The sequence below is a fragment of the Vigna umbellata genome, chromosome 5 (genome assembly GCF_029865625.1).
Source record: "Vigna umbellata cultivar VRB3 chromosome 5, Vumbellata_1.0, whole genome shotgun sequence".
NCBI lineage: Eukaryota > Viridiplantae > Streptophyta > Magnoliopsida > Fabales > Fabaceae > Vigna > Vigna umbellata.
This window is the reverse complement of record NC_142169.1, coordinates 54,272,895-54,343,920: the sequence shown is the minus strand read 5'-3', so window position 1 is coordinate 54,343,920 and position 71,026 is coordinate 54,272,895. Positions and strand designations below refer to the sequence as shown.

Here is a 71,026-nt window from a genome sequence, read left to right as displayed (position 1 = left end):
ATCTGGTTCGCACCCTCTTGTTACCCTTACCACCTGTAAAATTCTTATCATTGTCGTTCTTTGTTTTCGCACTCTCTCGCGCAAGTTATCGCCAACCACGACAGAACCAATGCAATAACCCTAAATCAGCTTCAGAACCCTTTCGCGCAAGCTTCGATCTTCAGATTCCCATTCGCACTTGCAAAGCAAACCCAAACGTACAGAAACCCTAATTCGCACATATTTGTTGACGACATTGAAGATGATGATGGAGATATATAAGAGAGGGAGAGAAGTCGAAGATGTAGAAAGTAAGGATTGACACGTTTAAAAAAAAATGTTATGTGGCTTGTCATTAGCCACCTCAAATTAAACTTAATGTAGTTGCTTTCGGAGGAATTAGAGTTTCTTAAAAAAATGATCAAAGTAAAGCAAATTTTGGAAGAATGACGAAACTAAAAAACACTTGATACTTGAGGAACTAAAAATATATTTAACCCTAAAAATAAAAACCTTGAATATATGATCTTAAATAAAGAAGACGACATTGAATTTAAAAGAATTGGTGTCAATAACAAAGAAAAATAAACTTAGAATAAAAGAAGAGGGCTTAAATTTCCATATATTCACTTACTTACAATGTTACATAAAGAACCACGTTATTTCTATTAAAAAAATATAAAAATTCAATTAAATAAGTTTCATTAAAATATAAATATGACCTTTCTTATAATTTGATTTTAATTAACCAACAATTATATTTTTTAATAATCAATGTGAATTTAAAGTTTTTACTAAAAATTAAGAAATTTGTGGCCAAGGCAAAGTTAATAATTCTTTTTTCATGAGGAAAAAATTATTTCATTTTATATAATCTATGTACTAGTAATGTAACATTTTTTTTCAAATTTATTAATATTTTGCATAATTAAGCCAATCATATCATGAGATACAATACAATCAATTTCTCACCTTTTTTCAATAACTAGATTCTTGAAATGGATTCAACAATTTGAAACAATAAGCCATTTCCACACAATTTGTTGAAAAATAAACGTTGAATAAAAATTAAAAGAAATGTTAATAAATATAAACTCTTATTTAATTGATAAAACTATAGATATCATCCAAAGTGTTAAAAAATTTCTATAGAACAAAAAAAGGTGATAAAAAAGTATGTTTATTATTTCACCTCTCAAATTACACGTATCAATTTATTTTTTAAATAAAAATATAATATTATAAAGTCTCAAAATCGTATTCATTATCATGATGCCTATATTCATTAACCCATATGATTGATTAATTGTTTAAATAGTGAAAGTACTTTATTTAAAGTACTTATGATATACTATCAATGTCAGTTTTTTACTATCATTTCAAAGACACTGTAAATATAATTTTTAAACCAACTTTAACAAAAAAAAAATTATATTAATTTTAATTATACAGAAATGCATAATTAGATGCCCGGATACAAAAACTTTACGTTATCTTCTTATTCCAAATAAATTCTAATTAATTTCTGTGTGTGTGAACATGTAGTCTCAAATGTTGACCAATCTCATACTACAACAAAACCTTATCCCAGTATGAAATCAAATTCATAATAACCAATAAATTGTAACCTAAACATGTTTTTAAATTGTTCAAAATTTTACATGTTACACGTGCATTGCACTCACTCGAGTTGAAAATGGTAATCTAGTTTGATGTAGGATCCGTACATATCAGTGATTATTTTTTCCAGCTTAAATTTATATTTTTTTTCACAAGTATCTCAATTACTAAAATTTTTTTAACTCAAATAAGAAAAAGTTGCATTTAAATTTAAAAAAAAAACACTAATTTCGAATAATACTAGATTCGGTATTCACGAGTAATGTTTCATAAGAAGCCAACACTAAAAATGGTCAGTTAAATTTCTAGGAATCATTAGTTGATGAGAAAACTGATAAATATATGGTCCTAATAATATGATTAAAGTAAAAATAAACAAAAGAAAAAGTGTACTCTAAATAATTTTATTATAGAAAAAAATTAGGAGCAAATATAAATATATTACTTCATTATTCAGTACAGCTTACAATAAGATTTAGATGAGATGATAATTAAGAAAGAAAAAGCTTGTAGAAACAATATGGAGTAATTAATATGAAAAGTAAGGGGATTGATTCACTCCTAAGAAAAAAGTATTGTGTGTAGTGTTTTTGGTTACTGGTGACCTCTTCTGTACATGTACAAACACTCATGTAACCAAAGAGGAGAAAAATATACAAAAATAATTGGAAATATATATTGAGATGAATGCTCTTGAGTATTGTGTGTGATGGCTACCTTTGTAATCCTTGTTTACAAAGAGGGCAACATGATATAATTCTTAGCCATTGATCCACACATTTTAGGTGGAACAAATGGGAACAAGGTAACTGCCTAACTTCTTCTCTGTCTTTGTACTTGGCCAAGCAAATGCAACATTCCTGTTAATTCACCCCAGAACATAATATCATTCAGTATGAAGCATCATACTCAAACTTAAAAAACAATATTTAAATATAATTTTTGTTTCTAAATTTATATACGAAATTAAAATTCGTTCAAATATCAAATTTTGATTTAATTTGTTTTTCAGATTTTAAAATACATAGATATAATTTTTGTAATCTAATTAAATTAATTATTATGCTATATATTATTATTTGAGTTATTTATACTCTCTGAGACGTTTTTATTTAAGCACAGTTTGAAAGATCATTTAAGACTTATAATTAGAAATTCAGTTTGAAACATCATTTAAGACTTATAATTAGGTTAACAAGATTATGTCTTTTCATTTTTAAAATTTGAAATTAAAATATATTAAAATTTAAGACAACAAAATTTTAATTTTATGTATAAATTTAAGAAGTGCAAATCTATTTAACCAAATAAAAATTATTGGAGATTCTCTGTGATAATAGTGTCACTTACTGGATCATCATTGATCAATCTTTGAGTGGTTTGAGAGTCATTGGCAAAGTCCAAGTTGGTGTGAGCACCTTTGTATCTCCAACTTGGGATTTGTGAGATTTGATCATCTGATGCCCCTCTTGCAGAGGAGCCCATGCTCATGTTGTATCCAAGGAGGGTGCTCATCAGTGGCACACAGCAGCACAAGAGCAAAAACAGCAGAAAAGGGAAAGAGTAGCATATTGCATTCCAAGCCAGTAGGATCATGCATAGCACCTGCAGTTTTGGTGCTTGTTGGAATGACTCAAAACGTGAGTCAAAGGCCCAAACATTGCCCATCACAAACCATATGGCAAAGAAAAGCTCTAGAGAACTTCTGCATTTGTCCATCAAATGTGATCCCCTCAGAACACTGCATGTTCAAAACAAATTTCAGATGTAGTTTTGTTTATGTGCCATACATACAACAGTTTTGTTATTTGATACATTGTTTTCAATGTTGTTTATTTCATAACAGTCATGTGCTTCTCATTAAACATGTCGGTTTAGCTTTTACATTATGGGTTTTTATCTCCAATTTAACAAATCTTACACTGATTTTACTTAATAGGATATGCACTGAATGTAAATTGTTTGTTGGGCTAATCCCACTGTGATAAGTTTGTTGACTTTTGTTCTAATTAGTTTAAAAGTTCACTAACAGTGATTTCTGATGCAAAACACTCTAAACTGATAATATATTGCTTGTTAATAACAAATGTTATTAGGCTCTTTTTTGAATTGAAGGTACCAAAAGTGGAAAATGGTGCCTTATTATTGACCCAATCAAAGCTAGGTTAGGTCAGCCGAATTCATAAATAGTTGTGCTAATAAAAAACCTATTGTCTGGTCTATCTTTTGCTTGCTTGGTTCCTGCTACAACCAGTTCTTTTTCAGTGAAAAAGTTTGGTACCTTTCTTTCACTCTGAATTTTGATTACTTCAAGCTTAAAAGTTAAAAAATTTATATATTGTCTTCATATCCTAACTTATGTGATGGTGGATATGCATTATTAAAACTACAAGAGTTTCAATATTCATCAATGCTCTGACCCCTTTCCAGCTCTGTTTCCCCATGTGCAAATCCGTAGGCCCACTACAATAATTGGGCTCTCCCTTAGGAAAAAATACTAAAAGTCCAACTTTAGCAGTTCCATATTTTCTTGTTGAAATACTACACTACTCAATTAAAGTTCAACAGTTTGAATTTTATATTTTTATGACAGAAGATTCTTTAATTGAAGTTGTTTGAATTCAGCCATAAAACCAATGGAGTCAACATTTTCTAATTTCAACTAGGCAGGTTTTCAGCACATTCACAAAAAGAGTATGTTATAAATTCTAACTTTTTGGTACTGCTAATTGGTAATGACAGTGAAAGGAAAACTGTTGAGATGAATAGCAAAGGGTACCTTGATTCTTCATTGTTTCTCTGTTGCTCCAAATCAGAAAGGCTAAGAGAACCTCCTTGAGTCACATGGAGTTGGTAGTAGCGGCCACAAAGTAGCAGCAGATTAAGAAGACACCCGATATCATAGCCTGCTATCCACACCCTCATAGGCCAAATAGGCTTCTCACTCTTTGAAATGGCCAAAGTGAGTGTTGTGCTTGTTATCTGGACCAGTAAAGCAATCAACTCCAGCATCATCCAAGTGCTAGAATTGAAAGGGTTGGAGCCAAGATCAGATCTTGGTCCATTTTGGTAATGGAATACTCTTCTCAAGAAGGTGAACCATCTTGATCTAGAGACTCTCATGGCCACTCTGGTCATGAAAGAAGGTGAGGAGCTGTTTTGTGCACTGGCCATGCTATGCTCTGATGCAGAATTTGAAGGAAATGAAGCCATGCTTCTTCAATTAAATGGAACTGTTGTCTTTGGAAATGAATAGAGGATAATGAAGAGAAGATACCCTTTTGCCTCTATATATGCATTCAGATCAGAGACAGTCCAAAATTGAAAAGCGTGTCTGTTCCTGAGACCAAGTCTTGTTTGATTCTCAGTACATAGCATTTAAGAATTGAAGGATTGAGCCAACTTATTTGAAGTCTTGGAGATAATTTAAAAGGCAGAAGAAGCATTCAAGAAATTTCACTATGCTTTAATTTAAAAATACCATGTATTGAAGGCTCAAGAGCAAGAAACTCAGCAACCAAAGTTGTCTACTAATTGAAAAAACCAGCTCCAATATTCTTGAAAACCAGAAGCCTTATGCACTGCACCACCACAGCTCAAAAACTTGGCACCAAAAACAAGATTTCAAGGGCATGCCATGAACCCTTAACACAGTGAAAAGAAAGCGTGAGAGGGTGAAAAAGTGTATAGTGAGTGAGAAGAAAAGGAGTTGGAGATTAAGAGTATATAGAAGGAAGGTAGGAAACAGAAAGGGAAGATTGGTATGAAGGGTGTGTCAGGAAGGTGAAGTTTGAGTCTCAGAAGGTGACCAAGAATCGACTACTGAACTTTGCTTTGATTACAAGAGACTCTCAAGGTTTGGAGGGAAGTTAACCGTTGGCCAACTTCCTCTATAGCTATATTTTCTATGAAGTAAGAGTTGCTGAGAATCAATTGTTCAGAACTTTCTCTCTCTTCCTTTGAGAAAATTAAGACAAACGCAAAGATTTTATTTTATTTTTTTCTTTCTCTCCACCCTCTTGTTATTTTGGATTAAAGCAAAGTTTATTAGTTTTTCTCTCTTTGAATTCAAGTGGATAAGACTTAAAGTGAGTATCTGATACATTGATACTTACGTAGGACTCCAACGGGGTAATGTTTGTTTGTTCATAACGTGGCCTTCATAAATGCATTGTTCATATGATATAACTAAAAAGAAGCCAAGAAAAGTTTATTTGAATTCTGGCGGGGACAAGTGATTCTGATATTGTGTGGTGTGGTAAATGGTTGCCCACCTAATCCAACCAGCAATTTGTGTCAATGTTAAGAGGATTGTGGCCCTACTTGGGTGTAGGAATCACTCACAATTTTGCATCTTAGCCACAACATTTCCAACTGGGGCACTTCTTTCGTTAACCTGTTCTGATATTTTTAGAGCTGAAGATAATGACTCTGTTGCTTTGCTTACATCATTATTTGAATCAATGTTCTGTCTAATGATGCAGATTGTTTCATTTGCTTAACTTTGCTATGTGGGTCATCTAACATTTTCACCTAATTCTGCTAATCATCAGTGAAGACAGATAATTATTTCGGCATGCTAGTGCTCTTCTTTATCAAATATGTTAAAATGGAGTTCAATATGCTAGTTACTCCGGATTATCACATCTTCCAGTCGTATTCAATTAGAAAAATGTAATTTTTTTAAAACTCAAATTAAATTTAGCTTATGGAACTTAAATAGATTTGAGTTGGATTGATCTATGATTCACCAACCATAATTTTTAAGTAAATTAATGCACTAAACTCACTAATAGCTCAAATCGATTTACTAATTTTTTAAATAAATTAGATCGAGTTGATTTATATTTAACTCAGCCCATAACAGGGACAGCTGAAAGATTTATGAGATCTTAAAAGTTTAGAAGACTTAAAACCAACCTAAGATTGAAACTTTTTCATTTACTAATAAAAGCTATTTATATTAAAATATATCTTTAATTTTGAAAGACTGAACAAATTTAAGAATAAGACATTTTTACAAATAAAACAATTTATTGTAAAAATTAATAATCAATCATAATAATTTAATTATATTTTATTTTTAGACGTAATTTTAGAACTAATTTACTTGAAATTGAAATATATTAGTACTAAAAAAATTAAAAAAAAAATTAGGAGACCTAAAACGTAAGTTTTACCTGCTTAGGTTTAAGCGGGCCTTAATCCATGACACACCTCTTGTTTAAGGTTAAACTACCACGTCCATTTTTTAAGTTGTGATATGATCAATTTTGCTGCATAAGGCTCTGTTCAATGTAGAACTGTGAGAATATGTACTAAAACTTTCAATCAATGAGACAATATAATATTATTTTTTCGTTTGGCTACCTCAATATGAGGATATGTTTCTTTACTTTGGTTCTTCAATTTAATTACAAATTTCTCACATTAATTTTACTTTTCTTTTTTACATATTTGTACGTAAAATAAAGAGAGAAAAAAAAAGTTATTATACAGTTATTGTGATTGAAAGTGAAAACAAAAGGTAATCAAACTTACAATTTACCATTTTTTTTCTCATTATAATGAGTTGAACATAAACAAGGTTGAATCTTATTTGTGAAGAACTTGAAAAACTATTACTAGAAGCCAATAAAGTAAACTTCTTAGATGAAGCTAATTAATGGAAGTCAACATCACCTTATTAATGAGATAGAAAGAAGGCCTATCCGAAATGATGGCAAAGTTTGATCATATTTTTGAGCAATTATTGCAAATGGGCATTAAAATAAAAGGGAAAATAAATACAATGTTGAGAAAAACAAAAAAAAAAGGAAAAAACTTTAGCTCATACATCATTTTCTTTTGTACTACAATTATACATATTTTTATTCTTGACTCCAAAGAGCTTCAATGGAGGCCAAGATATTGATGGGTAGGAGTCATGTACACTCAACTATTAGTTATTGTTTATTGTTAATTGTTAATTAATAATGGTTTATTAGCACATGTAACATCACAAATAGAAAATAAATTTAGTGGCAACGAATTTCATAAACACAATATAAAAGATACATTAATTTTTGTTTAGGAGTTGAAAATATTGTAATTTAAATTAGGTAGGTGACTTGAGAAGAAAGGGTATGAAAGGGAATTGAAAGAAGTTGGGTAGATATGTTACTTGAAGAACTAGAATTGAAACTTTGAATGACCAATAAAAATTGGAAACATGTTGCTTATTAGGTGGATATGTAGAGGAAAAGAACAACCTAAAATTAACAAATAAATAAAATAAAAAATACTTTAACCTTCTTTCTAACGTATTTGACTTGAATTTGAACCTATTTTTGGCATGTGGGGACATCAAATGTTAATTATTCACATTTCTTAGAAAGAAAAACAATCACTTTCAATGGAAAATTGGATATTGTGGCAGCAATATACACTTTCAGTGTTTAAGAGCACTTGTTTTTCTTTCTAGGAAAAAAAATCACAAAAAAAAAAGTTTAATTACTACTAAAGTATGTGTACTACATTAATTTAGACTGGAAGTGATATTGGATTTTTTTAGTACATTTTTAAGTTTTGTATAAAAAGATTGATTGAATTATATTAAAATTTTATTAGTTGTTAAGATAAGTGTATTTTTGTTCCTTAAAAAATACATATTTTAATATCATAATTTATAATTTATTTATTGTTAAATCATTTAATTATATAATCAACACCAACATTATGCATTGAGAATGATGAAATACCCTTTATTTGCTTTCCCACCATTTTTAGTTTTTCTATGTGAGAATAATTTCAATTTCAATAATTTTGATTGTTCATTTAGTCTTTGCATTTAAAATTTAGACAATTTTAGTCTTACCACTAACTCATAATCCAATTTTCAAGAGACATCATAACGTTAAAAATTTGTACAAATTAATGATCTATTATTTAATAATGTTTACAAATCAAATTCTTTAACAGAAAAAAGAAGCTTACATGCTTGAATAAGATCACATGATCTTGAAGCAATTTTGAAGGAGAAATTGCATCTTCCATCTTCTTCTTCTTCATCCTCTTTTGGCTTTGTTCATGTTTTTCATCAACATCACAGTTTTTCCTTAACCTAATTTTCAAACCTTTTTGTTTCTCTTCCAATTTTCATTTCTTCATTTTCAAGGTTTTCCCTTTCAAAATTTCACAATAACCAAAAGCAATTCATCCATCCATCTTCACATATTCAACGTAAAAGAAGCACACACCATTGCCTACAAAAAAGTTTCATCCACTAAATCTAACATTTGAAGCAAGAAATTCTCTTAAATTTTATTACTTGCATTTAGTTAATTTTAGTTTAAATTGTGCTTGAAACTTGAATATGGATTATCTTTGTCAAATTGAAGAACTATTTTCTTGAGATAATTTGGATTTTAAATTATTATAATCTTAATGAATCTTAATTTAAATTAGTTTTTAGACCTTGAAATGCATTATATTTATTCGTGTGTAATGATAAAATAGTTACTGTTCATAAGAAGATAAATTTCATTATTTTTTATTATTTTTTTATAGCACTCGATTTTAATAATAATAATAATTATTATTATTATAGTAGTAATATACTATTGTATTCATAAAAAGAAATTCACAATGAGTTTTCCTTTAGAAAAAGGTGGAATATGAAAAAAAAAAAGTAAATTTAAGATTGAAAAATAGTTCATGAATAGTAGTGATTTTATTAATTAAACTTAATTATTTTATTTATAAAAAGTTGAACTATAAATAGATTTAACAAGGAAAATGAAAATGATGGTTGACGATTGGAAAATATTATTTTATTTTATTTATAAAAGGAAAATAGACACAAGTCAAATGCACAAACCAAACTGCCAATTCTAATTGAGTTTTGGTGTAGCACTGGGCATTGGAAGGGTACTGATGGGTGATGATTGGAAAATATCAAATTGGAGATCTCTAATGGAAATAACACTTGGTACCACTCTAAGATCACTAGACGCTCAATTGACAATGAGTTCTAGTGGTCCTGAGCATTAGGCACCATGTTCAAGCCACTAGACACTAACTTAACAAGGGCTCTAAAGGTAGTTAGTGTTGAGCGCTGGCTTCATCGCTAGATGTAGGAGTTCATCGCTAGGCAAAGACCTCAAACCACTACGCACGAGTTTGATCCTTTCTTTCAAGAAATCTCTACCTAGGTATCGTTGGGCACTCTTAGGGTCCGTTGAGAGGCAAGTATTGATTTATTCTTAGTGGTAAATTGTGAAATCTTCTGAGGGTGATTATGATTCATTAAGGAAGGTTATAGATGAGTGTAGTCTCTATAATGATGGAAAACAATGTATAGATTGGAAAGTTGGTTTAAAGAGATGTACATTTTATGACTATAGTGTTTCTAAGGAGAAAAACTACTTTTGTTAACTTAGTATTACACAATCACTAGGGATATGTATCTGTGTGAGTCATCCTAAACTCTAATAGACTTACAGGCTCACCTAAAGTATGGAGCCTAAGGGTTACGTGTGATAGTGTTCCTAAGGAGAAAGACTACTTTTGTTAACTTAGTGTCATGCATCGACTAGGGATACATGTTTGTGTGAAGTCATCCTAAACAAACTTTGTATTATGCATTGATTATAGATACATGTTTGTGTAAAGTCATCTTAGTTGAATAGTAAAAGATATGTATGATTTCAATCTCCTTTGTGTTAAATATACACATATGATACTCTATTTATAATAGAAGAAATATAACCTAAGTCCAAAATACAAATATACAATAATAACAAACTAACTAAAAATAAAAAATAAATATAATATATTTAACATTCTCCCTCAAATTGGTGCATACAAATCGTATGTACCGAGCTAGTTACTAATATAATCAATACTTAGTGAAAATATATGCTTATACACTTGAGTGACACTAAATTGTTAATGATCTACGAAGACGAAATATCAATCCAAAAGACTCCCCTTGAGCAACAAATCTGAAAGGTTGCTCCAAATAAATCTCTAGCAAATCATCACTAAGAAATGCATTGTTAACAACCAGTGGATGAATAAAGAGGTCATTATTGAAGAGACCACGACTATAAATAAACTAGAAAAAGTCATATTTATCACTAGAGGGAAAACATATATGGACGGGTCAAACACACTGGTGATAGAAGAGAGATCAAAAGAAACAACAGCGGAAGAAGCCATTGATGAACAACAGATAGAGAAACCCTAAAAATCCAATATTCGTCAATCAAGACACTTGAAAGAAGAAAAAGAGTGACCTCGATGATCTGAAAGCTACTTGAGAGAATACGAGACCTGCGACGACACATGACGGACCTAAAAGAAGAAAAATAGGCGACCTTGACACTCTGAAACACCGCTAGATGCGCCACCAGACATGATGGAAAAGGGAGCAGATCCACAACTTTGACAGGCGCTAAGATAGCGTAAGAGCTCCAATGAAGACATCGTTGATGGCACGGTGGCTGCCTAACTAAGAAAATCAAAATTGTGCAGTTGCCAATCGCCGATCGAAATTAGATTTCTAACAGTAATAGTAGACAATGCTACCGCCAGCAATTGTAGGTGTAAGCGATAATTTTTTTCCTAAAAGAACTTAGCTCTGATACCAAGTTAAATATAGTAAAAGTTATGTATGGAATTAATTTGCCTTATGTTGAATATATACATAAGGTACTCTATTTATTTTTCTGGCTTTATTATCTTTGTCATGTATTCTAGGTTGAGATTAGTAATGACCATCAAAACTCCATCCATCTAATATGTCTCTACGAATTGTATGACATATCAAATTTTTGTGAGTCTCACATGAATTTCTCACCCTAACATTATTCATAGATCCATATCTCTCAACACCAAACTAAGTGAGCATTTTAGGTATATTATATTTCACCTTGACATTCACATATTACATCTCTTTTGAAGAATGTATGAGGAATGACATGCCCACATGACTATCCCAATATCCTCCAAACCCTTTTAAACATTTTCCACTTTTTAATTACCTGTGAATTCAAGTATGAATACACTAGCGTTTCAAAAGAAAATGTCAAGCACAAAATTTTTTGGAACATCTAACTTCAAAATTTGTAACATTTATTGTTTCAAAAAAATATGAAAAAGAAGAAATTCTAAAACATACATGAATTTGATACTTTAAAAAAATAAATTAATTCTTAAAAAAATCAAAAGCAAGACATTACAATGATTTAAAATGTCAAAATACATGTTTTCATAGTCTTGCATAGTCCATGTCAAATTTATCATACAACTAGCTTTTAAATTAATTTGGTCCATAATGGCTTTGATATCCAGTTTTGGTCTTGAGAATAATAGGGATAGAATGATTTCAACATCATCGCAAAGGATCCTATCAAATATAAGTCCAAATAGTCTATGTCCATAGTTTGTTCATGTCAAAATAAATTTTCTTCATTTTCTTTTAATAATTAGGGTATGTGATGTTATTCTGACTCGAATTCTTCTTATACCTTCAAATAAAGTAATGTAAACAACATATGTTCAAGCAATATATTCCATCAAAATGACGATACAAAAATTAAACCAGAGCAAAAACAAAACATATAAATAAATAAAAAGCAAATGAAAAGGAGAGCAAAAAGAGAAAAGAATAATAAAGAACAGAGCGAAGCGAAAGGAAAGAACATAAAAGAAAGATAAAGAGAAGAGGAGGCTTACAAACTCACAAGTAGAGACTTTCACACACTCAAAGGGCCTCGCTAACAATTCCAGAAGCCCTCAAAGCTCTAAGAAAGACTCACAATGCTCAAATCTCACAAAAATGCATAATGTTGCTCAATGCGATAAAACGATTCTCTTAAAACCAAAAATTTCACTATGCCAATTGTCTCAGTCACCACTATTGGTTCCTATCTCAATAGTACCAATAAAATAAAATAAAAAGTCAAAAATATATAAAAATTTCATGAAAATAAAAATTCATCATACAATGTAAACATTAAAAAAAACTAATAGCATGTATATAAATTTTTTTTCTTCATATTTTTCGAATTGATGGTCATCTTCATTTTTATGAATGACCTATATATCCATAAAAAATATGGGCAAATGACAATTTTCATAGTGAAATTTTTGGCTTTAAGAAAAATGTAGGACCGTGTTGAGCGACACTTTACATTTTTTCGAGATCTGAACGTTGTCAGCCTTTCTTCTAAGATTAAGAGCTTCTAGGTTTGTGAGTGAGCCACTTTGGGTGTGAACAAGTCTCTCCTTGTAAGTTTATAAGTCTCATCTTCTTCTTTGTATCTTTGCTTTATGTTCTTTCCTTCCTTTTAACCTTTTTCTATTTTATTTGTTTCTCCTTTTCATTTACTTTATTTTTTATTTATATGTTTTTTTGCTTCAGTTTAATGTTTGTATCATCATTTTAATGTGATGTATTGACTGGAAATTCGTTATTTACCTCCTTTTGTTTGAAGGTAAAAGAGGAATTCGAGTAAGAACAACACCACCTACTCTGATTATTAAAAAAATAAAGAAAATTTATTTCGACTCGAACTACTATAGACATAAACTATTTGGACTTAGGTTTGATAGGACCTTTTGCAGGACCTATTATCCTTATTATTCTCAAGATCAAAACTTGACATCAAAACTATTGCGGACCAAATTAAATTAAAAACTAATTGCATGACAATTTTGACATGGATATCAAATCACTCTCTTACCCTTTTTTTTAAATGTAACAGAAAAAAAAGATAAACAAAAATTTGAAGAATTTAGACCTTGAAACTAAAAAAAAAAAAGATAAGGCCAACGAAGTAGTAATTACCTTTACTAGAAGCTTGCTACCATCACAGATTAAAATATCCTAATCGAGACCAAGTATATGAAATTGTAACTGTAACAAAACTTCGGTGTCATGAAGAAATTCAAGCCTAAAGTGTCTATCATTGATTTCAAAACTATGAATATAAAAGAAACAATAATGCATAAAGCAAAGCGTTGTTGCATTTAACTCCCTCCATCATCTTTTATCGTTTCTTATGAATTGTAAGTTCATTTGGGTTTTAATCATTTTTCTTCCTTGATATTATTTTTTTTTGCTTTTCTTTTGATTTTATTTTTATTATTTTTATTTTGAATTTTTTAAGTCTAGTTTCCTTTTATTTATGCAAGTAGAGATCTTAATCGAGAGCACTTTACTAACTTTAACCCTTGTACCTTGGACCTCTTTTATGATTCCCCATGTACATGCAAAAAAATATCATTATTCTTGTGTCTTCTTTTGTGATTCCTCATGTACATGCCAAAAACAAAATTCATTCTTCTTATGTCCTTCCTGCCCAAGCTCTCTTGATAGAGCTATTTCTGAGAACACCTTCATATCAACAATGTCTTTGAAAGAAGTACAATGTATTATTACTTTTTTGTTGTGTTTTTGCTTTTTTAATTTGTTCGTTTTATGTCGATAAATAATTGGAAAAAGTACACTTTTGTATAATATTTACAATTTGATAACCATTTTAATTTGCTTTTTTTGTATCTTTTTGTGTTTTTCTTTTATATATTTTTGTATTGTGATATACAAATTCTTATATATTTTTTGAATACTCTAGTCCCTAAGGTATATGACTATGATACATATGAAGGATACTTGACAGCATATAGTAACGAAATATAATAACATAATATCAGTACATTTAATGTAAGTGCTTAATATGAGTACATATACACCAAGAAAGTGTTTAATATCAATACAAAATACATTCAAATTTTGTGAATGAAAGTAAATAAATTGAAATCCAAGGAGTTTTTCTTCTAACATTTAACTTTTTCCTTGTCATTGGTGGAATTAAATCTGGGATGAATTCTTCAGTTAGTTGTGTTGGGTAAGGGGATTGGGGACATAGTGGCTGTGATGGGTGGTTATGATGGTACAAGGGGTTGTGTAGTTTGCGACTATGATGGTTGTGTTGGTTCAGTTGGTTCTATTATGGGTTGGGTAGTTTGTGGTTGTGATGGTTCTGTTGATTGTGTTGGTTCTACGATCTCTAGATGTAAAGGACGTTGTTTCTTGTTCTGCCCCACTTCACGGTAGATGGTACATTTCTTCCCGAGCCCACCAACACTCATTTAAGACACATCCTTAGTTAGCTCACACGGCTCCAACCTTCTTTTTTTCTTTGGCCTCCCATACAACTTTCGCTTAAATAATGGCAATACATCATGAAAACTTGTTATTTCCCATAAGAGGTGGCCATTAACAAGATAAATGATGGACGCATATGTCTCTTCATATGTGGATTTTGTGAACCAAATTGGTATAAAAAAATATTGAGTCTACATTTGAATACTTCATTGTTGTAATTGCAAGACAACATGGGATGTCACTGATCCTCCACTTCTTGCAACTATATAGTCTCTTCTTTATCTTGGGATATGAACATTAGATTCATTCATAGATTCAATATATTGATACATTAGATTCATTCATAAGTCTCTTCTTTATCTTTGGGAAAACAGTGAAATCCATAGATGCCACCTTCACTCTGTTGGTCGCCTAACGTTTCATCAAATACAATTTGATTCCCTTCAACATGGTGATAATGGGTTTTGCTCTGACATGAACAATAACATTGTTGAAACCTTCATTGATATTGTTATATAGGGTATCACAAATTGCTTGACTTGTGAGATCTTGACCCATACTTATTGCATAAAAATTTGAAAAAGGTTTAAACCCTTTAATTGTCCCTATTTATGTGGGGTTTTCCCATTTTGATCCCCTTCTTATTAGAATCCCCAATTAAGTCCTTATAAGTGTTAATTTGAATCAATTGAGTCACTGCCGTTAAATTTAGTTAACGGGGTTAAGTTTTTTGACACGTGGAAGAATGACGTGTTAATTTTTTTAAACGTGACATGGATTTGGCATTTGGCAAGTTGTTAAATTTGAATAATTTGGATTTCTGAAATATAGGATTTAGGGTAAAATGAAGTTAAATATGGGATTTCGATTTCATTCTTGATTAAAAATCTTAGACGAATGTGGTTGTGAGAGGAATGTGGTTGTGAACCTTGTGTAAACTTTTTAGGGTTCGTTGTTGTTGAATGCAGAGAAAAGCAGGGCGACTGAAATTGGGATTGTTAATTGTAATTAGAATTGAAAATTGAAGGAGAGAGAGAGTTGTTTCCAAGGGAAATAGAATTGTCGGTGCCGCTGCGGGTGAGTGATCGAGGATGTCGGAGATGGCGAGCCCAGATCTCGAGGGAGTGGACGGAGTGCGCATGACGTGGAACGTGAGGCCCCGCACCAAGGTGGAATCGAGCAAGTGTGTCATCCCTCTGGCAGCCACCGTGGCCTCATCCGCCCCCACCCTGACATCCTCCGCCTCCAGTACGCCCCTCTCCGCTGCAAGACTTGCTCCTCCGTCCTCAACACCTTCGCCCGCGTCGACTTCACTGCCAAGATCTTGATCTGCCCCTTCTGCTATCAGTGCAACCACTTCCCCCCTCAGTACCACGCCCTCTTAGAAACCAACTTCCCCGGCGAACTATACCCCCAATACACCACTGTCGAGTACATCCTCCCCCTCTCCAATTCCCTCAACCCATCCCCTGTTTTCCTCTTCCTCCTCGACACTTGTCTCATCGAGGAGGAGATCTAGTTCCTCAAATGTGCGCTTTGTCGCGCGATTGGCCTTCTTCCCGATAACGCACTCGTCGGCTTCGTCTTCTTCGGCACCCAGGTCCAGGTTCATGAATTGGGCTTCTCTGACATGTCCAAGGTTTATGTCTTCCGCAGCTCCAAAGAGATTGCCAAATGCCTAATCCATGCCAAGTTTCAACTCTAAACAAGGCACGTTTAAAAAAATTAACACGTCATTCTTCCACCTGTAAAAAAACTTAACCCCGTTAACTAAATTTAACGACAGAGACTCAATTGATTCAAATTAACACTTATAAGGACTCAATTGGGGATTCTAATAAGAAGGGGATCAAAATGGAAAAACCCCACATAAACAGGGACAACTAAAGGGTTTAAACCTTTGAAAAATGGGTTACCATACATGAGTGATTCAAATGTGCATGTAAGGGAAACAATATACCTCGGGGGAATGACTTCCAAAGGTTTTATGTTTGCTTGAAAGCATGTAAGGAAAATTTTGTCATTTGCAGACCCATCATCTGTTTAGATGATTGTTTTTTGAAATGTCATTATAAGGGAAAACTGCTTACTACTGTTGGAATGGACCCAAATGAGCAAATGTTACCCCTTGGTATGCAGTAGTTAAAGTCGAGAACAAAGACAATTGGACGTGATTTTTGCACTTATTGGTTGATGACCTTGGGGGTAATGAAGTGTGTGGGGTGTGCACGTGGATGTCTGACCAACAAAAGGTACATGTACTACTTATATTATTTTATTCTTCATGCTTTGTAAATGATGTATGTTTGATTGCTAAATTGATGTGGACAGGGGTTGGTGCCAACTATTCAGGAGCTTTTGCCTGAGGCAGAACAAAGATTCTGCATCAGGCACCTCTATGCAAACTTTAGGAAAATGTTTTCTGGACAGATATTGAAGAGTCTAATATGAAGGGCTGCCACAAGCACGTACCCTCAGGCTTGGGAGAGAGAAACGTTGAATATGAGTAGTCGATGAAGAAGCATATAAATATCTCATAGTCATTCCCCTGAGGTACATTGTTTCTCTTACATGCACATTTGAATCACTCATGTATGGTAACCCATTTTCCAAATTTTTATGCAACAGGTATGATCTCACAAGTCAAGCAATTTGTGATACCCTAGATAACAATATCAGTGAAGGTTTCAAAAGTGTTATTGTTCATATAAGAGCAAAACTCATTATCACCATGCTGAAGGATATCACAATGTATATGATGAAACGATGTGCCACCAACAGAACGAAGGTGGCATCTGTGGATTTCCCTGTCTGTCGAAAGATAAAAAATAGACTTCTAAAGGAATCTAATTTATCAACATATTGGATCCCAAGGTAATATTGTCATTTATGTTCATATACAATTCTCATTTATGTTCATGTTCCTTGTTCATTCACCATTTAAGAGAAAGTTGCCTAGGAGGCCAAAGAAAAAAATAATGTTGGAGCCATAGGAGCTAACTAAGGATGGAACCCAAATGAGTGTTAGTAGGCACAAAAAGAAATGTAGCATCTATCGTGAAGTGGGGCACAACAAAAAACAATGTCCTTTACGTCGAGACATCATAGAACCAACACAACCAACATAACCATCACAACCACAAATTACCCAACCCATCATAGAACCAACAAAAACCTACACAACCATCGCAGCCACAAACTACACAACCCCTTGTACCATTATAGCCACCAAGTCTTCAATGTCCTCCCCTAAGCCCCTCTAACATCACAGCCACCATGTCCCTAATCCCCTCACCCACCACAACCAACTCAAGAATTCATCCTAGATTTAACTCCACCAATGACAAGAAAAAACTTAGATGTTAGAAGAAAAGCTCTTAGATGTCAATTTATTTACTTTCATATTAAGCACTTTAATTACGTACTTTGATGGTGATGTCTGTTTTATCAACTTTAATTAAATACTTTCTTAGTCTATATGTACTCATATTAAGCACTTACATTAAATGTACTGATATTATGTGATTATATTTTGTTAGGTATCCTTCATATAAATCATAGTCAAATACATTAGGAAACACATTGCACGTTTTTTCATGAAAAAGAGAACCACATTTCACATTTTTAAACCATAGGGGGACTAAAACAAACATTCTCGCACGAAACCAGATTGCTCATTTCAACTCATTACAACAGAAACTAATATAACCATAGATGGGACAATCATGAAGAGTTTTCAAAGTGACAATAAACATAAAAAGGAATATAATAGGTTTCATTGGCTTGTATTTGCCTCTTTTGCTTTCTTTTCGTTATTTCTAAGTGAAGAAACGGTTATAAACTTTTCTTTTTCTTTTAGTACAAGCAATGTGAGACTTCACATAGCTTGGACTTAAAAGAAAAGAAGAGTAGATAGATTTTCATAGCTTGTAGTGCAAGTAGTCTTAGCTAATTTTCGTTTTTGAACTCTAGGAGTGCTAGGAAGCTTATAAACTCTTTTGGAATAAGAGAATTAAGCAATGTGGGACTAAGAAATACCTAGGGACGCTGCTGGTCAAACCTTGGAGCATTCAAGTCCCACATATCTTGAAAACTCTTCACCAAAGTCATTCAAAAGCTATATAAGAAACCTAGAGGGTCTCCTTTGTACTTACCTTTTTGAATGAATGAAATTTTAAGAGTGATTTGCAACTTTGCATTTCTTCTTAGAGATAGTGATTTGTCTCGTAGTAAATTTTGAGGATCTTATCTTGGGCAAATCAAGTGGCGGTCCAATTCTTCGACACTTATCTTGGAATCCTTTTCAAGTGGCGTGTCTACAACACATAAGTTTTCCCTCTCTTCTCTTTTATTCGTTTTTAATTCCTTCCATTCTTTAACTGTCATTAGCATAACTTCTCTCTAAGCATGCACTTTCGAATCATGTGGTATCAGAGCCAGGTTTCAATCTTGGGACCTAGCATGCTTTATAGAGAAATGTTCTAATGAGACAATTAAGAAATGAAAATTGAAAAGATTTAAAATGGAAGAGATAAGGAAGAGAGAACTTATGAACTTGAGGACATGCCACATCCAAGATAAGTGCCAAGATTGGATCACCACTTGCTTCTCACATGATAAGACCCAAAAGATGACTTAGAGACAGAATTCTATCTCAAAGAAGATAAGCAAATGAATGCAAATCACTCTTATATTCATTCAATCAAAGGTAAATACAAAGGAGACCCTTAGGTTGCTTATATAGCTTTTGGAATGACTTTGGTGAAGAGTTTCAAGAGATGTGGGACTTGAATGCTCCAAGGTCTGACGAGTCGCGTCCCTAGGTGTTTCTTAGTCCCACATTGCTTAATTCTCTCATTCCAAAAGGATTTATAAGCTTTCTAGCACTCCTAGAGTTCAAAACCGAAAACTAGCTAAGACTACTTGCACTACAAGCTACAAAAGGAGAAAACCTATTTATTCTTCTTTTCTTTTAAGTCCAAGCTATGTGAAATCTCACATTGCTTGTACTATAAAGAAAAGAAGAGTTTATAAGCTTCTCTACAACTAAAAATAATGAAAGAACAAAAAAAGCAAATAGCCAATGAAACCTATTCTATTTTTATTTATGTTTGTTGTCACTTTGAAAGCTCTTCATTATTACCCCATCTATGATCATATCAGAAACTGATACATAATCCATTACATAAACAAAACATGAAGTTAAACACCTCAACCTAAACATTCACCTTCACATTTTCCTTAACATTACATCAACAAAACATACAACCACATCACCCACCTAACATCAACTAAAGCACAACCACAATATTATCAACGCAATCAAAACAAACACAACTCCAACTAACAACTTTATCATTTTCTATAATTCTTTGACATTATTTTCCAAATCACATATCTTCCTCCTTTGCCTCATAATTGTATCATCTCTTTTATCAATGTTGTCTTCAGAACACCACTTAAAAAAGTTACATGACATTCCAATTGAAGATCCACCCTATTATTCACCAAATTAGGCAACAAAATTGGTTCAAAGTTAAGGAATGTATCAACACATAAATCCAAAACACATAAAGTGACTAGGGTATTCAGAAAACCTTGTCAATATCCCCAAAATTGTCTGCCAACATTCTTTACAGTTCTGGCAACTTTCGTTACAACAATATCACCACAGTTGCAAATAGAGGTTATCCCACCTCCCCTCGAAACACCACCATTTGAGGAATGCAAAAATCTTTTGTCTCATGTCTTCGAACAAGAACAACTTTGTGAATAAGTCATTCATAACCCTAACTCTTTGCTCTTAAATTTAGGAACAACAACTTCACTCACTTCAAAGACGAACTTACACAAGTCCTAACCCTTTACTTTTTAACCAATTACTTCAATTTTAACATTTTCACACACCTTGTTAAGTCATTTCAACTCAGTGTGTCACGTAAGGAATAAATGTACAAGTTATTCAGTTTTCGCCAAGAAAACAACTTTGTCATTAATATTTTTAACGTCATAAATAAAAAAGACTAACGTGAACCTAACATAACATATAATTTCAATATCAAAATACTATAACTTATATTATCCTAGTCACAACCTTACAATACAACATAATATTCAACTCATAACTCAGATCACCACCACTCAGACTATCAAAGTCATAATATTACAATACATCACAATATTAAACTCACGACTCAATCATTTACACGAGCTTCTGTTGTTTCCTTGAATTTTGTCGTACCAAACCTGTTTCGCAAAACAGGACGATTCGAGTCGTCTTCCATCGCAACTTCAGACCTATCTCCCCGACTCCTCAAGGAATTACGAGTAAAAACTTCGGTTAGGCGCACCCACCGAGCACTATACTCACCCGAAGTCATTGGGCGAGACATCCAACCCTCTTTAGTCCCCGCGCACGAGGAAAGGGTGACACTCGAACCTCAGAGTCTCCGTAGAGACTCAACACACTATCGTATCGCAAGGGATGGATGACCTTTTGGGATGTTTTCCCGGAAAATGTGCGAGTGAGAACAAAGCACATTGGAAAGCCTCGTTGTGATGTGTGGGAGCAGTCAATACTCCCTATGAGTTGTCGGGGCGTTACAAGTGGTATCAGAGCCTTGGTTTCAAAAAAAAGTCTTTGGGGCTTTTGGGGAGTGAGCTCGACTAGTACGTTGGCGTAAATTTGATGTTTTTTTTTGTGGTTATTTTTCCTTGCTTATCTTTTGCATTATAAATGATAAGGATGTCGGGACGACCAAGAAATCCTACTCCAATCGATGCTACTGTGGAGCTGGCGCAGGCAATGCGGCAGATTGCTCAAGTTTTGCAAGCACAACAGACACAACAGGCTTAGCAGGCACCCAGGCCGAGAGGGGGTATGAACGACTTTTTACGTCACAGTCCTGCGAAGTTCAATGGCAAGGCAACTCCAGATGAAGCGGATGACTGGATTTGCAACCTTGAGAAGATATTTGAAGCAATCGAGTGCATTGAGGGGCAGAAGTTAGTGTTTGCTACATATATGTTGGCAGGAGAAGCTGAGTACTGGTGGCGTGGGATGCAGAGGAGCATGGATACCCGAGGGGAAGTTGCTACTTGGGAACATTTCAGAGCTAGATTCTTGGAGCGTTACTTTTCGGCTAGCGCTAAGCAGCAACGAGAGTCACAGTTTCTGGCTTTTCAGCAGGGAAGTATGTATGTGCAAGACTACAAGGAGAGATTCGAGTATTTGGCTCGTTTCTATACTCAGAATATGAGCGAGGATTGGAAGTGCAGGAGGTTTAAGCAAGGATTGCGCCACCATCTTTTGAAGGCACTTGTTCACCTGAAGATAAATGAATTTTCAGAGTTAGTGGAGCAGGCCACGATAGTTGAGAGGTTGGATGAGTCTGGGCGTGTGATGAGGAACCAGAAGGGAAGCTTTTCTATGGGCAAGCAACAGAAGAAACCGTACGAGAGGCCACAAGAGTTTCGGTCAGGTTTGTTGAAGTGCTTTGAGTGTGGTGGAGATCACCTCCGAAGAAATTGTCCAAAGCTGAATGACGTCAAGAAGGAGGTGCGGACGTGTTTCACATGTAATAAGCCTGGACATATCTCTCTTCATTGCCCAAGATGTCATTTGGTGGAACGCCTCAGAAGTCAACTAATGGTGAAAAGCCGCAGGCTGCTAGCAGAGTGTTTGCCATGTCGGGTGCAGAAGCCGAGAAGTTAGGTAACCTCAAACTTGATACTTGTTCTTTGTTTGGTAGAAATGTTCATGTCCTGTTTGATTCGGGTGCGACGCACTCGTTTATATCATTGTTGTGTGTTGAGAATCTTGGACTCTCTATGTTTGACTTGGGGTGCGAGCTTATTGTCTCTACTCCAACATCTGGACAAGTTTCAACCAGTTCAATCTGCGTTGGGTGTCGGATCGAGGTGACAGCTCACAAGTCCAGAGTCAACTTGGTGTGCTTACCGCTTGAAGGTCTGGACGTGATCTTGGGGATGGATTGGTTAGCTGATAACCATGTTATGATTGACTGTGGACGTCATAGAGTAGTCTTCCAAGTAGAAGAAGGCATTAAAATGTCAACATCAAAGGAAGTTGTACAAGATCTCAAGAATGGAGTTGTTTGTTTTATGTTGATAGTGAAAGAACAGAAGAAGAGCATAGACGAGCATATCAGTGGAATACCAGTAGTCGAGGAATATGCTGATGTTTTCCCTGAGGAGGTACTAGGTTTGTCGCCGAGTCGTGAAGTGGACTTTGCAATAGATCTGATGCAGGGTACAGGATCAGTATCTGTAGCTCCATATCGTATGGCTCCAGCAGAGTTAGCAGAGTTGAAGAAGCAGATTGAAGATTTGTTAGAGAAGAAGTTCATCAGACCAAGTGTGTCTCCATGGGGTGCGCCGGTGTTGCTAGTGAAAAAGAAAGACGGAAGCTCAAGGGTGTGGATTACCGGCAGCTTAATAAAGTCACTATCAAGAACAGGTACCCGTTGCCAAGTATTGATGATTTGTTAGACCAGTTGAAAGGAGCTGGAGTGTTTTCAAAGATTGACCTACGGTCAGGATATCATCAAATTCTTGTCAATCCTGATGATGTGCAGAAGACGGCGTTTCGTTCACGCTATGGACACTACGAGTATGTTGTAATGTCTTTCGGTGTGACGAATGCTCCAACTATATTCATGGATTTCATGAATCGTATCTTTCGTTCTTGTTTGGATAAGTTTGTCGTTGTATTTATTGACGATATTCTCATCTATTCGAAGAACCGAGAGGAACATGCTGAACATCTACAGGTAGCGTTGGAGATTTTGAGGGAGCACCAGTTGTATGGCAAGCTGTCGAAATGTGAGTTTTGGTTGGATGGAAATGCAATTCCTTGGTCATGTGATATCTGCTCAAGGAATATCAGTCGATCCAGCCAAGGTTGAAGCTGTCTTGAACTGGCAAATGTCGTGGCGGATGCCTTGAGTAGAAAGCAGATTCAGATGTTAGCTTTGATGATCAAAGAGTTAAAGTTGATAAAGAAGTTAAGGGACATGAATCTCGGTGTTCTTTTGGGTCGGGATCACATGTGGTGTAGTCATCTGACAATTACGAAGTTTCTTGGAGCAAGTGAAGTCAGAACAAGAAACTGATCTGGAGCTGCAACGAATTGTGGGGTTGTTAGGAACTGATCAAGCCAAAGATTTTGCTTTATGCCGGAATGGTATTCTTCGATTTCGAGGAAGAGCGTGTGTGCCGACAACAGTAGAGTTGCGAAGGTTGATATTGGAGGAAGGGCAAAAGAGTAGTCTCAGTATACATCCAAGAATGACTAAGATGTATAAAGACCTAAAAGAATCTTTTTGGTGGAGCGAAATGAAGAAGGATGTTGCAGAGTTCGTAGCTTCCTGTTTGGTATGTCAGAAGGCGAAGATCGAACATCAAAGACCAGGTGGAATGTTACAGCAGCTGAATATTCTCCAGTGGAAGTAGGACAACATCTCGATGGACTTCGTAACTCACTTACCGAGGTCATCGAGGGATCACGACTCCATATGGGTGATAATTGATCGGTTGACGAAGAGTCCTCACTTTATATCCATCAATCAGAAGATGTCAATGGAGAAGTTAGTAGAGTTATACATAAGAGAAATTGTAAGATTGCATGGTGTACCAGATAACATTGTATCGGATCGGGATCCAAGGTTTACCTCGAGGTTCTGGCAACAGTTGCAGGATGCTTTGGGTTCACGGTTGAGGATGAGTTCAGCATATCACCCTCAAACAGATGGATAGACTAAAAGAACTATTCAGTCATTAGAGGACTTGTTGAGGGCTTGTGTTTTGGACCATCTTGAAGGTTGGAGTAAGATCTTACCGTTAGTGGAGTTCACATATAACAACAGCTATCATTCTAGCATTGGAATGACGCCTTTCGAAGCTTTGTATGGGTGAAGATGTCGAACTCCTCTTTGTTGGTTTCAAGATGGGAAAGCAATATCAGTAGGTCCTGAGTTGTTGCAACAAACTACTGAAAGGGTGAAGTTGATTCAAGAAAGAATGAGAGCAACACAGAGTAGGCAAAAGTCGTATGCTGATCGAAGAAGGAGGCCGCTTGAGTTCAATGACGGTGATCATGTGTTTCTACGCGTGACACCGATGGCAGGTGTGGGTAGGGCTATCAAGGCTAGGAAGTTGTCTCCTAAGTTTCTTGGTCCTTATGATATTCTAAGGCGGATTGGACCCGTAGCGTATGAGATAGCGTTACCACCGCAGTTGGCAAACCTGCATAACGTGTTTCATGTGTCTCAACTGAGGAAATACATTCCAGATCCTACACATGTGCTAGAGGTTGATGATATACAAGTTGATGAAGATCTTACAATCAAAGCTGGACCAATCAGAGTGTTGGAGGTGCAGACGAAAAATTTGAGGGAAAAGGAAATTCGCACGGTGAAGGTGTTGTGGAACGAGGAAACACAAGAGATGATTTGGGAGCTTGAAGAGTTTATGAGAAATGAATATGAGAAATGAATACCCATTTCTGTTTGCGTAGTAGCCTTAATTTTCGAAGACGAAAATTTTTGGAGTAGAGGAGAATGTAAGACCCGTATAAATAAAATGATTTCTTACCTTAAGTATTTTATTTTGTGGTATTATATAATATATTGTGATGAAAAACAATATATTTAAGGAAGGGAAGAAAATTAAATTAATATTGGTTTTATAGTAAATTTTGAAAAAAAGTTGAAAGAGTATTTAAGTATAATTGTTTGTGTTATTATATCAGCGTTGTGCATGGGAGGGTGTGTGTGCTTGGTCTCAAGTTCAAGCCCTCCTAAGACCAAAAAGGCTCCTAACTTTTTTTAATTTCCACCTTGGTTATGGGTCCCACTATGAGTTAAGAAAAATATGAATTGAAGTGTTAAGATGACCGTAGTGACTCTCAAAGCCTTATTCCACTTTGCTTTTCATGCATTAAATGATGAAAGAGAAGGGAATCTTATATTATTGACATTGAAAGAAGCACTTTAGGTTAACGCCCCCATTATTTGATTCCTAGAGGGAACTTTTATTCTCATTAATCTCTCATTCAAGTGAAATGTTGCATGAGTGCTTGAATCATTGCTTTCTTCTTTTCTCCACTTTGCTTGAGTGGGCACATGTTTTCTAGACTTAAGAAGCTTGTAAGTGACCTTGGAAAGGTTAAAACTTGAAGAGGGGAAAAGAGATTTTGGAGAGCAACCAAGTTGGTGAGAGAAAGGAAGAGTCACCCAAGCCTTCGAGTTTTTGGACATCACTTGTAGGAGACTAAGGGGAGTGGAAGCTTGTTGTCTAGTGAGGAAAGAAACCTAAGAGCCTTTGGAAGCTAGCTTGGAATTGAGGTAAGGGGTTTAACTTGAGATATAACATAGTGTATGATGGGTAGAAGGTAACAATATAATGTTGTTGCATGCTTTCTTCCTTGTGTGTTGGGATTAAAGTTAACATTTTGAAGCATGTACTTTTCTTTTTGGTTGTAAGTTTTATGAGTTTTTGGGTATAACATGCAGAAACTAAAAATAAACTTTTTCGATTTTTCTCAGATTTATTTGAGACCCTTCCCGAAGTCCAAAATAGTCGTATGAGTAGTCAAATTAAAGATATTTGAGTCTAGTTTCCAACAAATCAAGAATCAACTCAATTGGAGTTCGGTAGAAAGAGTAATGAGCAAAATAGTCATCAAAGGTCAAAGTTGAGCATACCAGAGCGTGATTAAATTTTCAATTTTATTAATTTTACTGCAGCTAGTCCTGTAGTCCAAAAATTTCGAGTTTTGTGTCCAAAGAAAGATATTTGAGTCTAGTTTCCAACAAGGCAATAATCAACTCAATTGGAGTTCGGTAAAGAGAGTAATGAGTAAAATGGTCATCAAAGATCAAAGCTGAGCATACGAGAGCGTGATTAAATATTCAATTTTATTAATGTTACTGTAGCTGGCCCTTTTATCCAAAAATTACGAGTTTGGTGTCCAAAGAAAGATGTGTGAGTCTAGTTTCCAGCAAAGCAATAATAAACTCAATTGGAGTTTGGTAGAGAGAGTAATGAACAAAACAATCAACAAAGGTCAAAGTTGAGAATACCATAGCAAGATTAAATTTTCGATTTTAATAATTTTACTGCAGCTAGCCATGTTGTCCAAAAATTTCGAGTTTGGTGTCCAAAGTAAAGGTCAGCGTGAACAGCATTCAATTTTACTCGTTGGAAGAGGAAAGAATGAATTATGAGAATGAGAGGAGTGAAAGAGATGTTTGGTGAGTTGGGGTACATGTGTTTGATGAAAAACAGTGAAGAAGAATGAAAGTTTGATGTCTTGGGTAGAAGAACATGATGGAAGAAGAATAGAAGTGGAAGATGGAGATGGGTATGGCTTGGTTGATGTAAAAGTGGCAAAGAAAAAAAAGAAAGGTGCTGGAAGAGGACCAAAGACCGTGAAGGAAGAAGCTTGGGATGACCTTTGAAAGCAAAGAAAAAAAAAGACGAAATGGTGGGTTACGTAAATGGTGTTGGTGCAAGAGAGAAGAATGAAATGAAATTTAAAAAGGTGGAAGTAAGGTGTGGTTGAAAAGTCAAAACAGAAGAAAGTAGAAGTGTGAGGAAAGGTGCTACGTAGATTGATGCATGGAGTGAAGTTGTAGTTTTAATATATAAAATATATTAAAAGGAGTAGAAGAATGGGAGTGGGGTCCACGGTTTTGCTTGGTGAGAAAAGGTGGTGAGGTGAACTTGGTGTAGTTAAATGAAAAAAAAAACAAAAGATAAAGAGAGAATGAAAGAAGAGTTACGTAAAAGTAAGGGAGAAGGAGAGAGAAAGAGAGAGTTTGGTGAGAAATGGGTGGTTTCATGTAGAACCTACTTGGAAGTAAGAGAAAATGTAATTTAATGGTTTTGGAGTTCACTTGAAAATGTAGATATAGAAGGGAGTGTATTTAGAGGAAAAAAAGGATGTATTAGAATTATGTTTTCTTTTTGTTGGGTATTAATTAAAAAGTGGAGGTGCACTAAAAATGTTGTTCTAGTTGATGGAAGTGTGAAATTAGTAATTTCAAATGAGTGTGGCAGTAAGATAAATAATTAAATGAAACTATTTAATTATTTGTTAGTCAATGAATTTAGTTGACTTTATATATGATGGTGATAGTTGTGATGGTAAAATTGTGAGAGCAAACGTTCTGTCATTTCCTTAGAATTTTTGTCGAATCGATGGTGTTCGTATTGTGATATGATAGTGTATTGAGTCTCTACGGAGACTGGGGTTCAAGTGTCACCCTTTCCTCATGCGCGATGACTAGAGAGGGTTCGATGTCTCGCCCAATGACTTCGGCTCGCGTGAGTATAGTGCCCGGTGGGTGCGCCCAACCGAAGTTTTTACTCGTAATTCCTTGAGGAGTCGGGGAGATAGGTCTGAAATTGCGATGGAAGACGACTCGAATCGCCCTGTTTTGCGAAACAGGTTTGGTACGACAAAATTCAAGGAAATGACATAACGTTTGCTCTCACAATTTTACCATCACAACTATCACCATCATATATAAAGTCAATTAAATTAATTGACTAACAAATAATTAAATTAAGTTATTTAATTATTTATCATACTATCGCACTCCTCTAAAATTAATAATTTCACACTTCCATCGACTAGAACAACATTTCTAGTGCACCCCTACTTTTTAATTAATACCCAACAAAAAAAACATAATTCTAATACACTCTTTTTTTTCTAAACACACTCCCTTCTATATCTACATTTTCAAGTGAACCCAAAAATCATTAAATTACATTTTCTCTTACTTCCAAATAGATCACACATGAAACCACTCATTTCTCACCAAACTCTCTCTTTCTCTCTCCTTTTCATTCTCTCTTTATCTTTTATTTTATTTTTTTCATTTAACTACACCAAGTCCATCTCACCCCCTTTTCTCACCCAGTAAAATCGTTGACCCCACTTCCATTCTTCTACTCCTTTTAATCTATTTTATATATTAAAACTACAACTTCACTCCATGCACCAATCTTATTTACGTAGCACCTCTCCTCACACTTCCACTTTCTTCTCTTTTGACTTTTCAACCACACCTTACTTTCACCTTTTTAAATTTCATTTCATTCTTCTCTCTTGCACCAACACCATTTACGTAACCCACTATTCCTTCCTTTTTTTTCTTTGCTTTCAAAGGCCATGCCAAGCTTCTTCCTTCACGGTCTTTGGTCCTCTTCCCGCACCTTTCTTTTTTTTCTTTGTCACTTTAACATCAATCAGGCCATACCCATCTCCATCTTCCACTTTTATTCTTCTTCCATCATGTTCTTCTTCTACCCAAGACATCAAACTTTCATTTTTCTTCACTGTTTTTCATCAAACACATGTATCCCAACTCACCAAACATCTCTTTCACTCCTCTCATTCTCATAATTCATTCTTTCCTTTTCCAACAATGGAAGAGAATTCTCAATACCCTCTTACCCAACGAGTAAAATTGAATGTTGTCCACACTGACCTTTGCTTGTTATTTTACTCATAAATCTTTGTACATAACTCCAAATAAGTTAATTTCTTTTTTTATTGGAAACTAGACTAAAAATATTTCTCTGGACACCAAACTCGAAAATTTTGGACAACAGGGCTAGCTGCAGTAAAATTATTAAAATCAAAAATTTAATCTTGCTCTAGTATTCTCAGCTTTGACCTTTGTTGATTGTTTTATTTATTACTCTCTCTACCAAACTCCAATTGAGTTTATTATTGCTTTCCTGAAAACTAGACTCACACATCTTTCTTTGGACACCAAACTCGTAATTTTTGGATAGCAGAGATAGCTGCAGTAAAATTAATAAAATTGAAAATTTAATCACGTTTTGGTATGCTCAGCTTTGACCTTTGATGACCATTTTATTCATTACTCTCTCTACCGAACTCCAATTGAGTTGATTATTGCATTATTGGAAACTAGACTCAAATATCTTTCTTTGGACACAAAACTCGAACTTTTTGGACTATAGGGCTAGCTGTAGTAAAATTAATAAAATTAAAAATTTAATCACGCTTTAGTATGCTCAACTTTGACCTTTCATGATTATTTTGTTCATTACTCTCTCTACCGAACTCCAATTGAGTTGATTCCTTATTTATTGGAAACTAGACTCAAATATCTTTAATTTGACTACTCATACGACTATTTTGGACTCCGGGAAGGGTCTCAAATAAATCTGGGAAAAATCGCTAAAGTTCATTTTTAGTTTTTGCGTGTTATACCCAAAAACTCATAAAACTTAAAACCAAAAGAAAATACATGCCTCAACATGTTAACTTTAATCCCAACACACAAGGAAGAAAGCATTCAACAACATTATATTGTTACCTCCTACCCATCATACACTATGTTATATCCCAAGTTAAATCTCTTACCTCAATTCCAAGCTAGCTTTCAAAGACTCTTAGGTTTCTTTCCTCATTAGACAACAAGCTTCCACTCCTCTTGGTCTCCTCCAAGTGATGTCCAGAAACTCCAAGGCTAGGGTGGTTCTTCCTTTCTCTCACCAACTTGGTTGCTCTCCAAAATCTCTTTTCCACTCTCCAAGTTTTAACCTCTCAAAGGTCACTTACAAGCTTCCTAAGTCTAGAAAACATGTGCCCAGAAAATATGTGCCCACTCAAGCAAAGTGGAGAAAAAAAGAGAGCAATCAAGCATTCATGCTACATTTCACTTGAACGAGGGATTAGTGGGAATAAAAGTTTACTCTAGGAATTAAATAATGGAACTTTAACCTACAGTGTTTCTTTGAATATTAATAATATAACATCCCCTTCTCTTTCATCATTTAATGCATGAAAAGCAAAGTGGAATAAGAGCCACTTCTACCACTAGAACAAGCTCCATCTACTAATATAATAGCAGAAACAATTATACTTAAATACTCTTTCAACTTTTTTTCGAAATTTACTATAAAACTAATATTAATTTAATTTTCATCCCTTCCTTAAATATTCCTCAACATTGTTTTTCATGACAATTTATTATATAATACTACAAAATAAAATACTTAAGGTAACAACTCATTTTATTTATACGAATCTTACAAGCATCACAATGCTAAGGATGGTAAAGATTTCTTTTTTAAAAGAGTACAAAGGGCGTCGGTCATCGAACCTAGTGAAAATAGCATCATAAAAGAAACAATTTCTCTTTGAAATTTACAGAGTTGTCCCTAAACAGTCTACCTCACATGCACAAAACCTAAAACATCATTCTCATTGCTCTTACAAATAGCCTCATGCTTACGAAAAGCTTTCACCTTTTTATCAATGGTCTACCCATAGGACTCTCTCCTAAGCTCGAGTTTAGCTCAAGGATAGAAGACATCATAAGTAGTTATTATTAAGAAACCCGAGTCTATGAACCCAAAAAACCCACCCGCAAAAACCTAAACTAGTTAAACCCCAGAAAGATTCACCAACTCAAAAAGCCCCAAAATTAAACTTAAAATGAAACACAAAAACCCCTAAAATAAACTAGCAAAGACAACATGATCCATATTGAAGAAACTATTCAGCCATATATATGTTTGATAAGTCATGCTTGCTTGCAATAACATGATTTCATACTTGCTTGTGGAAGATGAAAGTCCCTCCCATGCTGATTATTTTAATATGGATAGGTATTAGGAACAAATTACCCACAGAAGATAACCTATTCAAGATGGATAGTTATGTCCATTGCGTAAGAGGAAGAGGATATAAAAATAATGTTTATTTCAGCTATAAGGTTGACATTATCCGGAAAATTTGTTATTTGTGGGTTAACTTGGTGACGTGTTCCAAGCATGACTTAGCCAACATATATTGAAATCATGTAGGGGGTACACCATCTCAATTTTTCCTATTTTGACTAAACATTCATATTGAAATTGCATATCCAACTTTTAAATAACGCATAGAATTCACATAAGCATATTTATAAAATCTTGGAACAAAGATCTGAACTTGCAGCCAGATTTGGGTTCATTACGAGTAGAAATCATTGATGTTTCCAACTATGAATCATCCTACAACTAACTAGATTATGTGACAAACAACCCCTACGTACCCATCCTAAATATACACAATAAATAAAAAATTCAAACTGCAACCGATCTACTCCACCCAACCCAAAATTGTAATCTGTTACTTCAATTTAAGACTAAAATAAACATCATTTTTTTACCATGAATAATAAAATACTATCTTACAAACTAAATTATGAAAAACTCAAATATACCCGTAAGAAATTTTTAATGAACTGCAATCCGTCCATTTCAATAACAGTCCATGCCCAATTCAAACTTACATGAATAAAAAATAAAATTGTAATTTATCGGTTTTATATAAGACTCAAAAGCTATCGTTATAGAATAAAAATTTCATCTTGCAACTTGATTATAGAAACCACTCAAATTACCTTCTAAATTTCCACTATCAATAAAAAAATCATTTACAATATAAATAAAAATAATTTAAATATTAATTCGTCAATTCCATAGGGACTCAAGAAACCATGGAAAAAAAAGACTAAAAAGTTCATCTTGAAACTGAATTATACCAACAACTCAAATATCCAACCAAAATTTTCTCTGTGAATAAACAAATTATTCAATTTCATTAAGTGCATGCGGAATAGGATTGCCATAATTAATGAAGTGGCTCAGCGATACAGGTCGATTAAAAAAATTTGACGGTTCAGACTCTATTCTAATCTAACGGGTCAAATTTTTGGTTGAAAATTAAAAAAAAAAAATAGACCGTAGGGAAACAGAGTTACCTGGCTTGAAGACGGAACAACGACGAAAAGTACACGATAAAAATGGCGCGAAAAATCAAGTGAGATCGCGATTACGACGATAGAAGATGAGAAGAAATGTTAGAGTAGGGTTCTTCATCTGAACCCTAAAACCAAAGCAAGCAAAATAAAATAAGTAATAAAAATATATGACACGGGCCTGGATGAAAAGCCCATGTCTTCTTTTTTTATCACGGTTTTTCAATGTGTTTCACTTTTTTACCCTCTATAGATTCTATTTTAAAAGGCATCGCAAATAACATAGAAGTCGTGTGTTTTGATTTGTTTAAGAACATTCACCAAACGCTAGTTATATTACTCAGTAGAATTCTATAATTTATTAATTATTATTTTACCAAATTATTCTTAATTATTTTAATATAATTCTATGGAGATTAGATAATTGAAAATTTTAGTTTAAAAGTTAAAATCCCGTTACTACTATTCTTCTCGTGTGTAACAGATACAAATAATGATGCTAGTGAAACTCCTTCTCATGACTAAATCCACTGATATTGAAGGTGGTTATTATATTTCTGAAAAGCCAGCATGAGTTTCATTTCTTTCGGTACAAAGAATAAAGAAAAAATGTTACAGGAATAAAATAAAATACAGATACAGATTGTGTACAATTTTGACAAACACTGCCACCAAGTGAAAATATTTGATGACCCCTGGAACTAATAAAATGAGGCAAAAAAGTAGATCCTATTCAATTATAATAACCTATTGACACAGATAAAATGGGATTGTGTAGGGTGATCATGAGCAACTCAAAAATCTAAATGCAAACTCCATCAACAATGGCAAAGAAGAGCATGCAGTTACACCAAACTTCATCTGCAAATAAATAATTTTATGGACATAGGTAGAAGAAGATGCTTAGCTAGCTGGCTTTCTGCTTGGCCTTGTCCTTAGGTTCTTGCAACACAAATTCAGCATACAAATCCTTCACTGCAATCATAACTGTAGTAATTAATGGCCCCATGATAGCTCCCTGCAGAACCACATACACCCTTTTGTCAATGTAATGATGTGATGTGTTATAAGAGAAATTTATCTAACCAAAGTATCTTAAAGACTGAACCAAACACTGAAATTAATGACTCAACAGGAAAATTCAAGTCTGATGCCAAGGATCCAGATTCCCTACAGTTAGGTATTGACCATTTGAAACTGTTGAATGAATATTGGAAGATTCATATTTTATCTTTGTAAATCAAACTTAAAACGCTAATTTAAGATTTGAACAATCTGATTTTAATGTAATGAAGTGAATTCTTCTCTGTCCGAAAGGCATTGAATCTGGATTCTGACCCCTACCATTAAAAGACAATACTTAAAAGAGAAAAACATTAAAAGAGAAAAACATTAAAAGAGAAAAACATTAAAAGAGAAAAACATAACCCAGAAGAATCAAAAAGAAGCTTTATACCAATTGTTGCTCATTGAGCAGTTCAATGGATGGATGCCAAGTGCATTGGCACGTTATTTTCAAAATTATTAAAAATAAGTTTAGTTTGGAGAAGATCACATCAACTTATATCCCCATTTTGAAGCTTAAAACTAGAATTCTAATCAAGTTACGCAGGTAAACCAGTTTTCCATTCTAAAGCAATAATGTCCAAAAGAAGCAAGTTAACTTATAAACTAAAACTAGAGCAATTTTTTATATGCAGAAACAAGCATGGAAACCTTGAGATTCAACTAAACATGAAGCATCACCAGTGAGAGACAGATGCTTCAATAATCATCAGAAGACTAAATCAAGGAGGGTAAGAAAAATTACCTCCAGAGCAGAAGGGAACAATGTCATCCCACCAATTATGCTTAGCCCAGTGAGGTATGCACTATTCCCAGGCACGTCTAATAGAATCTCTGACGCTCCATAGTCCATGAGGAAAAGGTGAATAACAGACAACACAATGGCCATTATGTATCTGCCTTCCAACACCAATTGCAAGGCTGCTGGAATTGTTGCAAGCCAAGATGGAAATATTGGAAGGAGAGGACTTATGAATGCAAGAACAGTTGACATGTACAAGAAATGTATTTTGTTCAACCTAAACAACAGCCAAGTAAGACACCCTTGAAAAAATGCAATTTCAGCAGTGGACAAAAGGACTCCTGAAATGGCTTTATCCAAAACCTCAACACATCTGACCCTAGCAGCATTTGAAATTGGAAGCATGTACATCACTTGTTCTGTTACCCCGCCACTCTCTGATGTGATGAGGTAATACAAAACCCAAATAAACACCATTGACTGAGAGACAAAATTGATAACCTCAGCAGCTCCAGAGATTATAGAATTAGCTATAGAAAACACAAACTTTGAACTGCTGCCAAGCACAGTTCTACTACTGGCGAAAATTTGCTGAGACACGTCAATTCCTTTGAAGGCAAATCCTTTTGCCTTTTCAACCAAATCCTCACGGGTGATCACAAGCTCCCGCAAAATTATATCAACCTCTGCATAAATCTGGCCCCATTCGCGGTTCCTAACCCTGGTTTTCAAGCTCAGGAACTTCTCAGCGTACGGTGAGGGAGTCATAAGGGCTTTGGATGGCACTGAGGAGTTCCCCTGATTAGATATCACAAAATGCTTAATGCCAGAGACAAATTCAGTCATGTTATACTGCACGGCCAACCCATCTATCTGATCAGAAACAGTCTCATATATCTTTGTAGTGTAACTATCCACCATCCCAGCAACATCATTCTCATCCATCCACTTCTTCACACCAATCTTCTCAGCATAATTGCTCTCCTCCACATGCAATTTCAATGATATCACTGCGTCTTTCCCTTCAACACCAATCTTGTAAGAGAAGAAAATCACCCCACTCAAAAACCCCACAATCATGCCAACAATGAGTCCAACTGCCACAATAATCTTCAACCTCCTCAGTATACCTCTGGTGAAAAAGGCACTAATTGCACTACGCCTGAAACTAAGGCTCCTAAAAGAAGACAAAGTGTGCATAGTGGAATCCACATTGTTTGAACTAAACAAAAATCCCAAAATAAGAAGTGACGAAGCCCCAAACCCTCCAAGCTTCTCATAAGCAATGATGAAAATCCCGAAAGACACGAGCAAACGAAGCAGCTTGGAGAACCCACTACGCTTCCTCGAGGGGAGGTTCGGCTGAGGCTTTGGCGTCCTCAAAATGACTCTGAAAGACGCTTCACGAATCTCAACGAGTGTACCAACAAAAACCCTGAAAACAGCTACAGGAACAGCTAGAACGGTTTCTGTGAGACCCAGTTGGAGTGGTTCGGACCAAAACGCTACGAGGGTCTGCTGAATGCCCCTGAGGGGAATAGAACACAGCACGGCCCATTGGAGAGGTCTCAAATACTGTTCTAGAAGCTTGGAGAACGTGTAGAGAATAAAAATGGCGAATGCGAGACCCGCATGGGCCATGGCTATGTAAAGGGCCAGCCGCACCTGGGCATCGCCGGAAAATGTGTTTTTTCCATCTTGGTCGCCGCCGGATGACGAATTGGACGGCGCGTGTGAGGGGTGAGAGGGCGCGTGTGAGGGGTGAGAGGGCGCGTGGTTTTTCTCGGGCGGCGCGTGGGTAGATGGGGCAGAGGATGGGTGGCGGGAGGAGGCGGATCGGAACATGTCCTGCCATGCCGGGGAGGTGGAGGAGGGTTCAGAGTATGGAACAAGTTCCATGGTGAGATGATGTAACAGAGGTGACAGTGTTTGCCAGTGATGCACTGACAGAAGAGAGAGAAAGCAGCTCAATGGGTTTTGACTAACAGAGAGGTACGATGAATGAGTGGCTTCATGTTTTTTTAGTGTTTTTTTTGTTTTTGTGTGAGAAAATGGGAAGGTGCGTGGATTTAACAAGATCAAGAAAAAATAGAATGATATAGAAAGAATAATTGTTCATGTTCATCAAATATCAGAATAAATCCTTTTTGACTTTTCTGTCGTATGTTTCGAATGAAAGAAAATGGAAAAAAAACAAAAGATAAAAATACAGATGTAGAATGCTTAAAGAAAAAAAAATCCACTCTTTTATATTTTCAACTTGAAAAGAAAAGCCATTTTTATTGTGAAGATAAATTGGTTTTTTTCGTTAAATACTTAAAATTCTTATTAAGAAATTTGTTATTTTATGTTTATATCTTTCATTCATATTCTTTCTTACTAAATACATTAAAGAATTATTGCACTTTTGTTTATTTCCAATCATCAATACAATAAATCTTTATAACATAAAAATATCGGTGATAGGTCTATGTTATTAAATTCATAACAATAACTTTTAATATAAGTTTATCTGATTTCTATTTTTGGTTATTAAATTCCATAACGAAACTTATAAATGAAATCTTATTCGGTGAAAAGGAATTAAATGGACACTTAATTGAAAACTTTATGTACATATATGTTTGAACCTGTACTTTCTAATTTTATGTTAAATATGAATTTTCTCTCATTACAATATCTTATTTGGTATTATAGAGTTATAGTCGATCGATCGATAAAGATGTAGAAAAGTCGGTCTACTCTTCTGTATCTTTATTATTCGATCGATTATAAGTCCATAATAATACTATTTATTATCAATAAAAGTTTGATAGTAATAATAAAAAGTAAAACATATTTTTTTTTATGATTTATTTACTCGACGTTAAATAATAGCATAAAGTTGTGTTTATGTATAAAAGAATATATATTTTGTTTATGAATGAGGTTTTATTCTTTTGTACAGCAACAACAACTGGTGCAAAGCTCACTTGACCATTGGTTGTTTACTGTAAGAAACAAGAGATTGGACGGTCCATTTTATGTTTAGCAAACAAGTCACCTTACAAGAATTATTGTACACAAGTTTCAGAGTTTATTTTCCAACTAAACACAGTTATTGAGTGACTTTGTATTATTCATTCTTCTTTATGGTGGCAAGTTTGTAACATATTTCAAGCAATGATATCCATCATACATTAGTTTTTTCTACCAACAATTCTTACACGAAGACACAAGTAAGCCAACAACCGAAAGATTAATGCCATAGCTAGCAGAATCCACACTTCTTTCAATCCACCCTTCAAGTTTACACTGTCAAATGTTGGAGAACTCTGCAGGGTCCTGCACCCTCCCATGCTTCCACAATCATATAACTGATCTCCAGAATACTGCACTTTCAGAAGAAGCCTAAAACCATAGTACATGAAAGATAAATACTTCAACCATCTCATGAACTTTGGTATGTGCTGCACAATGGAAATGAGTGTTAGTGATTACCCAACTAAGGCTACATTATTGGCTTCATATGCTACTTGTTCACAAACCAGTAACTTAGTGTTTAAATTGTAAACATTTAGATAAGGAATGAAGATATAAAGTAATTTAGTCATAGAAGAAATAGTTAATAAATGAGAAATAGGGAAACATAAGTAGCTAATTTCAGAAGAAGTTATTTTTGCTAAAAATATCTGACTAAATTAATTCCAGAACTTGCATTCTGGTTTTATCTCATTTTATTAGTATTGTTGCTACTTATTATGGGAAAAATATTCATACCAAAAATAAAGCAATTGCACATACCTGGACATAGTAGCCACCTGTGAGAAGGAATAACATTAGTAGCAAAGTAGCAGCAGTACCTGCTCTTTTAACACTCATAATTGCAGCTCCAAACATTTCACCTGCCCCCTGTTGACATAATTGTGGATGGTAATGAATGAATGATTGATAAACCACTAACTCATCCATTGAGTACTTTTAACACAACTTACTTGACTTGTTATAGCTATTAACAGAATAGTTAATAGTGTCAAAAAGAAGGAAGCAACAGCTCTGTTAAAGCCAGCCATGAAGTACAAGATGAGCATGAAAAAAGTAGGATAGAAAACGGTGGCCACCATGTCACATAGAGTGCTACATGCATAGTATACGCTTAATCTGTACATGTCAGCTTTATTTTCTTTGACCAAGTAGTACTCTTCAAATGGAAAGACATAGACTGCTGCAAAAATGCATGAAGATGTCCAGAATATACAGATGTAGAATGCTAAACCAACCTGCAACAAAAGTTGTCATAGAAGTTTGATATTGCAACATGAGATAAATAATGCCATGGAAATTACCTGATCTCTGAGTCCAGCTTCAGTATTGATTGAAGATTTCCACCAAAGGAGCCCCAACACAAGTGCAATCCCAAGTGCTTGAAATAGTCTTAGCTTATCAAAGTATTCCTTTCTTCTTGCTTTATATGTTCTCCTGGAGAGAATCATAAATTGGTCCAACCAACTAGATGTCCACTCCATCTTAACCTGAATTGCTAATTGAAGGTGTTCTGGTGTGCTTGCTACTCTATGATTCTGTTCTTTTTCTTTTGGCTCCAGTAGAGATTTGTATTTGAGCTGTAAATACTAACAAAACAAAGAAATAGTTAATAACAAGCTGGTAAGAGATGAAAATGTACATATAGACATGTGTCTGAGGAAAATCCTACTTCAATAACAACTTTTGAAGGGCCAGAAGATTCTTGATCTTGAAAGATATCTGGTGGAACACTTATGTCATTCACTTGTCCAGTTGCCAAGTCAAGCAAGAACTCTGCAGGATTCATCGGTATTTGAGGGGTGAATCTCAAAAATGAGAAGTACTCTATTGTTTCCTTAGCTTTTCCATAGTAAACAGGATAGCCTTCTGATATCAGAAGTAGTTTGTCAAACATGTGAAAGATTCTACTCGATGGCTGGTGTATTGTTGTGATTATGGTCCTTCCAGCCTACAAGTTAAGCAGATGTAACTCTCAGCATATACATTCATGCATTTAGGTTCTATATCTACATTGAACATTTTTACCATAATGGAACATGATTAAATTTAGTTATAGATACCTTGGCAAGTCCTTGAAGAGTGAGAAGGAGTTTGTTTGCTGAGGAGGAATCAAGGCCAGAAGTTGGCTCATCAAGTAGCAATAGTGAAGGATCAACAAGAATTTCAGAGCCAATGCAGGTTCTCTTCCTTTCTCCTCCTGATATTCCTTTGAGATATCCTCCAGCTATTTTTGTGTGGCGACATCTATGGTTATGCAAGAGATTATTTAGGGAAAATTATGTCTTTCAATTGAAGTAACTTCTCTCTAATTTGTCATATGCAATATGGTGAAAAACACACCTTTCTAGGCCTAGCTCCTTGATGGTGGTATCTACTTTTGCATACTTTTGCTGCTTGCTCATACTGCCTGGTAGCCTCAAAAGTGCAGAGAAGACTAAAGTTTCTTCAACTGTTAACTGTGGGAAAAGCACATCTTCTTGTGTCACAAACCCAATCCTAGCAGGTAGGGGAAAAAGAAAATAAAAATATTAGCACACATTCATGTTCTATGAAAGTATCAAGAACTTGAAGCAACACATTCAGGGAGTTCATGCATTCACAAATTTAGATAATTGGAACCATTAAATGAAGATCAGATTATTTTATCTCAATTAGTTCACCTTAACATATTTATCTTAATTGTGAACTTTATGATCTTAATCTAATGCTTCCAATTCATGTGTGAATGTAGGGATTCCATTTCTGAAGTAACATATATGATTATGATAACCACTTAACCTCCTCTTGAGAGCTGGATTGAAACGAACATCATTGTAAGTTACTTTTCCCTTTACATTGTCAACCAGTCTTCCTCCTATAACTCTCAACAAGGTTGTCTTCCCACTGCCAGAAGGACCCATCAACGCAAGAATTTCACCAGGGCCTATGCTTCCTGTGATGCCCTTCAAAATTCTCTTGTATCTATCTTCTTCCACAGTGAGGTGTGTGGTTACCTTTGACATCATTGACTTCACAACGTTACCTGAGCCTGCTTGGCTATTTCTCACCTTATACTCCACATCTTCAAACTGCACATGAGAAATGAAGAGTAAATAACTTCAAACAGTTTGACTAGTGCAGTTATGACTCTTGTTGGCTTACCAAACAAGCAATGATACTCGTTACTTGATTCTAATATCGGTTCATCCATTTGCAACAAAAGAAAAATACAAACACAAAAACAAAAGAAGAGGAATGCAGGTAGGACATTCTCCTAAATACACTTTTTAACACATCAGTTGGGGGTTTAATCTCTGAATAGTCAACACAGTGCTCTAGAAAATAAACCAGCCATACTTATACTAAAGATCAATTTGTATACGATGTCATTCAATAAAAAACAGTGCCAAGTATTGGTTTTAAGGTAACTACTATAACAATCAACAAACTAAAAGGCATACACTATTTACTTGTTAAAAAATTACTTTGTGTCATTTTGTCCTACAACTTAAAGGCTTTGTTTCCTAGTACCTTGAGAAATATGGGGAGGGGGCGATTTTGATCGAAGTTGGAATCTTCAGTGTCTATATCAATCTCTGAGTACTTATTCTGCATATATGTCTGAGACATGAACTCTTTGTGGTGACAAAAGTCATTGTTAATATTTGAACCAACTACTGGGGGTGACATGGGCATGTCCACAATCTCATCCTCTCTCCCAGTTTCCATGATCAATGAAATCAATGAGAGTTTTGATGTGTTGAGTCAACTGCATCGAACCAAAAATCATGGCTATATATAAAGGGAAAATTTTGGTTCGTGTGACACAAACTTTTCATGACAAGTTGTTGGTGTGTTCTATCTAGTCCTAGTATACATGCCCTTTAACCAATATCAAAAGTTTTCGGTGTGTTTTCAACCATTATGATATGCTTACTAAGAAAATGAAGAATGTTTGGTTTGAGGAGATTCTGAACATTTAAAATACCCATTTCCTTCAATATTGCAGCATTCCGTTGTTTAGGTGCACTCGTAGCTTTGCTTTTCATAAAACCATTGTTTCACAAAGAACTGAGGAGAAAAGAATGTGAATGCAATCGTTGAGCCTTTGACGGAAATTTTATCTTCAAGAATCTTTCTCTTAGACAACGTTAAATAAAGTGAATTTTACGTTAAAAAAAACAACGTGTAATTTGTATCTAATCATAGAAATATTTTCTTTATTTTTATCGAATTTGTAATTTTCAACGTTAAAAATAATAATATTTTTTCATAGTTAAAATTTAAAAAATAAAAAACAGAAAATGTTTTATTATTATATATATATATGGTTTATGTAACCTCTTGAATAGTTGACAAAAATATCTGTTCATACTTTACCATAAATTATAATTTATGAATGATTTATATATTATGAATTTTAATAATAATTTATTTACTATTTGAATTACATAGATTCAATTTATTTAAGAAAGAATATTAACATTTAAGAAATATAAGCTAGTGGGTTATGAACTTTTTGAATTTATATATCTATTATTATATTAAAAGAACATTTCTTTTATAGGTAAAATTATGTAAAAATGTTTAAATTTCAAAAACAAATTCACTAAATACGGTTTAATGTCTACTGGTGTCATAAAATTTCTACTAAATACATCATTATACCATGGGTGTTAGTATATAAATGTATGGAGTTAATACAAAAATTAATTAAGAATTCAATATTAAAGGTGAGCATCTCATTTTTTTTTTACATATTTTGTATCTTTTTTCATTAATCAATAATATACAAAATCATTATTCTTCTTAAAAAAAATTATCTTACATGGTATTTAAAACTCTTTTTTTCATCATGAGTTTTGATACCTCATCTACTCCTATCTCTTCCTTAATACATAATTCACCAATCATAAGTATCAAGCTTAATTCTTAGTTGCTTGGCTTATGGCTTTTAGGTAAGAGAGTGTTGAATGAGATTGGTAGAGAGCAAGACAACTCCTAAATTGTTTGGATAAATAGTTGGAGTGGTAGAATGAAGATTAAGCTATCCTAGAATAATAATAAATATATATAACTTATGAGAATAGTACAATGATGCTCGCGTATTCAACTTTAGTGTTGTGCCGAGAAACTACTTTTTGTTTGTGAAAGTGCTAAGAAATTATCTTATTACCAAGATAGATACAAATCCCTCTTATAGATTTTCTATCATCCAAATCAGATCCCCAGTCATCATTGAAAACAATTTAGGAGGAAAGTAGTTAAAGGAATAATGAATAAGGCATCAGTGACAATGTTACTTAAGCATCTCATAACTCGTTTCACAACCTTCCAACGGTGCTCTTAAGGATTATGTATGTATTGTCATATCTTCTGGGACTTATGTCTGGATCAAAAAGTAAGTAAATTCAATTCATTTGACTCACTTGTTAACTTGAATGGATTTGGCAAAGAGTGATTGATGGGATTTGAGAGGATTTGAAAGTAAATTTTGTTGTTGTTTATTTGAGTGGATTTTGAGGTAAGTAGGAGTGAATTTGGAAGTAAAGTTTGTGAGAATTAGTGTAGAATTTGATTGACGTGACAGATTAAAAAAATTTACTTCCAAATCCACTCTCATTTACTTCAAAATTCACTCAAATAAACAACAAAAAAATTTACTTTCAAATCCTCTCAAATCTCCTGAATCACTCTCCCCCAAATCCATTCAAGTGAAAATGTTAAACTAAAAAAAGTAAGTTCAACCCAATTCATTATTTGGTGAATCAAAATCTTTGTCATTTGTTCAATCACCACAAGTTGATGGATTAGTGTGCTGAGTCACTCGATAATATTTTTATTTTATCAATTTATTTTATATATTTTTTATAATATAACCAAAATGATTTTGATTTGATTACTTTTTTTAGGTTTAATACAATCCCTAATTTTAGTTTTTTTTTCAAAGTCATCCTTTCTTTTAAAAAAGTTTAGTAAGACCTCATATTTCATTAAAAACGATTCAAATTATCCTTTTGACTTTACGGAGTTAAAAACATAACGGTGCAATTGCCTTTGTGGCGAAAACTGAATGATGTGTACAATTTTTTATTGTGTGGCAAGGTGAAGTGAATTGAGCTGGCAAGGTATGTGGAAATGTTAAAAAGTTAAAGTTATTAGGTAACAAAAAAGGGTTAGGGTTTGTGCAAAATCATGTGTAAAATCAAAAGCCCCAATTGCAATTTTCAAAATCAGAATCTCAATTCACAAAATCATGTGCAAAATCAGAAACCCTAATTGCCAATTTGCAATTCACAAACAATCAGAAACTCCATCTCTCTCCCAACATTTCGGCAACCATCACCTCATTGTTGTCTTCTTCCTCACCTTAAACACCCACAACTAGAAAAAACTCATTCAAAGAGGAGAATAAGGTTGAACAATAATTGAGAAAAAGGGTCGGTGGTAACGTTGGTGGAGCTCCTGGCCAACGATGCGCCTTGGAAAAGTGCAATTGTGGGTGAAGGTTGTGTTGTAGTAGCCTCACACAAAGAAGATGGAGGTGGATGGAGTAGGTTTCCTTCTTTCTTTTGTTGTGGTTGAATTGAAAAACGAATTGAGAAAGAGAGATTATGAATGCTTAAATGGGTTGCTGGTAGGGAGTCTTCCAATTGCACCTTCAACGAACCATGAACCCAAATTAAAGATCACTTTCACCATATTCTTGAATCCCAAATCACTAATCCTAATTCTAATTTTATTTAACCCTCAGTTAAACCACGTCATTCAATTTTAATTTTAAAATTTACACCTTAAAATATATAAAATGTGTCACGTATTGCAAAAATTGTACACATCACTTTGAACCTAATGCCGAAAGCTAAAATGACTATTTTGAACCGTTTTTAACAAAATATGGAACCAACTTTTTAAAAAGTATACGACTTTGAACAAAAAGTTCAAAACTAGAATTAAACTTTTTTTTATAACACTAGATAATTATTTATCTATTTCACTAAACACGTTAATAAATATAATGATTGTATTTAACTTAAAAAAAATAAATTAAATATTTAAACACAAACTTTATTAAACAATATTCTAATAATTGAAAAGATAAAATTATCAACCTATATATTTCAAAATATTAAACAATTATAATAAAAAAGTTATAAAAAATGGTATAAATTAATAAATTTTGGCTCAAATTTGTTTAACCCCAAAATTAAATGAATTGAGTTCAATTTAATTTACATTTATTTATTTTTTCAATCTAATCCTATTAAAACTTAGGTTGAGTCATGGATGTCCATTTTAATATTATTTTAATCAATTAAATCATAAATACTTATTTTTTTGAGTTTTATCTTTTATTACGATTATTCAACTTCTTAATTAAATACATAATAAAAATTATAAAAAAATTCAAAATTATACTGATTCCCTCAATATTCTTCATTATTCCAAACATTCATCTTTATGAGTATATTTCCTCTTGAGAAATATAATACTCAGATTAATAAAAAACATCATTTTATTATTATTTTTTTCAAAACTAGGATTTGTACAATAACTATTCACTAAAACCAAATAAGCTCTTGTAAAAACATGTTATAAACAATTCTCCTTTAATAATATTCACATAATGATAACGAATATATTATTATTATATATTTTTTTCAATCACTCCTTTGTTTATTTCTCATTTTATTTATCTTTCTATATTTCTTTCATGCATTTTAGTTTTCTCCTCAACCCCTTCTTTTTCCTCTCTTTTTTTTACTCAACTCCTTTTTTTCATCTCTTTTTTCTCAACTTCTTCTCTTTCAATTATTTTTCTTCACTAATCTTATTTTTTTCTAGCTTTATTTTTTATTTTTCTTTCATCATTATTACGTATGTTTTCGATCAAACCTTTGTTTTTAATCTTTGTATCTCTCTTCTTTCTTTCTTTCATTTTGCTCTCCTCTAGATTCTCTTTTTAACTTTAATTCCATTTGTGAAACAAAAATATCAATAAACAACTTGTGATATGCTTGAAAAACAACTCTAACACGAATTCCTGTCACGAGTCCAAAAATATTTAAAATAAAAAAAATTGAAAGTGAAAGAAAGAAACTCATTGAATATAAAGGAAAATGATACTAACTAATGAAAAAATAATTAAAGACGATAAACTATTTTCATATTCAAGTTTAAAAAAATATTATATCATACTCAAAATATAAAAAAAAATGTGAATAATTAAGTCACAAGGTTACACTACAAAAATAATACATTTTAGGCGAGGTTGTTTTCCTGCGGTTTTTAAAACCTCAACTAATTTCCGGCGGTTTATAACAAAACCGTCCCTAATATTTAGTTATTTATTTATTTTAGAATAATTTTTCCCTAACCCTAGTGTCCTTTCCACTCCTTCATTCCCGCTTCTGCCTCTTGGTCTTATTTTCTCCCAACTCTATTTGTTCCCCGTGTCGTTTCTTCATCTTCAAACCAGGTGTGGAGTTGTTTCTTCATCTGCAAACAAGATGCGGAGCTCTTGGGCTTGATTCCACTTTCGCAATTAAACTTGCAAAGAAATATGTCGAGAAGAGAAACAAGGAAGCCCGTTGCGGAAGAAGTTGATAGAGTCATACCTAATCCGTGGTGCGATGGCCTGTGTCCGTGGGTGTGGTGGTAGGGGAACTTTTTTCGCAACAACGGTGTTTCAGTGTCTTCACGGCGAGTTTCCGGTGACTCAAGCGCGGCGTTTTCACGACGCGAGGATCTCGTTCTCCAGCGTTTTAGCGACAACAGAGACTTGGATGGAATTCGCGATTTATTTAAGTTTGAATTCGGGTTCTGTTTTTAGGGATTTGAATGGGGTTTTCTTCCGGTGTCCCATGATTTTGGGTATGGTTGTGGAGGAGAAGAAATTCCAGGTATGGAAGCTATTTTAGTGGGATTGATTGCTTGTATGTGGTACGATATGCTTTTCCCCTATTTTAATGTTCATTCCAGTATAATTGTATGTTTGGGGAACTGAAAATAGAATACTCTTCTAATCCTTGTAACTGAGGTTTCTCTGCATTTCTTTGATATTCCTTAGGTACATATTGCAGTCAAGTTGTTGTTATCAAAGTTCTGAATATGGACCCGGGTATAGTGAAAAAACGGAGGGGAGTGAATATGGATCTGGGTATGGGGAAGAACAACAACAGGACAATGGGTATGGTTATGGAGGGAGGAGTGAGTATGATGAGAAACCTAGCTATGGGAGCCAAGGAGGTGTTGAGAATGATTATGGGCATCCACCTCAGGAGGAGGGCTACCGAAAGCCTTGCTATGAGAAGCGTGATGATGAGGGCTATGGACACAAGAAATATGTAAGTACTACTGCATCATGTTTTATCTTTACAATATTTTATAGGTTTCTAGAATAGTGGCAACTCTAAACTCTCTATATTCAAAATTATGCTCTGGTTTGACTTCCTTGCGATTTCTGCTGTGACAATGGAGAAAAAATCAATCCAGCTTTCGTTGATAATGTGTATTTTGCTCTTGTGAATGTGCTGGCTACTAGTAACTTGAGAAACAGAACTTTGAAAGTGAAATGTTTTGAATTTGTGTGAAAGTGCCGAGTTTAAAACATTGGTTATAATTCAGTGATTTACAGGATAGAAATCTGAAATTAGAACATCGTAAAACCTGTTCGATGACAGCTAAGGAAATTCAATTTTTTTACTTGACAAGTCAATATAGGTGAGTTGGATAGCCTACTGTCAGTTCAGTTCAAGTGGATCATAAAGAAGAACAAAGAATGAGTAGAAGACCACCTCCTGATCCCGTGGCAGTGCTAAGAGGCCATCGAGCTTCGGTCACAGACATTTCTTTTCATCCCTTTAAGCCGATATTATTCTCCGGGTATTCATTGCAATTGTTTGTCGTTTTTTGTTTTATGGGCATTACTCTGGTACACATTTTTTTCCCTGGGTATGGGACATTGGCATCCAATATCTATCAAGCATTTCTTTGGCTGCTAGTTACTTTTATAATAGTTTTTGACACTAAAAGTAAAATCTGTGTTCAATAAATGATGAGTTGCCTTGGATGCCATACCCATCGGTGTGCCACAAGAACTCCCTGATTTAGTTGGTTGCGTATACAATTAGTTTCACTTAATAATTAGTTGCATCATCCTCTTCTTGCTTGCAGTTCTGCTGATGGTGAAGTCCGAATTTGGGATACCCTTCAACATCGAACCGTGTCATCTGCATGGTGCTTAGTTCTATAATTTTTTTGGCATTCATATTTGTGAAGAATATCGTTGATTTTCAGAAATATGATCCATGGTACAAATTAATTTTATACTGCAGGTTACATAGTGCTGCACATGGTATTGTTGTTGTTGCTTGTGCTTCTTCCCTCAGAACCAATAAATTTGCCAGGTGCATCCTTTTCTACTTGATCTCCCCCGGTTCTGTTTTAATATCCAATTATATTCTTGCTTTATCAATATTCATTATTCTGTATATGTGTAGCCAGGGTAGGGATGGAACTGTAAAAGTTTGGGAATTTGATGATGCCGGTTTGTCAAGGTGTTGTAGTTCAACTTCTACAAATGTCTTATCCTTTTAGTTTTGAAATTGTTAACTTATTCTATAAAAATCCTTAATTGATTTTTTTAGTGGTAATATAAATGAAAACAAAATATACTATGCCTTTTTCCCTCGTCAATCTCCTTCATACCTCAAATGTATTTTATTCATGGCTCAAATGGGCTAAGAAAAAAATTTATAGGAACATTTGGACAGGACAAAAAATATTTTTGGAATACAATTCAAATTTTCCAATACACATTCTCATTCTTACACAAAAACACACGTATATATTAGAAAAATAAAAAAGTTTAAATTTTATAAACTTTTATACCATTTTCAACCATTAAAAAAACCATAGTATAATTTTTTATTAAGTTATGACACTAAAAGTCATAATAATATTAGTGTGTTTTTTATTAGTATAGTATTATATTATCAAGTTATGTGTTAGAATGAATTTGAAAAGATGAGTTATAATTTATTTATGAACTAGTTGGTAAAGGGATTCACTTTTTATGTAATAGTGATTATTAGAGTTTATTAACAGGAAATAATTCTTGGTGGAAATAATTCTTGGTGGTTAGCTTGGGTTTAAGATTGTTTGGGGAATATAACTGAATATGCATGATGAGTATATAAGGTTAATGTGTGATGATTATATATGGTTGAGATTGTTTATAAATGTTTGATGATGTGTAAAAATAATGGTATTTATATATGACTTGGATAAGGGATTGAAATATGATTTGTGTATGAATGCATTATGTTTATGGGCTAAAGTGTCTTGTTTGTTGATAGTTGTTTTGTTAATAGAAACTAAACTTGGACCAGACACTCAAGGTAAAAATCATATAGAAATTCTGCTTGTGTCTATATAATAATCTGTTTTGGTTATTGATGTTAATTTTTGGTGATCAATCTTCACTAAACTTTAATTCTGGGCATTTGTTATATATATTATTGTTTGCTTATTATTCTCTTATAAGGTTTGAATTGTTGAATGCTTAGCTCACTCATATATTTGTTTGTTTGTAGGTATATGATAAAGAAGCATGAAGAAAATGAAGAACAAGAGTGATAATTGTTATTGCATAACACTTTTTAATTTATTATGTAGAAGTTTATTTTTAATTTTTAGGACAAACATTTGTTATTTCTTAAGTTTACAAGTTAATTTGTTTTTAATTTTACAGTTTATTTCATATAATAATAATTATTTTTGGTTTTATATTATTTTGATTTAATATTAAACATATTTTATATTAATCACATTAATCAAGTCATTTGAGAAATAAAAAAAATTAAACTATTTTCATTACCGGCGGTTTTTTGATAACTCACGCAAATCCCGACGGTTTATTACAACCTCAGCAATTACCGGCGGTTTTTGTAAAAACCCCCGTAAATTACGGCGGTTTTTGAAAAACCCCCGCAAATTACGGCGGTTTTTGAAAAACCCCGCAAATAGCGGCGGTTACAAACAAAACCGCCGGAAATCTTTGTGACGGTGGTTTTTCCAGTGGTTTTGCCAACCGCGGGAAATGAATTTACCAGGGGTTAAAACCGCCGGTAATGCGGAAAAAAACCCCTGGTAAAATCTTTTATTTTTGTAGTGTTAATCATGTTATTTCGTAAAATCAAATTTGATATACCTACCAGTAAAAATAAAAGTAAGTTGTCAATTTTTTTTATCTGAATTAGTATACCTGCACATTTCTTATACACAACATTATGCAAAATTATCTAAATTTCATATAAACTTTTATTTATTGAGTAGTCTTTAATATTACCTTTATTTCTTATTAAATGCATTGTTATTTCTTATAATGAGAATATAAAAACATAACAAATTATAAAGAAAACTTGATTCCTTAATATCATATAATTAAAGAATTATTTCTTAACAATTTTTTTTATAAAAGTTGTTTAATGAAAATATATTTAAGAAAATTTCTCAACCTCTTATCTATTTGAACATATATTTTTCTCAACCTCTACTTATATTATTGATAATATCATATTAATCCTTTTGTTGAGTTATTTTAAAACATGACAATAATAAATATAAAGTCTCTACAAATATTACAAAATTCATGAAATTAATGGTCAAATTATCAGATCGAGAATCAATTAACATTCAATGAACTAATTGATTAATTCAATCAAAATATATACTTATTATCCACATTTTAACTACTATAATTTAATAGAATAATATATTTTGATAAATAAAATAAAAAATTGTCTATTTTACAAAAAGAAAAGAATCGATGTCATAATTCTACGTGATGAGTTTTGATATATTTAGCATTATATAATTGCTTTCTAAATTAAATATCAATATTTTAAAATTTGATTAATAGTTAAAACTAAACATTGTATTATAATGCATTTTATTCACCATAAATTTTAAATATCTTGTATCTTCAAATTACTCACTTGTCATATGAGTTTTATAAACTGATAATTTAATTTGTATAGTGTGAATACTAAAATTCATCTTTTAAATTAAAATAAAACATTTTGCCACGAGGGATACGACGACGTTTGGTGTCTGATAAACAGAGCGAAGACTCTCTAAGGAGGCACTTAGACATTTTTACAAATTCAGAGCTTCAAACTTTTACATTCTCCGGAGTTTTGTCACTGAAATTACCTTCGTGATTGAAAACTTGGGTCACGCTCAAGATATCAGCTTCACCCAGGTACTGTCACAATGCTCAATTTTTGCATTTTCCCCTTCTGGGTCAGTGTTTAGATGTATAGGAACCAATAGAAATGATTACTTTTTAGTTAGATTTTCCATTTGTAAATAGTATTCTGGTGTGCGGTGTTCTGTCTCTGTATAATCATTGCAGCTTAATGGAATAGTGAGTGGGAATAGCAGATCATTCAACAGTGATCAAATCTTCGTGTCGTTTTTCATTCTTTGTTTTCATTTTTTTTAATTCCAGTTTGCTGAACAATTTAGTCTGGTATCCTGGCTGTAGATTGAAATCAAACTTTGGGCATGTTAATGTTATTTATTTTCACTGTTATCTTTTGATGACTTAATTTATTTCCTTATAAGAGTCATCATAATAGTATCTTATAAGTTGAGTTTGTCAGTTAATTATAATTCTTGACAATTGACATACATGTGTCTTTTGGTGGATTTTCATTCCTGATACAATTAAGGAATATGGGGTTGCAATGGTATGTCAGTTTTGTCTGTTAATTGTGAACTAAACTAGGCATGGTAAGCTGCTGAAGCATATTTTGTGTGCTATCCAGCTTAACCTGATTATGTATAGTGTGAAAAAGTGAGCCTTCTTGGTATGGTAATTCTTAAAACCGTGTGCTAATACGATTGATGTTTGAAGAGTGCTGTTTTGTGGAACAATCCCTCACCACCGCATGCTCTTGTTTTGGTTGTGTGGACTTTGGAGCGTTATATTTTCAGTTGTTATGATTTCATGTACCATAGCCATATTTGTAGCTCTCTTTGTGTCTTTGTATTTTCTCTTTTTGGTACTGGAGATTTATGATCTTTTTCATGGCAAAATGTTTGTATTGTATCTATGATGGTTGATGTTAGTGTGGGTGTCTTGGCTTGCTTTTCGTAGTTGTGTAAAAGGTAAAATGGTTGCCAAGCCAACCATATATGTAGGAGACCTAAACACAGACTAAGAGAAGCTAACTAACTAAGCTCTTTGTAGGACCCGACTGAAAAGGAAGACAATGAAGATATAATTGGTGATTATTTTATAGTTGAAAGCACATTAAATGCTCTTATGATGGACACCCAGACACATGGAACAGAGAGTACCAAGGGTGATGTTTTTATCAATCAGGCCAACAAAGATGAATCCAGCTCTAGGATGGAAGGTTTTATAAAGGATGAATTCAACTGTGTATTAAATGCGAAGGAACTGTCTGAAGGACAAGTTGATGCTGGAGGAGGTTCGTTAGGAAATAAACAGAATCCTGCTCATATTGGAGGTGGAAATTTGACAGTCTTGAAACAAAAAGTATGTTTCCTAAAAATATCTCGTAGTGTAGTTGAGAAAATATGATTTTTCTGCTTTTTCCTATTTCTTGCTTTATCTTTTATGTCCAACTATAAAGCTGTGTATAACAGAGAGGTATTATTGAATTTAAAGTGTATTAAAGGTCTTACAAAATTGAAGTATATGGCTTATGTGTTTCTCTTCTTTAGGCTTGATGCTGAACTAGATTGAGACTTGAATTGAAACTGATAAATTTCAAATTCAGGAGAAAGAACTCTTTGATGAAGTAACTGCAAAGACTTCAGTACTAGAGCATCTTAAACGAGAATTGGAACTGATGAAGGAAGCAGCTGAAATGGTATTTAATAACCAACACTCTGTTGACTTCTATGTTGACCAGTTGAATGAACAAGTACAAGCTAAAAGGGATTACCTTTTGACTTTGGAGTCTGAGTGGTTAGTCAAACTGTTCATGCAATTTTTCTTGAATTACTTATTTCAGTATGGCATCTCTTATGCTGTTGTAGTTCCGGGTCAGCATAGGAACAACATAGAATAGTTCAATGCTCAATTTGACCTCTCCAATGAAAAAGGGGGGGTTATCACTTTGGTAAGGCAAAACTGATAATTCTTTAGCACAGAATAATTATTTAGTTTCTTAAGAGAGTGAAGTAAGTGGAATGATTTTTAACTTCTTTGTTTTCAATGTGTCTCAGGAACACTGCAAGAAAACCTCTGGAGGAGAGAAAGAGAAGTCTTGAGGAGTCTCTCTATTCAAACAATCCAGATGCACTAGAAGTGCTTCAAAAGATAAGAGAAGTGCAGCAGGAAGAGGAGTTCATTTCATCTGAAATTATGAAGAGGTCCATATGAAGTTTATTGTGCTTTGATTTTTCCACTTCAAATAAATTTCTAAAGAAAAGTAACCAAAGGCAGAGTGAAAATGCAAATTTTGAAAATGGACTGAGATGAGACTCTGCTTACTACATTTCTTATTTCTGGTGAAATCTTTGCTGGAAACTTCTAATGAGCCATATGTTTTTTAGTTTTGTTTAGTAATTAGTGCTTAATGATATACTGTTTGTCCTTTTACCCTCTTTCCTGATTCCCTTCAAGCATTCCTTAAATGATGTTATCTTACTTTCATATCTTCTTTTCCAATTACTAATAAATATGGAAATTTCTTGTAAGTTATGTTTCTTCTAGTTCCTTATGCATTAAGTCCTAAGAAAATGTAATTACCTTCTGATTTGGATGTTCTCTCCTTCCATCACTCTCCAGGGAGAAGGAAAATTTGAAACTTTCTGCAGATCTTGAGAAGCAGCAGAAAGCAGCATCCAGGAAATCCTATACTGACAGGATAAAGGAGATTACAAAAAATACCCGGAAACAAGACGCGGATATTGAGCGTATCTTGAAAGATACTCGGGAGATTCAACTGGAGAGTAATTCTATCCGAGAACGCTTGCATCGAACATATGCTGTTGCGGATGAAATTGTTTTTAGGTATGGAAGTTCTATTGCCAGCGCCTATATACCCATTCAACTACTACTAATCATTATGCACAGACAAGAAAGAAGAAATGAAATTGAAATATACTTGGCAATCAGAAGAGTTAGATGAAGAGAAAATATACTACTAGTTATTTTTCTTTTAAACCAAAGGTAAGTAATGTGCAATTTTTGTTCCATTTTCTATCCTTTCAGGGAAGCAAAGAAGGATCCAACAGGGCTGCAGGTTTATAGGCTCCTGGTTAGCATCCACAAAGGTTTTGAACAAATATCTGAGAAAATTCTGGCAACTGATAGAGTTAAAAGAGAAGTGGCTGAGTATGAAATGAAGCTGGCAACTGCGGATTCCAATAGCTTGGATTTGAGTGAACTAAAAACTAATCTTGATACCATTATCAGGGAAAAGGAACAGCCTAAATAACATTTGCAGTTAAGTGAAGGTGTTTCAGAAACACATTTCAAACTGGCTGCCCCAAGCTTTTCTTGAGATTGGTAGTAGAGAAAATGAATACCTTGGAGAATAGTTACAGGTTAAGGGACATGACAAGTCGCTGGGAACAGCCATTTCTAATTGTCAATTACCATTTTTTCATGTTTTTTATTGCAATGTTTTGCATAGGAATGCATTAATTTTTGGTTTGAATGCTTGAGGGCTTTATTCATACTTGTTTTGTCCATTGTGTGATACTACTTGTACTCAAATTTTTATTCTTATCATCATGCATTGAAGAATAAAGATTTGTTTGTTTACTTTGAATAATGAAAATTCAACTCTAATGTTTGTTATTAACTTATAAACTATCCAAGCATCTTATACAATACCTATCTTGTGACATGAGTAATATTGTTAAGAATATAATGATAATATTGTTAAGTAAACCAATTTAATTTAGGAACCAAAGTGGTTGAGATAATACATTTTCATCAATTTCCTTGTTTTCAACTAATTTTCAAACTAAATGAACTTAAACATAATTTCAGACTCAATTTAATGGTCTTGAACCAAATGATATCATAGGTCCTTGAGTTGGAAACTGATCTCCATTTCCAATCAAGTTGAAGTTGATCTATCCACTGTTCAACTCAAATTATCTATTGTCCCTACTTGATAAATATACACATGACATAAAGTATTTTTGTTTTTTATGCATAAATAAATAAATTACAAATAATTATTATTTATAAAGAATCATGTTCTATGACAACGGGTCGGACACGGAAAGTGTGTATCTGCTATCTGACTCACCAGCAAAAAAAATTCACCCGTTATCTATACAAATACTTGTTTAAAAAACATCCGTGAATATTTTAAAACGATATCTATGGATATTTGTAAATATTTTAAAAAATATATATTTTATAAAATTTAAAATAAAATTACAAAAAAATATATAAAATGTAATAAATTAAATTAAATATAAATATAAATTTAATTTTAATTAAATTTAACTTAATAAAATAAAAATTAATTTTAATTTTGATTAAATTTAACTTAATAAAATATAAATTAAATTTTTATTTTTATCTTTTTTAGAAGTGAATACCAAACATGATCATGATAATAAATATACCTACGTACCAATTATTATTCGATTTTATTCACCCGTACCCGCAAGCAAGGATTCTTTTTCTCATCCTTACGTGGAATCAAACTAAAAAAGGTTGAAATTTATTTGTTTTCCTTTCGTTCATTAATTAAAATATATTTATTGATTATATATCAAATTAACCTCTATCAAATTGAATGATTTTTTTAGTTTGGTTACTGTTATAGTTTTTCTATGCATACAAATAAAGTCACCCTAAAAAACCATTTTAGTCAGAATTGACTAAAGTGATAATGTGATAGTGATTTATCTTCAAATTGATCAATAGGCTAAAAGTAAAAGCTTAGCTGCTACCAGAATATTTTTCATCTTTAACATAATAAGCTATTACAAGTTACTTAAAAATCAAAATTAATTTCGAAGAGAAAATTACTTTTTTCAAAGTGAAACAATGTGAAAATTACATCTATTCAACATGATTATGAAATCTCCTTAAAATTAAATAAATCTTTAGCATCTTCAAAATTGGTTCATATTACCATTGATGCCTCCAAAAATTTTAAATATTTTGTATAACTAATATTTAATCAATATGTAAATTTTATTATAATATTTATTTCATTATTTTTTAATTAATAATGTTAGATGTTAATTTTGATAAATATATATGTATGTATGTATATAAATATATATATACATAAATATTATTACTTAAAAAGTAATAAAGTTAATTTTGGAATCAATGTTTATATATTTATTAAAATATGGAAATAGAATGGTAACAAAAATAATTTGAACTTATGAATTTCAATATAAACTAGTTTTAAAATTAACAAAAATTTATTTAACTATGAGAAAAATATAAAATGAAACGAAATTAGTAATTATTGATTTATTGATAATTCTGTAAAGAAGCAAGGCCCAAGGGCCCAACCCTTGGTCTCATTTGGGATCCGAAATACAAAATATAGTAAGCGAAGCATAAAACGACGTCGTGGCGTTTATTCTGGTAAACCCTAAACCCTAGCCGAATTATAATTTTTTTGGAAGTAGAAGAAGAAGAAACTCAGCGCGCAAACCACACTACCGATTTACTGCTTTGTTCACTACTTTCTAATGGCTCCCGCGAGGAAGAAACCTTCGAAGGCACGCAAGTCACCGAAGAACCCTAAGAAGACCCAACCCAAGTACGATTCCAGCTCCGATTCCGAAGAAGACATGCCGTCGCAGCAGCAGCAACCGCAGCAACTTGAACTCGGCGATGACAACTCCGATTCGGCGTCGGAGCTCTCTTCTGAAGGGGATGATCCATTAGCCGACGATTTCCTCCAAGGAAGCGATGATGATGAAGGTGCCCGCTCGCATGCTCGCGCGTGTAGCATTCGAGATTGCTGTTGTTACTTTCTTCTAATGTTTGTATATTGTTTTTATTTGCAGGGAAAGCCCCGGGTTCGGACTCGGGTTCTGGTTCGGATTCGGATGATTATGATATCGAGGAGAAGTCGAAAGCTATTGATGAAGAGAAGGCGAGAGAGGAAGAGGACGCGGAAGCCGAAATGCAGCTCAATATCAACCAAGAGTCTGATGAGTTCAGATTGCCGACCCTAGAGGTTTCACTTTTTCACATTTTTGGAACCCTCTTTGTTTGCTTAAATAATAGGTGAATAGTTTAGAATGAGTATTTTTTTTAGAATGTTAAGTAAGCTAATTGTAAGTAAGGGCTTGTTTGGATTTAGGAAGAGCTACTATATAACTTATTTTGATTTTTTTTACCTCTCATGCAATTTAAGTTATGTGTTTGCTTGGTCGTGCTTTTTAAGCAAGCAAGCATATGTAAAGAGCTGTTCTTAAGCTTAGTTAAGGTGTTTAACCGAAAGGCAGTTTAAACCGGCTACTCTTTGTTTTTAAATTATTGGATGATGGAACGTGTGTTGAAAATGTTTCTTTTTCATTTTGGCTGTTAGGAACTCGAAGAAGAGGCTTTGCGTCCACCCGATCTTTCTAATCTCCAAAGGAGAATTAAAGAGAGTAAGTTTTACTATGCTGCTTACTCTCTTTGACTGTCGTGGATACTGTCCAGGTTGTGCTATAAGTGTGTGTTTGGCTAAAGTAGTCCGCGTTTTTTCCAATCCATCAATGTAGTTGCTTCTCCTATTGTTGCTTTGGGAAGAAGGATTTTCATATTGGAAGGCTCGAAACGAATATTTAAATACATGCTATGTTGTTGTAACTCTTTTAAATGTTCGTTTGTAGTTGTTCGTGTTCTTTCAAATTTTAACGTTTTAAGGCAAGATGGGGCAACCAGGAAAGATTATGTTGAACAGCTTAAGAAAGATATTTGCACGTACTATGGCTACAATGAGTTTCTAATGGGTGCTCTAGTGGAGGTTGGTTACTGCAAGCATATTGAACATTAAGTTCTTGCCAAATGCTATTATTGCCCTTTGAGTTCATTTTACCTTGATGTGACTGGACAGAGAAAGGGAGTTGTTTTTCGTTCATGCGTAATGAAAATTTACAAGAAAACTTCGTATTTTGTTTTGTCTCAGATGTTTCCAGTTGTTGAACTTATGGAACTGATTGAAGCCTTTGAAAAGCCACGCCCTATATGTCTAAGGACTAATACATTGAAGGTTGCATGTCATTTTCTGTCATTTGGGGTTTCTATCTTAATGTGGATTTATTCATGTTCCCTGCTGATAGTATAAATTTTTCTTCTGCCATCACTCAGACACGCAGAAGGGATTTGGCTGATGTTTTGATAAATAGGGGTGTTAATTTGGATCCTTTAAGCAAATGGTCAAAGGTAAGAAGGACTCATGTCTTGCAAATCTGGACCTTATATTTCTTTGTTGCTATTGATTCCTTTTTATTGTGTAGTTGTTTTTGTCATGAGTACTAGCATCAAAACCTTACAAGTAACTGGGATGAATTTTTTACCCGCAGGTTGGACTTGTTGTGTATGATTCTCAAGTGCCAATTGGTGCCACTCCTGAGTATATGGCTGGTTTCTACATGGTAGGTGGCCTTCTACCACTGGCTTCTGATTGCGTTTCATTTAATATTGCACGATTCACTCACTACTAGTTCTTTTTGTAGTTACAAAGTGCAAGCTCTTTTCTGCCTGTCATGGCCTTGGCTCCTCAAGAGAAGGAACGAGTTGTTGATATGGCGTAAGTAAACATCATTGTAAAAATGTAGCTAATATTCAAAGTGTTCATACAGTGGCTAACATGGTCAAGCTCTGACATGATTGTGACATGCATGACTGCTTTTTAGAGTGTCTGTGCTTCTTAGGTTATAAGATGTTGGTATTATCATTCATATTTTTAATGAGCCCTTATTGGTTTTGATAGCAATGCAGAAAATGTTTCTTTTTGCAATGCTTTTATTTTCCTGAAGAAAGTTTATGCCTTTTGCAGCGCTGCACCAGGTGGTAAAACAACTTACATTGCTGCTCTAATGAAGAACACTGGTATTTTTATAGTGTTTTTATTTGTTTTATTATTTCAAACATTGTACATCCATTACTTGGTCCCAAATAGTCTGTAAAGTTCTTTTCATAGTACGGTTTCATACATATGTAACCATTATTGTGGTAGGGACTTATTATCTTGTTACTCTCATGTTATCATGAAAGACAGTGTAACTGTTATTTATTTTGGGTATTGTCAAGTATCCATGAAATGCTGTGTTGTACATGCAAAACAGCTGAGTTGAAATAATGCCGTATAGTGTGGCCCTTTTGGTAAAACAATGTGCCCTTTTGGTAAAATAATGTTTTTTTCATAAGAATTGTATGCAGTATCTTCATTTTAATGTATGTTTATCTGCCTTTTGTCCATATAATATATAGTTGGGACGATTTAATATTTGTTTAATAAGTAAGTGCTGGCAGGAAGAGGAACCAAACATTTTCCTTTATTCTGGATTGTGGAATTTGTTTTTGAGACTTCAATAATACTTTACACTGGTTTAGGTATTTTTTAATGCATGAAAATCATGTGAAACTTTTCAATCAAATTTTGACACTAGAAAAAAGCATTATCCTATTCATTTTTTATGTCGAGGTATTTACAGACTCTTGGATTCAAGTTTTTGTTTGTAAATTCATGAAGTGAAATTCATGTTTCTAGTAATTCAATCATACTATTTTTTATGGCAGGAATAATTTTTGCAAATGAAATGAAGGTACCAAGGCTTAAGTCATTGACTGCAAATTTGCATCGTATGGGTGTATCCAACACTGTAGTCTGTAACTATGATGGAAAGGAGGTTAGCATCTTTTGTATTGCTGCTAATTTTTAGTGTTTACTTGTATTTGCTACAAAAGGGCTTTGATGTCCTTACTGCAATTAGATTGCACTATAGTCATTTGGTTTTGTATTTTATTAGACTATCAATCTGGCTTCTTTGTTCTCTATAATTTGTTTGGTTTGACAAATTGGAGTAAAGAAACAGGCTTCCCCTATTTTTTTATGAAATGCTGAGAGAAACACTACAAATATCTGTGACAAGAAAGAATGTAAAGAAAAGAAACTGGGACTATAGGGTGCAGGTCGTTAGACTAACAATTATATTAATGATGACTATATTCATACTATGCCAATTGATAGTGTTTTCAAGAAAAGAGCATTGTCTTCCATCCCTTGTAACATCTTCACCATCAACCTCAATCTAGCCTTACTCAAAATCTGTTTCAAAAAACGTTCTTGCTCATGCAATTGTTTCTTCAGGAGAAAAATATCAGTTTGAATGCTTCTACCGGATCTGGATAGGTTGACAACTGTTTGTCTCAGCTTCTGTTCATGTGCTGCAAGAGTGTCTTTCTGGTTCTTCTCAGATTTTAAATCCAGCGTCGCAACAGTCATGTTTATTGTTTAATTGTTTTGTTTAGCATGTCTGGTTGTTGCTACAGGAGTTGTTACATACTTTATCCATTTGATTTATTATTATTATATGTTGTCCTTTGTAAATTTATAAATAAGCGTTTTAGTTCAACTTCAGATTTTCACATGTCAGTTTCATTTGTAACTCCTGTAATCTGTAGGCCTAAAATGATATTCTGTGTTGTACATGATTACATTTGTTTAATGTCTATATTATCTTTTTCAGCTTCCAAAAGTTCTTGGTGTCAATGCTGTCGATAGAGTATTATTGGATGCCCCTTGCAGTGGAACTGGGGTAAGAAATAGTGAATAATATTTAGGGTGTCAATGTTTGGGCGGATTTGATCTTTTTTTCTTGCAGAACTTTGAAAGACACTGAAGGACTTTCTGTATGCAGGTTATATCGAAAGATGAGTCTGTTAAAACCTCTAAAAGTTTGGAAGATATACAGAAGTGTGCGCAGCTACAAAAGGTAAATTGTCATTTTTGTTGAAATGCTGTTTAGGAAGTGAGCAAAGTCAGGCTGCGGCATAATTCATCTTTTGTATTTTACCATAAAATACTGGGACAAGTTTTCCATGTTTCTTCTTTCACAGTAAATTTCTTTTTTTTGGTTGATAGAGCAAACTTACAAACTATTGTTTAGTAACTGTTTTTTTCTCCTATAGGAGCTAATTCTTGCGGCAATCGACATGGTGGATGCTAATTCAAAATCTGGGGGATATATTGTTTATTCTACATGCTCAATCATGGTTGCTGAGGTTTGTTTTTCAGTTGAATGATCTGAGTTTGTATGTTCGTTTTCTTTTCTTTCCTTTTTTATGTTGTACGATTATACAAGTTCTTTCATTATTATTCAGAATGAAGCAGTTATTGACTATGCACTCAAAAAGCGGGATGTTAAACTGGTTCCGTGTGGACTTGATTTTGGTCGTCCAGGGTAATGATTTTATTTCTAGTTCTTTGTTATGATTAGGTATTATGTACGTCAGTATGTTTGACATTTGCTTTCCATCAGTTTTATAAGGTTTAGGGAACAACGTTTTCACCCTTCTTTGGAAAAGACAAGGCGTTTCTATCCTCACGTACAAAATATGGATGGGTTTTTTGTTGCAAAGGTATTGTATGATAAACGAAATTGTTGGAATGTAAAGCAAGTTGTTGGATTGCAATTTTTTTTTTGGGTAAAACCAAGTTACAAATTTATCTTGTTGTTTTGAAACTTATCAAATTATCTTTGTTGTTAACTTGTGATTTGAGTTCAGTTCTACTTATCGGAGTGCAATACATAAAAAATATCAATTTGTTTCCCTTAGTTTTAGTATCCAACCTTATCTGGAAAAGTTCGATTTCTTTTTGCCAGCTTTATACATTAACTGGGAATCTGAGTACAGTTTATTTATATATGCTATAATAAACTGAGTTTTTATACTTCCTAATTTTGCAGTTAAAAAAAATGAGTAGCTCAAAGCCTGGTGCAAAATCATCAGAAGTAGCCGAGAAGGAAGAAGATATTGCTACTACGGTGGAGAATGAAAAGGAGAAATCAAATGATGGCAATAAAGAAAATGGCAATGCAACTTCCGAATCTGAATCCAAAAAGACGAAGAAAAGAAAGTTCCCCTCTAAACCAGTAAACGGTGTAAAAGAAAATGGCAAAGAATCTTCTGAATCTGAGCCCAAAAAGAGGACGAAGAGGCAATTTCCATCGAAGGAAGAGATTTCAAAAGCCAGGTTAGATGTTTTCTCCGTGTAAACATAGAATATATCTTTATCAGTAAATTTAAACCAGCTTATGGAAATAAACCTTCCTCTGAAAACCTTAATGATTTTGTGATTCCTGCAGGGAGGAGAAGAGGAACACTCTACGAGAAAAAAAGAGAAAAGGTATTAAACAGCAGAAGCAAAAAATGACCAAAGCCAATGGCAATAAGCAGTGATTCAACTCCAAGACAGGAGTGCTAGGGTGATTGTCTGTTCCATTGAGAAGTGTACCCAGAAATCATAGGCATGCCCTATTCGTAGGGCACATTTTTGTTTTGTTTCTTAGGGAATTTATAGTGTTTGGAAACAGATCACGGATGTGAATTTTCTGGTCCGAGATAGTGGCACATGTTGAAGCTTTTGGTGGTTCTTTCTTTCACTTCCGGTCATTTTTAGTTGTAAAACAAGTTTCCAAACACTTGGTTTAGCTGCTGAGCTTCATTTTTACTTTCCATCTACCCAGCTGTATATCAGAAAAGAAATATTTCTTTTTCTTATGTGCCATCAATTAATTTTAATTTATTTTCTATCCATTAACACTTCCTTCTGTTTGGCAAGTGAAGTTAGAACTTTTTTCTCGTCCTTGTGATTACAACTTTTGATTATGTTAATGTGTTTCTGTTTGGAATTTTTTGATATATTAGTTGTGGTTGTATATAAAAAGTTATAAGCTATTTACTGAAAAATACCCTAAAACCACCATTAAAGTTATAAGAAAGATATAAATAAACTTAGGTATTATTCTTTATTCATTGTTAATGTTGACACTTTTTCATTTTAAGAGATGGCAACAACTTAATGATGATCCTATAAGCATTCAATCTTAGAAATTAAATCATCAACTCAATAATATTCTATAATGTTATCATTTATCGATCACTGCAATATCTTTATCCTTGAGTAAAAAAAAATTGATCTGAAGGCTATTAAAAATTTAATGATATAAATATATTCTTTAAATGTAATATATTTTCGCAAAATCACAATTAATTAAATGGGAATTTAAAATTATTTATTTTTCTTAAGTTAATGTTTTTAACTATAAAAAGCATACTTGGCTATTCAAATGTCATGGAAAAGACACATACTTTTATAGTATTCAATTTGTTGTTTCGATAAATTTTCAAATTGTAGGAATTATTATTTTGATCCTTGAAAATTTATATTACTTTTTACTCAAAATGAAAATTCAACGGTATAAAAAATAGTAAACAAATATAATTGGCTGTTTTTAGAACTCAAACATTTGTTTTAATAAAGTCTTACAAAAAACTTACAAAAACAGACGGAGCTGACATTTTGAATCTACAACATCTCATCCTATAACGATAAGATGAGATGTTAAAAGGTTAAAAATATAATTTTTTAAGATGCAAGATGAGATGCTGGAAGTGTAGGATGAAACACTCCTAGTATAATTTACAGCACGTGAGCCTAGAGTAATGCTGGATAGAACTATCAAACGAGTCATCCGATTCCTTAAAGATTAGTCATTTATTCAGTTAATCAAACTCGGATTACTTATTAATGAGTTTAAAGAATTTAAATTTGATTCAAACACAATGGATTTGATAAATTAAATTGTTTGACTCACTTAATTAAAAAATTTATAATTTCTTTTTCAAATTAACTTTTTTTTAATATGTAACTAAAATTAAAAATTCCAAATCTATTTTAATTTTTTTTCTTTTAGATAAAAAAATAAATCATACATTAAAAAAATAAATTATAATTCTAAGTAAAATCTAAATAATTAAATTCAAAATCCATTAAGATTATAAATTTCATTAGAATATCCATGTCATAGTACTGTGACAACTTATTTTATCACCTATAAAATTTAGCTCAAGAAGATAACAAAAGCAACACACTTGGGACATTATAGAATTTATATATGTCACATCATATATGAAACCAATGAAATTTAAATGATGTTGTTGACCTTAGTTTTCAAATAAAGAACAAGAAAAATAATTCTTTGATAACTTAAGTTCATAATAAACCATATATATATATATATATATATATATATATATATAAATTGGATCAAATTCTTCTTATCATAGGTTAAGGGAAACTTAATTTTGTGGCCAAGACAAAACTCTTGACTTAAGACAGATAACAGGCTAGGAGAGGACACCTTCTTGTTCTTCTCGTGAGAGGATGATTGCTCATCCTTCTGGCTATGGAAGACTCCGAGATAGGAACAATGTTGATCGGAGTAGGTTGCAGGATCACTAGTTCCTAAGCAGCACAGGTAATTGATCGAGTCTTAGGTGGTGTCGGCCTAGTACCCCCACCTTGAAGAGTCATCATGCGGGAGGGGTAGGAACCCTAGATACTACCTTCATCTACTCCCAAGTAGTAGGGAAGTCTCACCGTCCTCCATTTTGTTGGTGACTTACTTCAAGTAGTTCTTTTTTGGATTGTGGGAACCCACGATAATTGAAAGAAAAATGAAAATTTAGCTAAGTTAAAATCAAGCCATACATGTAAGAATAAAAAGGAAACGCCATACCGAACACCTTAGTACTAAGGTCTTCCCACCCTAACATTCAATGAGTTTTCAAGAGGAGAGCTAACGGGGCAAGTTGTCAATGATGTCAAGTGTCTCCTGTTCGGTCGAAGTCATCTCGACTCTGAACTAAGAGGTCAATTGGGCAGGATTTTGAGTCCGGTAGAAGGGAAACTTTAGTTGACCATCCTCGTTGAAAAAATGTGAACGAGCAAACTCAACAATCTCTACCTTGAAGAACTTGTCCTTAAAACCTTTGAAAGAAAGTGCAAAGAGCTCGAACAATGTTTTGTCGTGCTTCGAGATCAAAGAGACCCAACCACGTGACGAGTTGAGTATGAAAATAATGCAAGAAAGTTGCAAACGTAGGCACGAGATCCAACATATAAGCCCAACTGTTCAGGTGCAGTTAAGTAGGAGCAATGTTAAGAATCCTCAACACGTCACTTAAGATTGAAACTGTAAAATAATTCTAGAGGGCTTAATTGATCCCTCTCACAATCTTCTATTTATAAGAATAAATTGATACACAAGTACATGATAAATAGGGTAACCCTAGACACAATATAATCATGATAAATAGGATAATCCTAGACACAATATAATCATGATAAATAGGGTAACCCTTGACACACTATAATGATGATAAAATAGGATAAATATCCTAACAAAGTCCATGTGAAACTCACTGTATGGTAGACATACAAACATTTAGTGGAAAAGACATGCATAAGCGAAGAAACAATGATTCAGATTACTCCCTTTACCATGAAAACCTATTTGTTCCCCCTATAGGCCATCAGTTTGAATAATGAACCAAACTCTATTGACTTGAGTACGCAATTCTGTTCGGTCCAATCTTGTAGTTGAATCTTTTTCTGGAAGCATGTAGCAAACTCGCCCACATCGTGCGACGCCCAATCATAACCCGCTATGGCTGGGAGTGCTTTGCCCTGTCCCTTCTGCTACTTAGCACCCTCAACTATTATACCTAGAGATGGCAATTAAACCCGTATCCGCGGGTATCCGCGGGCAAAATTCGTTGCTGGTACTTAGTATCCGCGGGTAAAAAGTACCCGCGGGTAACGAGTAGATGGTAATTTAATACCCGCTCATTAACGGATTGGGTACGGATATCACACTACCCGTGCCCGCGGGTATCCGCTACCCGTTAAAAAAAATTCCAATTTTACCCATTACTTCTTTTTTTATGAAATTACAAAATAAATTAAAATATTTGATTTTAGTTTTGCCTCTGTTACGATGCAGAGGAAAGAGGAACTAAAGGGTCCTTCTTCATCTTTCTTCTTCTCTCTCAAACTTCTTCCCTTCTTCTTTCTCAAACTTCCTTTCCCTTCTTCTTTCTCAAACTTTCTTTCCCTTCTTCTTTCCGCCACCTACCAACAACAAGAATCACCGCCCCCAACGACGCCGCGAGGACCTCACGTTGCCGTTGTCGCAGCGTTTGCAACTTCTTCTTCCACCATTCAAGACTCCACCTGCGGCCAGCGACGGAGCCAAGCAGCAGCTGGTGATCCTGTTCGCAAAACTTGAGAGGCTGAACCACATCTGGAGCGACGACGAGAGGCAGATCTGAGATACTTTGATATCCTTCAATGCAGATCTGAGATAGTTTGATATCCTTCAGTGCAGATCTGAGATACTTTGATATCCTTTAGTGCAGATCTGAGATTTTTAGTATAGATCTGAGATTTTTTGGTACAGATCTGAGATCCTTAAGTGCTGATCCAAATGTTTTGATGCAGATCTGAAATATTTTGGTGTAGATCTGAGTTTTGAAGTGAAGATACAGGTTTATAAGTTTTGAAAAAGAAAGAAAAATAGAGTTTGGGTCAAAACTTGGGCTTGGATAATAATACAGGTATTGTTAACCGGTATCCAACGGATATCCGCGGATTGAGAAAAATCTGTGGGTTTTTTTTGTGCGGGTACCCGACGAGTAGCGGGCACACTTTTTACGTGCGGGTCGGATATCACACTATCCGTGTCCGACCCAACCCGTTGCCATCTCTAATTATACCACTATAAACAAAGTTTAGGTGACCATTCTACACGACCTTATTTGTATTTACACTAGTCGCGTTGTCAACTGGACCCTCATCCCACTCGATTGACTCAATAAAGGAGGAAGAAGACTTCGACACTGTCGACGTTGAAACGTCATCATAACCCCATCCACCCCTCCCTGAAGACTCCTCATACAAAGACAAGTTCACGGTACCCATTATTACCTGAGTAAGAATAAGCCAGACGATAGAAGAAAGAATAAACTAGAAAAGGTGAAAATGACTGGAGAAGCCTACCATATTTATAAACACAAAGTCGCAAGCCCTCACGCGATCCATGTTGTCAGATCAAACGCAATCCAACGACCCCATTCGAACGACTCTGTAACTTTCCCCAACACGAGAAACAAAAACGACCACGTGCCAATATAGTAACAACTATATTTTCAAAAACAACAGAAACCACCCAAACAACCAAACGTACGTTCAACTAAACAGGGATTCACAACCCCTTCACCGATTATTTTCGGCTTGGGCTTGGAGGGAGGGGGGCTATGTACTGTACGAACCGACCGGTCAACGCAACCTCAAAGTGAACGGTCGGTCAACCCTTCGAAACCTTCAAAACAACATAGACCGATTGGTCACTATGAGCATCAGTATCCGATCGACCTCTCACATATTAAGAAAACGTTAAGCTAATTAGTAAGGTAAAACATGCTTATAAGATATTAGGTCGTGATTGGGTCAACCCTTAACAAAAGCCCATTTCAGAGCCTATAAATATATAGGCAAGATAAGGAGGTAGATAATTACATTTATTGAGCATTTAAAACTTAATTGTGATAACTGATGGTATAACTGAAAATTGACTTGAGCGTCAGAGTGCCTGTAGAAGGTACCCACTCGCTCAGACTTGGATTTTATTGAAGAGTGTAAACCCTAAGAAAATATGGTAACTAGGGAATAATGTGGTTATGAGACTTGAACCTTATTGTTGTTAATTAGTGTGTGATGATTAGATGTATTCTAGAATTATAATTATTATGTTTATTTTTGTTATTGATTAAGTGAAACACATGATTGATATGTTGTTATTTAGATGATTTGTGTGGTGTGTTGTTACTAATATGATGTGTTGGATTGATGGTAGAAGGGTGATTTATGATTGAATAGGTGTGGGCCAAATTGTAGAAAGAAAAAGAGTTAAGGTTTTTAGTTTTAATTGTATTTTGGGCCTAAGGGCAAAAAAAGTCATTTTACCCTCATCAGTTAGAGCAAAAATTAAGTTATGGGGGTGTAAAAAGGAAAGGAAAATAAATATGAAATTAAAAAATTTAGTGGTTGTTGATATTATTTTAATTAAGAAGATAAAAGATATAATAAGAAAAGATAAAAAACATAAAGGGAAACTAGGGTTCATAATTTTAACCTATCTAGAATGAAAAAGAGAGAGAGGGAGAGAGGGAGAGAGGAAGAGAGAGACAATTTTGTGGGAGAAGAGGAAGAACTGCAGAAACCTTAGAGATCTATGATGTTTTAGAGTGTAGACGAAGCCCTAGGATTGTCCAAGGTATGGGGAAGCTTACCTTTATTTGTTAATTATTGTATGTTTTATGTGTTTTTGGTTATTTTGATTAATAATCCTTGTTGATATATGTTTATATGATTATAATTATGGTTTTATGTTGCTTTTGTTGGGCAAGAATTTATGTATGCATGGCCATAGGATTTATGTAATATTTGTGTTGAGTTTTCCCTATGAATGTATGTATGGTTGTTGGGTTATTCCGATGAAGGGTTTGATGCTAAGGGAGAATAAAATTATGAGGCTTGGGGATTTTCCATACAAATGTATGTGTAAGGGTGTGGTAATAATCATATGCATTATAATTGTGTTGTTTGGGTTATAATATGTATAATGATTGAATTTGGATGATTTAAGTGTTGTGATGTATGTGTTTGAGTATGTTTACAAGGATATGTGATGCTTGAATGCATGAATGATGTTTTGGGGGAGTTCCCTCGTGATTTAGGATTGTTGCATGTGTGTTTACAGACTTGAATTATGTCCAGGATGTGTTTCATTTCAGCAATAATCGATTATCATTAGTGATAATCGATTATCTGCGTGTAGATATTGAGTCTAGTTGCGGGAATAATCGATTATCACTTATGATAATCGATTATCACTTATGATAATCGATTATCCCTTCTTGCATGATGTTTCTGGTTGATTTTCATTGAGATAATTGATTATCAAAAGTGATAATCAATTATCACAGTGTATTTTGGTGAAAATTTGATGAAGAATGGACTTGGTTCAAGTCTAGGAAGTAGTGGAACGTGTTGGTACTCAAGTAATGAGAGTAATGGACATGTTTAGGGTCAGTTTTGACTTGTTATTGTGAATTGGAGTATGAATGAGTGTTGAGATGTATTGGAGTATGTGATTGATGAGCATGATAGTGGAGGATAAGTCTACTTGTTGTACCTAGTAAATCCTAGTGCTATTTGCGGGTATGTGCTTCCTTTTGCCTTATGTGCATTGGAAGGATTATTCAGGTATTGAGTCTTCTTTGTGTGGGGGTGAAGGTGTCTTTCTTGTCCTTGTATGATAGGATTACATGTTCCTTAGTTGGATTGCGGGACTACTCGAATGTATATGTATAGGAAATCTACAGATGAGGCTGTAGGAGCGGCTATAGTCGGTGAGGTAGGGTATAAGAGTGTGACTGATTCTTTCCACAATAGTGTTTATGGTATGGTGATGCTCATGGTGTTTTTCATGACTGGGGTAGTCATGAGGGTGGTGTATCTATGATGGTGATCATAATGGTTGAGATGCTCCAAGTGATGCTATGTGATAGTGGTGTTACTATAAGAGTATAGTAAGTAGTTAGAATATGTGCTAAGGAGTGGATATACAAGAGTCTATGTGTGAGATATTAGTGATGACATCAAGGATTAGAGATCAATGATTGATGATCGATGATCGAGTAATTCATTTTGATTGAATTGTTATGTTAGAGGATTAGGAATCCTATGATTATTACTTCTATGTATGGGGTTTGATTATGGTTGATATAATCAAAATGTATATATCTTGTTGTGTTTGATTATAGGTGATATAATCAGAAGGTATGTATCTTGTTATTATGATTGTTTTATCGGTAACTTATCCCATACATGTTTGTGTTTGTGCATGTGAATGCGATGATCGTATAATGTGTGATGTTATACGGGAGCAGATGATACTATAAATAAAGATAAGGCATGATAGATTCATGAGATGACGGGGGACCGACTTGAGGTTTTATTTAAAGCTATATCAATTGAGTTTTTAAGACAATGTAATTGGAGTTATTTTATTTCCTTCATTATTTTGGTTTTATTTAAATAATGCAATTGGACAAGTATTGATGCAAGTTTAAATGTTGAGGTTTTTTAAAAAACATTTTCATACTATAAGAAAATTTTAAAAATTACTAATTTTCGTGACACCCTGAAATTTGGAATGTTACATAAAAGATTTGACAAGATGTTGGAAGAAGTGATTTAAAGTGTGAATATAAAATTCTCGACCATATCAACCAAAACAATTAAATAAAAAACTTGAGTAGGTTATAATACATTAAATTCATTATACAAATTATAATTCATTTCTGATATGATTTTTCTTTAATTCTAAGTTGTTTATAACGTGTTGTGTTAGGATTTATTTATTACGACAATATTTAAAAAAATTATATTTAGAAAAACGAGTAAAGGTAGTTCTTTTTACCTAAATAAATGGTAACCATGTTATCATATATAATTTTATGTGAGTAATATAATCATGATGATTGATTAAAAAATTATATTGAATAATTAAATTAAAAAGTTAAAATTATTAAAATAAAATTAGAAGATGATAATGAAAAAACATGTAATAGAAAAATATTGTTGAAACCTAAAATTCAAAGAAGGAAGAAATGATGAATATACAATAGTTGAATAGGTAAAAGTTTAGTGATCATTAATTTATGCTAAAATCTCATCTAAACTCAATGAATCTTCTTAGTTGAGAGATTCTATAATTTTCATCCACTCTTCTGAGTTTAAGTCATTGATGTTATTAAAATAAAATTAGAAAATGATAATAATACAAACATGTAATAGAAAAATATTGTTCAAACCTAAAATCCAAAGAAGAAATAATGAATATAAAATACTTGAATAGGTGAAAGTTTGGATAATTGATCTTTAATTTATGCTAAAATCTCATCAATCTTCCTTATTGAGGGATTCTATAATCTTCATCCACTCATTTGAGTTTAAGTGATGGATGTTATACATGATTATTATTGTTGTTTTTATTAACCATAATATTAGACATTTTATTTTTCTCTCTTCTCCAATCAATAATCTCTCTTCCAACTATTTTTTTAATTATGATCACTATATAAATTATATAGGAACAAGAAAATTCTTCGATTCCTTTTTGAAAAAAAAGTAAAAATCCATTTTTTTGGAGGAAAAACACTATTCCAATTAGAATAGTAATAAAAAAACAACCTTATTAAATGAAAGAAAGATACATCTTTTATCGAATATCGAAGAATTTGAACCAAGATTTCGAGATGGATAGGATAGGGTATTCGTATATCTGACTTATGATTTAAATATATCAGTTTATCTTCGAAAAAGGGAAAAATCGAATGAATTGATTACAACTAACTTTTGTTATTAAGTCTATACTAATTTTTTTTGCCACAAAAAATATAAAACTAAAAATATTTTAAAAGATCTTAACACAAAATCACAGTTTAAATATTTTATATTAAAATATTCAGATAATCAA

At 33.6% G+C, this 71,026-nt stretch overlaps 6 protein-coding genes across 13 annotated transcripts; 3 read left to right on the top strand and 3 right to left on the bottom strand.

Annotated features, from left to right (window-relative positions):
* Nucleotides 1–2,019: 2,019 nt before the first annotated feature.
* Nucleotides 2,020–5,626, bottom strand: LOC124833545 (E3 ubiquitin-protein ligase At4g11680-like). The gene is made up of 3 exons (XM_047308054.2): nt 4,379–5,626; nt 2,950–3,340; nt 2,020–2,459 (listed from the first exon to the last, which is right to left on the bottom strand). Exons 1-3 carry the CDS (start codon nt 4,810–4,812, stop codon nt 2,313–2,315), a joined length of 972 nt encoding a protein of 323 aa, XP_047164010.1. The 5' UTR covers nt 4,813–5,626; the 3' UTR covers nt 2,020–2,312.
* Nucleotides 5,627–33,086: 27,460 nt separating this feature from the next.
* Nucleotides 33,087–36,446, bottom strand: LOC124849025 (transmembrane protein C9orf5 protein). The gene is made up of 2 exons (XM_047326868.2): nt 34,379–36,446; nt 33,087–33,586 (listed from the first exon to the last, which is right to left on the bottom strand). The coding sequence occupies exons 1-2, from the start codon at nt 36,272–36,274 to the stop codon at nt 33,476–33,478; spliced, it is 2,007 nt and encodes a 668-aa protein (XP_047182824.1). The 5' UTR covers nt 36,275–36,446; the 3' UTR covers nt 33,087–33,475.
* Nucleotides 36,447–37,387: 941 nt separating this feature from the next.
* On the bottom strand, nt 37,388–41,142 carry LOC124849024 (ABC transporter G family member 26-like). Its single transcript, XM_047326867.2, has 9 exons — nt 40,910–41,142; nt 40,178–40,467; nt 39,740–39,895; nt 39,460–39,643; nt 39,069–39,347; nt 38,701–38,985; nt 38,350–38,634; nt 38,159–38,266; nt 37,388–37,824 (listed from the first exon to the last, which is right to left on the bottom strand). The coding sequence occupies exons 1-9, from the start codon at nt 41,105–41,107 to the stop codon at nt 37,555–37,557; spliced, it is 2,055 nt and encodes a 684-aa protein (XP_047182823.1). The 5' UTR covers nt 41,108–41,142; the 3' UTR covers nt 37,388–37,554.
* Nucleotides 41,143–45,696: 4,554 nt separating this feature from the next.
* LOC148198631 (protein DECREASED SIZE EXCLUSION LIMIT 1-like) lies at nt 45,697–49,168 on the top strand. 8 transcript variants are annotated; one of them, XR_015786544.1, is made up of 7 exons: nt 45,697–46,321; nt 46,449–46,725; nt 47,102–47,263; nt 47,555–47,617; nt 47,716–47,787; nt 47,885–47,937; nt 48,976–49,168. XR_015786544.1 is itself a non-coding variant. In XM_088115059.1 (7 exons), the coding sequence occupies exons 3-7, from the start codon at nt 47,160–47,162 to the stop codon at nt 49,016–49,018; spliced, it is 339 nt and encodes a 112-aa protein (XP_087971185.1). In that variant the 5' UTR covers nt 45,733–46,281; nt 46,449–46,725; nt 47,093–47,159; the 3' UTR covers nt 49,019–49,168. The 8 variants fall into 8 exon arrangements, 5 of the variants coding, with proteins under 5 accessions (XP_087971184.1, XP_087971182.1, XP_087971183.1 ...); XR_015786543.1 differs by having other exon boundaries at nt 47,881–47,937; XM_088115059.1 differs by having other exon boundaries at nt 45,733–46,281; nt 47,093–47,263; nt 47,881–47,937.
* A 1,337-nt stretch (nt 49,169–50,505) lies between these two features.
* LOC124849026 (uncharacterized) lies at nt 50,506–54,231 on the top strand. Its single transcript, XM_088115324.1, has 6 exons — nt 50,506–50,645; nt 51,639–51,950; nt 52,195–52,385; nt 52,646–52,792; nt 53,211–53,435; nt 53,637–54,231. The coding sequence occupies exons 2-6, from the start codon at nt 51,714–51,716 to the stop codon at nt 53,860–53,862; spliced, it is 1,026 nt and encodes a 341-aa protein (XP_087971450.1). The 5' UTR covers nt 50,506–50,645; nt 51,639–51,713; the 3' UTR covers nt 53,863–54,231.
* A 1,756-nt stretch (nt 54,232–55,987) lies between these two features.
* On the top strand, nt 55,988–62,184 carry LOC124849027 (S-adenosyl-L-methionine-dependent methyltransferases superfamily protein). Its single transcript, XM_088091499.1, has 17 exons — nt 55,988–56,339; nt 56,426–56,598; nt 56,953–57,016; nt 57,242–57,375; nt 57,538–57,621; nt 57,720–57,794; nt 57,935–58,006; nt 58,088–58,161; nt 58,411–58,463; nt 59,154–59,263; nt 60,104–60,172; nt 60,275–60,349; nt 60,546–60,638; nt 60,738–60,817; nt 60,896–60,995; nt 61,325–61,611; nt 61,724–62,184. The coding sequence occupies exons 1-17, from the start codon at nt 56,105–56,107 to the stop codon at nt 61,815–61,817; spliced, it is 1,872 nt and encodes a 623-aa protein (XP_087947625.1). The 5' UTR covers nt 55,988–56,104; the 3' UTR covers nt 61,818–62,184.
* Nucleotides 62,185–71,026: the final 8,842 nt, after the last annotated feature.

What these genes read in the sequence shown, in the direction of transcription:
- LOC124833545 (XM_047308054.2), bottom strand. Translation starts at nt 4,812, where the DNA reads ATGGCTTCATTTCCTTCAAATTCTGCATCAGAGCATAGCATGGCCAGT. An exon ending in AGAAACAATGAAGAATCAAG is followed by an intron (nt 3,341 to 4,378) that starts GTACCCTTTGCT and finishes TTGAACATGCAG; the next exon opens with TGTTCTGAGGGGATCACATT. An exon ending in GATTGATCAATGATGATCCA is followed by an intron (nt 2,460 to 2,949) that starts GTAAGTGACACT and finishes GTGAATTAACAG; the next exon opens with GAATGTTGCATTTGCTTGGC.
- LOC124849025 (XM_047326868.2), bottom strand. Translation starts at nt 36,274, where the DNA reads ATGGAACTTGTTCCATACTCTGAACCCTCCTCCACCTCCCCGGCATGG. An exon ending in TGTTCCCTTCTGCTCTGGAG is followed by an intron (nt 33,587 to 34,378) that starts GTAATTTTTCTT and finishes GTGGTTCTGCAG; the next exon opens with GGAGCTATCATGGGGCCATT.
- LOC124849024 (XM_047326867.2), bottom strand. Translation starts at nt 41,107, where the DNA reads ATGGAAACTGGGAGAGAGGATGAGATTGTGGACATGCCCATGTCACCC. An exon ending in CCCTCCCCATATTTCTCAAG is followed by an intron (nt 40,468 to 40,909) that starts GTACTAGGAAAC and finishes TCTCATGTGCAG; the next exon opens with TTTGAAGATGTGGAGTATAA. An exon ending in AAGCTGGACTCAGAGATCAG is followed by an intron (nt 38,635 to 38,700) that starts GTAATTTCCATG and finishes CTTTTGTTGCAG; the next exon opens with GTTGGTTTAGCATTCTACAT.
- LOC148198631 (XM_088115058.1), top strand. Translation starts at nt 47,160, where the DNA reads ATGAGTAGAAGACCACCTCCTGATCCCGTGGCAGTGCTAAGAGGCCAT. An exon ending in CGAACCGTGTCATCTGCATG is followed by an intron (nt 47,618 to 47,715) that starts GTGCTTAGTTCT and finishes TTTATACTGCAG; the next exon opens with GTTACATAGTGCTGCACATG. An exon ending in GATGATGCCGGTTTGTCAAG is followed by an intron (nt 47,938 to 48,975) that starts GTGTTGTAGTTC and finishes GTTTGTTTGTAG; the next exon opens with GTATATGATAAAGAAGCATG.
- LOC124849026 (XM_088115324.1), top strand. Translation starts at nt 51,714, where the DNA reads ATGATGGACACCCAGACACATGGAACAGAGAGTACCAAGGGTGATGTT. An exon ending in TGACAGTCTTGAAACAAAAA is followed by an intron (nt 51,951 to 52,194) that starts GTATGTTTCCTA and finishes TTTCAAATTCAG; the next exon opens with GAGAAAGAACTCTTTGATGA. An exon ending in TTGACTTTGGAGTCTGAGTG is followed by an intron (nt 52,386 to 52,645) that starts GTTAGTCAAACT and finishes AATGTGTCTCAG; the next exon opens with GAACACTGCAAGAAAACCTC.
- LOC124849027 (XM_088091499.1), top strand. Translation starts at nt 56,105, where the DNA reads ATGGCTCCCGCGAGGAAGAAACCTTCGAAGGCACGCAAGTCACCGAAG. An exon ending in ATATGGCTGGTTTCTACATG is followed by an intron (nt 58,007 to 58,087) that starts GTAGGTGGCCTT and finishes TTCTTTTTGTAG; the next exon opens with TTACAAAGTGCAAGCTCTTT. An exon ending in AGTGTGCGCAGCTACAAAAG is followed by an intron (nt 60,350 to 60,545) that starts GTAAATTGTCAT and finishes TTTCTCCTATAG; the next exon opens with GAGCTAATTCTTGCGGCAAT.